Source organism: Chondrus crispus, genomic scaffold (assembly GCF_000350225.1).
Source record: "Chondrus crispus Stackhouse genomic scaffold, scaffold_11, whole genome shotgun sequence".
NCBI lineage: Eukaryota > Rhodophyta > Florideophyceae > Gigartinales > Gigartinaceae > Chondrus > Chondrus crispus.
The window spans coordinates 66940-136615 of NW_005178983.1; the positions used below are offsets into that span (position 1 = coordinate 66940).

The 69676-nt window shown below is 53.7% G+C and overlaps 7 protein-coding genes; 3 read left to right on the plus strand and 4 right to left on the minus strand.

Annotated features, from left to right (window-relative positions):
• Nucleotides 1-30142: 30142 nt before the first annotated feature.
• Nucleotides 30143-30304, minus strand: CHC_T00001705001 (hypothetical protein). Its single transcript, XM_005712824.1, has one exon. The coding sequence runs from the start codon at nt 30302-30304 to the stop codon at nt 30143-30145; it is 162 nt and encodes a 53-aa protein (XP_005712881.1).
• A 3154-nt stretch (nt 30305-33458) lies between these two features.
• On the minus strand, nt 33459-34940 carry CHC_T00001706001 (hypothetical protein). XM_005712825.1 is given in 2 exon segments: nt 33459-33782; nt 33783-34940. 1 exon segment carries the CDS (start codon nt 34938-34940, stop codon nt 33783-33785), a length of 1158 nt encoding a protein of 385 aa, XP_005712882.1. The 3' UTR covers nt 33459-33782.
• A 2241-nt stretch (nt 34941-37181) lies between these two features.
• On the minus strand, nt 37182-38466 carry CHC_T00001707001 (hypothetical protein). XM_005712826.1 is given in 2 exon segments: nt 37182-37338; nt 37339-38466. The coding sequence occupies 1 exon segment, from the start codon at nt 38464-38466 to the stop codon at nt 37339-37341; it is 1128 nt and encodes a 375-aa protein (XP_005712883.1). The 3' UTR covers nt 37182-37338.
• Nucleotides 38467-38699: 233 nt separating this feature from the next.
• On the plus strand, nt 38700-43056 carry CHC_T00010156001 (Putative splicing factor 3B, subunit 3, SF3B3). The gene is made up of 8 exons (XM_005712827.1): nt 38700-39724; nt 39794-40110; nt 40228-40818; nt 40876-41126; nt 41169-41540; nt 41607-41732; nt 41815-42863; nt 42918-43056. The coding sequence occupies exons 1-8, from the start codon at nt 38700-38702 to the stop codon at nt 43054-43056; spliced, it is 3870 nt and encodes a 1289-aa protein (XP_005712884.1).
• A 559-nt stretch (nt 43057-43615) lies between these two features.
• CHC_T00001709001 (hypothetical protein) lies at nt 43616-44773 on the plus strand. Its single transcript, XM_005712828.1, has 2 exons — nt 43616-44050; nt 44144-44773. The coding sequence occupies exons 1-2, from the start codon at nt 43616-43618 to the stop codon at nt 44771-44773; spliced, it is 1065 nt and encodes a 354-aa protein (XP_005712885.1).
• A 2016-nt stretch (nt 44774-46789) lies between these two features.
• CHC_T00001710001 (hypothetical protein) lies at nt 46790-48466 on the plus strand. Its single transcript, XM_005712829.1, has 2 exons — nt 46790-47587; nt 47681-48466. The coding sequence occupies exons 1-2, from the start codon at nt 46790-46792 to the stop codon at nt 48464-48466; spliced, it is 1584 nt and encodes a 527-aa protein (XP_005712886.1).
• A 1399-nt stretch (nt 48467-49865) lies between these two features.
• Nucleotides 49866-51772, minus strand: CHC_T00001711001 (hypothetical protein). XM_005712830.1 is given in 2 exon segments: nt 49866-49990; nt 49991-51772. The coding sequence occupies 1 exon segment, from the start codon at nt 51770-51772 to the stop codon at nt 49991-49993; it is 1782 nt and encodes a 593-aa protein (XP_005712887.1). The 3' UTR covers nt 49866-49990.
• Between the last annotated feature and the right edge of the window lie 17904 nt (nt 51773-69676).

Here is a 69676-nt window from a genome sequence, read left to right on the forward strand (position 1 = left end):
GGAAGGTTCGCACAGTACAGTAATCTGTCCTCCTTTCTTCTGCTAAGAAATATTTAAGTAGACCCGCCAGTAAACCTAAGACGCGGGCGGCTGTGCAGAAGTCCGCCTGTTCGTTAGTGCGGCTGCATTCCATCGCCGTGGCTCCGCATGACTGGTCGGCTTATGGTCAGGCGGGGGAGGCAGATGGTCGCGTCCTACAGTTGGCCTCGTTCGAGCGAGGATTATCGAAGAGCGACTTCCCGGGATTGCCGGAAACGATTCTGGACGCTTTCCCGTCCCTGGGAGTACACGTGTTACTCCCATACGCTCTAAAACACTTCGGGTTCGCTTGTGAGGACCCCTAACATCCCGCACGCGATGAACTCCTCTAAAACGTCGAGCGGGAGTGGGCTTGGTCCGTTGGAAACGCGTTCGTAAACGAGATCTCCATCAACGGACGAGTCTTCGTACAGCCCGGCGCGGTGCTGTCCTTCCTCGGGAGGGTCGCTCCGGAGCTCCCCGACGTACAGTTGCACCCGCTCGAGCAGGGTACCCAGCACGTGCCGTGGTCTTATTCCTTCGTGCTCGACGTGATGCACCGGTCCCTCGACAGGGCAGAGTGCCATCAACGCTCCTTGACGGATTACACTACTGGAATCCGAAGCGTGTTCCTGGCGTACGTGGATTCAGCGCACCCAGGGTTTGGTTTGCCGGGCCTTTTTGCAAAACCTCCCCGCCCAATTGACACCAAGCAGTGCCAAAGCCTCTCATCCACATCGCTCTGGGGACCTCACTTCACAATTGAATGGCACTGTCCCTTCTGCCGAACGAGTCAAGAGACTTTCCCAACGTTTTCTCCACCATCTCAACGTGACGAGCGGTACCAACCGCCAAAAGAAAAGGTATAAAAGCAGCATGAATAAAGCCATTCAAGCGCATAAGATAGGTGCCACCTACCGTGATGCTGCCAGCCGACACAGTGTTGATCACAGCTCCCTTTTTTGACGAGTTAATACCCCTTATCTCAAATTGGGGTGTCCTCCCGTTCTGCAAAAACCTTCAGAAGACCATATCATTCAGTTTTATTGACACATGCCAAACGCAGGATTCCGTTGACAATGGAGCACTTGAAGGAGGCCATCAACGTAATGATCAATCGTATGGCACCATCTCGTCGCATTTTGCTTCCGCTTAACAACCGTGGAACAGAGCGTGCATTCATGAGAGCTTGCCGTAAACTTTGTCGGGCAGTGGGGTCGCGGTGTATAAACCCAGGGCAGAGATTGCGTGTTCGGGACGGGGTACGTACGGGCGACCACCCGGTGATAACCGGCAACGCGATCCGGGCGCGCGGGCGCAGTTAGGGAGCAGAAAGTAACGTAGAAAAGGGATCGCCCGGAGGTGGGCGGAGCGGTAGGGGCGTCTAGCGCAATACAGCTGTTAGTATACTCAGTAGCAGCGCGCGCTGGAGAGCGGTTGGGATTCGCGGTCGTAGATAGGCTCGCGTAGTGTAGCACGACGTGTGCTAGACTGGCGCGAGGATACTACAGAGAATCCAAAGACTTTGGAAAGGAAACCAAGGCTTCGTGCCTTCTTTACTTCAGATCGAGCGTCGACTATATAGTAGTCGACGTCGTAATAATAACTAGTTAAAATACGATAATAATTCCTGGCCTACCAGCATAGACGCTGTAAAGTACGAAAATACCCTCTATGTGGGGTAAGGATACACGAGTACACGTGGGGGGTCGACACGTATACACGTGAGAGGTCCGACCGTCTGTACTTCGACAGGGTTTACACCAAGCCCTGTGTAGCAGGATAGATCCAGACCGCACCAGCTGATTCCGACACGGACAGGGTAACGTGAAGTTGCAAGAGCTACAACGCCAACGACCTCTAGATGAGGGTGGCGATCGCCAGTCCGATTTCGGAAATGGCAGATGCTACCCCTGAAAACGGGAGATGAGCCCTAATTAGGAAGTTGGGGGCTAGGTCAGAGGGGATGGGGTAGCTGGTTTATTGTTCGGGAGGGAGGCAGTTCCTCTATAATACGTCTGCCTCCCTCGGGTCCCAGGCTACTTCACGACTCTATTACAGTAGCTCTCATAACTAAATAGTAGTGTAACAGCCTACTGGCAGACCATCCCTGTACACGTGGACACCTGTGCCTCTGGCACCACGTGTACACGGGCGCATACACTAGTACAGGTGCGCTGTCACTCCAGCTTGCATGTCTACAATAGACTACGTGCACTACCGCTAAATAAGGCCACTCCAAATACTGTAGAGCGTCCGTAACGGAGTTGTGATAATACTACACCCTGCCTGGGGGATGGTCACACGAATACACGGTGCGGTAAGTACACGATTACACGTTGTATACACGTGGGATACGCACCGATCGGGGGTGGTATCCCGCGTGTGCCTCGCGATTGGGTGAGGCTTGCTAGTGCAATACAAGCGTCATCAAGAAGTGCTATCATTTTGCAAGCCGTGACGTCATGAAAGCAAGCGCACGGCTGCTGTTAATGCGCATGTTTTGACAACTCACTTTGAAACCCTAAATATGTTGTTTGATCAATACCCCTTTGACGCTCCACACATATTTATTTTGGATGAATGCGGCAGTACTTCTGAGAAAGATATGAATGGGAACATTGATTGTCGAAGTTTTTTACCTAAACGAGGATCTGGAGACTACAGGATCAATATTTTGCCTATCGTAACCGCATAACAATGATGCCGGTAGTGAATGCAGCGGGAAATGCTGGCCCTCACTTGTTCCTGTTCAAAGGAACTAGATTGCCTTATCGCTCTGTTATTCAGTGGGGCTCAGTTGTGGAAGAAACTCCCGCATGCAAGATGCCGCATGGATCTACTCTTGTGCTCAGAGCGGAAAAAGGTGGTGTGGATTACCTCAACTTCATGAATTGGGCAGCAGATTTCGTTAAGTGTATAAAGCCACTGACTCGTCACGGACGAAAAGGGCTCTTGATAGACGACGCGTATAGAGCTCACATATCTCTTCATGTTTTGGAGACACTGCACAAAATGAGTGTTGTCGTTTATGCCTCACCGGCACATACATTCGACAAAACCCAACCTTAAGATGTCGTCCCGTTTTCAGTTTTCAAGAACGAGTTGAATCATATTTTGTGCTCTATTTTAACCAGCTCCAGCTGTTCGACTTACACGACATGACGTAGTGAAGCATCGGTGGCCGGCCGAGGGGTCGCGAGCAGGCTGCGGGGGTCCGGTGGCCAGATGACACAGCGGACAACACGCCGACGTCCGAAGGTTGCGTCGTACCAGACGTGTGCGCTGAAAGGGCATACACAATTACGTCATTCACGTGACCTAAATGGAGGACGGTTACGGCCATGTGTGACCGATAGCCGTCGTAGATAAGCAACAACTTGCGCCCGTTTGCAGTTAGATGCGTCACATTCCGGACAAACATTTGCGCCCAACTGTAAAAGTTATCTTTGTCGACGCCGCCTCCCTCAGCACGCATACTGATAAGAGCTCCACTTGGCAGATGGTTCTCGAATGTGTCCACAGTCACGTTTACATTACGCTGCACCGTTCTGAATGGCTTCCTAGAGCCCTTGAAAACAAACAAAGGTGGATCGGTGTCACCGGCAGCACTTATGCAGGGAAGCATATGTAGTGCAGTGACCCCGCGCCCTTTATCCCTGGTCACCGCCGTCGCGGGGCCGCGCTCCCCGGCCTTTGACACGTGTACTGTGCGCGCACACTTCGGAATATACCCCACGTGTATCACACGTGGACACACGTGGACACACGTGTATGACAGTGGTATGACACGTATATGATACGTGTACGACACGTGTTCGACACGTATAGATACATGGTGCGCACAAGTTTCTACGCTAACTAGCGTCTAATGCCAAGTGGCAATTCTAATGACGATAATTAATTATTAATTACTCATTTAGTAACCGACGCCGACGATGGCGCTCGGCCTATATAGGTCGGGTGTCGGAAGGCGCTACAGTAAAGAGGCATGAGGTGATCGGACCCCATCTCTGGTAGGATCCTCTACGGTTCCTATCTAGTTGGCTAAGTCTGGTACCTGTGTGGTATAACTATCTTCGTCCCGACCACTCGGAACGAGGGGGTTAGAGGTAAGGGAGCGCGCACCGCTGGGTAACCCAAGCGAGCGCAAACCGTACGGAAGGACTCGAAAAGAGGGAAGGCTCACGTGGCCGGTGACGCGCAGCTGGTCGGTGGTGTTGTAGTGCAATGCGCCTGTTAGGCAGAGACCAACGTCCGGCGGTCCAACACAAACAACAGCAACAAAAACAACAACTGCCAACGGCACAGCGCTACGGAGTGTTCGAAGCTCCCTGTCCTCTTTAAGCGGGTTTGCGGACCGCAGTAGCTCGGATCCCTGATAGGGGGGGAGCAAAGAGAAGGGCCCAGCCCGGGATCGGTAAATGGTGGTACAGACTTGTAAAGGCAACTGCTCGACGAGTTCGGAGGGGTGTTTAGGTAAACCTGGTCCGATGGGTCATAAATCCAATGCTCGAAGAGCGCCTTGTATACCTTATACCCTTGATAAGGTCTTCGACGGGGACGTCGCAACGTAGCCCGTCGGGAAAGAAGAAAACGTAGCAGCGCTACACCACCGTACTGCTCGATGGCAAAGTACCAACAACGGATCGGTGGCAACCAGATTCCGATGGAACCAACACTGAGAAAAGCACCACTGGTGCACCAACACAAAAGCCCGATGGCAAATGACGTCACGTTGCGGATCGCAATCCTACAAGGTGGGACCAACTCAAGATTAAGGGAAATTAGGATAGGGAAATAAAGGAAAATTGATAAGGGAAAAAGGGGACCCCCGAGCGCAAAGGATAACGTAATCTGTGGTAAAAGGGAGCGTCTTGGGAAAGACGGACTTCAACCAAGGCGATATCAGACTCTGGCAACTCGGGTTACCTTTACTGACTTGGTGGTCCGAGGGCTAAGGTATATATCGCCCCGCCGGAGCCACTACAGTAGCTCTCGGCGCTAGATCCTAGATCTAATCTAATGATAAATAACTAATATGCAACTAATTAAAATTAATAATTAAAATAATAAAGTGAAATGATTTCCACTTTTGCTTGTCATACCCCATCGTTTTCGTTTCTTTTCACCCCCCTTTTCAGGTGCGTATTGCACTACAGGTGTTAGATCCGGACGGCCGGTCACGGGTTAGAAGCCTGAGACTTAGAGGTAAAACCGGACGGAGTTAGCAAAAAGCCGTAAAGGGAAGGGAGGCAAGTCTGCCCCCGTTTACTGGAACGGGGCAGGTGCCCCCGGTCTTAACCCCTAAGTGGGACGCCAGGACACCTGTCCCGCTACAGTAGCTGTTACAGACTGTATACCAGCTGCTGTACTAAATTGGCTAATTTGTGCCATTAACCACTAATTGCTAATTACTTACCGGATGGGTCGCACACGTGTGCCCGTGGCCACGACCGGCGCCAACGGTTGTGCCACGTGTACGCCGTGGAGGTACTACTGTGCTCGCAGAGGGCGCGTGCACGATTACTACAGTAGTAACCGCCCGTCTCGACGGTTCTCATTTCCCACCGGGGGTCGCGGTGTGGAATTGTACCACAGACCCCCTTCCTTACTTCGCGACACGTCCTCGTCGCGGCCGGGGGTTGACATGACCGGCTTGCAGGGTGTCCCATCCGTACGGAGAAGTCCACGACGACCACGGGGGCGCGGGCGGACTACGGCCAACTCCATGGGGGAGCCCATGGAGTTTTTGGTATTTAACCGCGTCGGATCCCCTGGCGCGGCAATGGGTCCCCTCACGCTTTCCTTTTCTCCCACATCACCTCACACCACGCACCCCACTTTCTCCACCTCCACATCTCGTTCCCTCCCCCTGTCTTCCTCCCGCATGGACAACCGACCGTCCGAGCGGGGTCACCCCCCTCGGGCTCAGCTCCCTACGGTGCCGGCCGCGCCGGCCCCTACCTTTCACCCGGCGCTGGCGGCGGGCCCCGTGAATCGACCCGCGGCGAGCATCGCAGCCCCGCGGGTGCGGGCTTCGGGCGCGGGGGTTCCCCCCTCGCGCGGCCCTCCCGCCGTCCAGGGTCCCCTGCCGCGCCCTCCGAGCTCATCCCCGGCTCCCCAAGTCGGTGAGATGACCGTACTGAGACGGTCTCCAGACTGGGTTGTAGCCACGGGGCAGACGGTGGCCGGGGCGGGTGTCAGCCCGGTACCGCCGGACCCGTACGCGACCACGCCCCCGGCGACAGAGGCGCCGCCATCCGGCTGGCTCCGGACGGGTGTTCATGCCGTTCGGAGTTTGTTGCCCGGGGCCGACTTAGACCACCGGAATCCTCGGGGTGGTCGCAACCCCTCGCAGGCACAGCCGCCGATGTCCGTCGAGGCTTACATCGGAACGGCCTTCCCCGATACCGCTCGGTTTGGGGCCATCCCCAGGCGGCGGGGTATCCGCACGCCCTCCCCTCGCGGACGAATCCGCCAAGACAACCTCTTGGCCGCTCGGAGGACCCGCTGGGTCCACGTGCTCCACCGCGTAATGGCGGATTTCCGTTCGGATCTTCTGTACATCCGCTGTGCGGGTGAGGACCAGTACCATTCGCGGTTGTTCGACCTCTTCGAGAGGTTCGGCGGGGACGTGGATCCTAAGCCCCACGTGCAGATGGTGGCATTCCCCCGCCCGTTCGACCGGTGGTACAGTGTGGCCGACCGTGTACGGTGGGGCGAAAATTCCGCCAAGGAGAGCCGGCTGCGGTGTCGCCGCGCCGATGCCTACTTCCATATGTGGCACACTACGGAGTTCTTCGCCATGCCGCCGGGCGCTAGGGGGCGGCATACCCAGCCCTACCGGACGTTTGGAGCAATCTGGAGACTCCACAGTACCTCTGCGTCCCCAACCCCAGCGTGCTGGCGTATGCCGCAGCGCGGTGGATGCCGGACGGTTCCTTCGGGCGAGAGGCGACGCCCGGGATGCGTCGACTGATCGACGCCATCTTGCTCTCGGAGTGGGCCGTCTTGGCGTTGCTGTGTTTCCTACACGCCGCACGGGACGGCCTCCCGTTCTTCACAAAGTGTCCGGACCCTCGCCTGGCGAGCCGGAACGGGAACGAACCCGGCGAGCGAGGCTCTCTCTTCCGGTTGTCGGCGGGGCTTCTGCAGCTCATCCGATCGGTCGGGGTGGCCGCCATCCTCGAGGGGACGTCGTTCGACCCGGTTGGCGCCGAGGCCATCCTCGATTTTTCCGAACGGTTGGACTGGTCTCTTCCGGAGTGCGGAGACTTCGTGTGGTACAGTTGGGCCCGCGGCTGCTCCCTGCGGATGCCGCATTGGGATGGTACGTCGGCGGAAGCCGACAACTGGTACGACCCCCTCCCGGACGACGGGTCGCCGTCGTACGGTGCGGCCATCGCCTCCGCTGACGGGTGGGGCGCCGCGGTTGCCTCCGCCGGGACTCCCACCGAACCGTCCGTGGAGTCTCCGCCCGTGTCAACCCCGCCGGTCCCACCGATGCCGGGTGACACCGCCCTCGGAGAGGGCCTTCCAGTCAGTCCCTCGACGCCCCCTAGGGTGGGCCACTGCAGAGTCGCCACCGCCGGCCACGGAGACGCCGGCCATAGAGGTGCCGGTCACGGACCCCGCCCCAGTGGGGGCCCCTCGCGAGGTTCCTACTATCGAGCCCGCGGGGGATAACCTTCCTGCGGTAGCTACCGGATCGGTGCCGGGCTCCGCCGTCTTCCCGTCAGCGAAATGACCGCGACGGAGACGCAGACCCCCTCGGTGGCGGCCGATGGAGCTCCGGTGGTGGCACCAGCGAACGAAGCGCCCGTCTTGGTCCCGGACGCGCAGGCCGACCTGCGCGCTCTGCAGATAGAGTGCGGCTACGCGGGCGTCCCTGCACCGACCACCCTCGCGGCGGCTTTGGAGTACGCGCGCGCCTGGCTGGTCGAGGCGACTCAGCTCAGGGCGCGGGTGGCCGGCCTGCAGTTCTCCATCCGCCAACGTGACACCGGCGAGGATCTCCTGCGCAGTGAGACGATGGCGCAGATCCGTGCGGCACAGGACCACCTCGCCGTCTTGAGCGAACACGTGTCCGCAAAAAGACCGTACGGTGCAGTTGATGCTGATCCCGCCAGCGCGGCAGTGCGGGGAGCGGAGCCCTCTGCCAAGCGCCAACGCCGTGAGTGATGCCCGTGGGGGAGGCGGGGAGAGTAGCGAACCGCCTCCGGGGACCAGGTCCCATGCAGTCCAGTAAATTGCCCCCTGTTCTCCTTCTTCTTCCGCTCCTTCACTGCCCTTACCGCTCGGTACTGTGGTCTCTCCGCGCCAGTCGTCATCATGGCGGCCGGGTTACCCTCTGGCTCATGCCGGCGAGACCCCGGTGCGGTGAGTGTACCAGGTGGTCGCGGGGAGGGTCCCCCAGCTGCCCCCGCGACATCGGAGGGCGACCGTCCGGTAGGTAATTTTAGGCCAGATTTTACCGCCCCGCGGCGGGTCGCTTTTTCAGCGCACTGACGAACTCCGATTGGGTACTCCCCGAGGATCGGAGGCGTCTTGAACCGCCGCCGTGGTCCAGCGGCCACACGTGCCGGGCGGTGTATGCCGGCCGCGCACCTCGTGGTCCGCAGTGCCCTGGAGCCTCGGCGAGGTCGCCCCCATACAGTATTTACGCGCTGGGTTCCGCCGCTCAGCAGCGGGTGTGCACCGGGGTGCCGCGCCGTTTGACCACCGCCGCGTCGGGTCGTCCTGCTGGCGGGTCAGCCCCCTCCTGCGCCTGTTCTTCCGGCGCGGGGTTTGCGGTGATGCACGCGGGGTTCCGCGTGCGTCTGTGGCGGCCTCGCCCCCTCCTGCGCCTGTTCTTCCGGCGCGGGGTTTGCGGTGACGCACGCGGGGTTCCGCGTGCGTCTGTGGCGGCCTCGCCCCCTCCTGCGCCGGGTCTTCCGGCGCGGGGTGGGCGGTGACGTGCGCGGGGTTCCGCGTGCGTCTGTGGCAATTGGCCGCCGCGCGGGGGAGGTCCTCCGCGGGATCGTCTCGCCCCGCGCTGGGTTGCCCAGTGCGGTGCTAGCGGTGGCGTGCTGCCGCCCGCGTGCGCCAGAAGCGGTCTATGAAGGCCTGGGGGAGCCCCTCTGCGGGTTCCCAGGTATCGTCCGCTGGGGCGTAGCCATACCAGCGGACCTTGTACTGGGTTTCTGTGCGGTTCTCCCGGTGACCGACCAGATGGTCGATGACATACTCCGCGGCGGGTTCGGGTTCTCCGTCCGCCGCGGGCTGGGTCGGGGCGGCCGCAGTGACGTCGCGGGGTCCCCGCGGCATCCGGGTTATCTGGTCGATGGTCACGCGATTTGAGACCCCGTCTTGATCGACGACGACTGTGGTCTCCGTAGCGGATCGGACCCGAAACGGGCCTTCCGTTTTCGGTAAAGGCTTGACGGAGGGTCCCCCGTCACTGCTTGGCAGGTCTCCCCGTTCGGTACTTGTCAATGGCCGAGGTGGGCGGTCGACATAGACCAGGTCTGCCGCCACGATGAACGGACGGAAACGCACCTTCTTATCGAAGTCGGCCTTGTATCGCCTTTGCGCCGCGGTTAGTTTCACCCGCGTGCGCTCAAGGGCGTCGCGGAGTTTACGCAGCGTCGCACGCTTGTACTGTACCGGGGTCCTCGGATCTTCCGTGTTGGAGACGGCATCCTGCGGTACAGTACCAGGTAGGGCCAAACCGGACGGTGGTCGCGTCAGCACCAGGTCGAACGGGGTTGTCTCCGTCGACCGGTGGACCTGCGTGTTATACGCGAAGGTCAGGGGCTGGATGTATTCGTCCCAATCCCTCTGATGCTCCGCGACATAATGTCGGAGGCGCTGTACCAGAGTACGGTTGAACCGTTCGGTTTGCCCATTTGTCTGGGGGTGATAGGCGGTAGTCAGGTAGTGCCTCACCCCCAGCAAGGCGCACAACGCGTCGAAGAACTTGGCGGCAAATTGTGGTCCGTTATCGGTTAGCACGTAACGAGGTGCGCCGTATACGTAGACCCAATTGTCCAGGAAGGCGTTTGCCACGACCGACGCGGTGGTTGTCCGTAACGGGATGCTGCGCGTCAGATTCGTAAACCGGTCGGTCATGACGAGCACGTGGCGATTCCCGTGCGCCGTCTTCGGTAAAGGACCCAGCAGGTCCATGGCGACGAAATCCAGCGGTCCTGCCGCTGGGAAGAGCTTGATATCCTTCTGGTGCCTCACCAGGGCCCCCCGGGTGGCAGCGCATGACGCGCAGTTCCGTACGGTACTGAAGGCGTCGTGGGCCATATGAGGCCAATAATATTCCCGCCGGAGGGTATAGTACATCCTCGTACCGCCCGGGTGTCCGGCTAGGCGGGGATGATGGGCGAGGTACAATATCTTCGCCCGGAGCCGCTTCGGTACAACCCGCTGCAGGGTCCCATCGAGGGGGGACTTGCGGACGACGAACCCGTATCGGTCAACGTCGTACCGCGAGTCCGGGTTCCCCACAGTCTCGGCGGCCGCCCTACAGAAGGGGTCCTCGGCCTGTTCCCGAAGGAACTCTTCCACCGTTACGGATGAGACGTCGCGTTCTTCGGGTATAACCGCGAACGCGTGCTCAGCTCTCCCCGGGTCGACGGGGGTCTCCCAGTGTACGGTATCTTGGCAGGGGTTATGCTCCTCCTCTCGCCATTGTACCACGAAACACGGGACCTCGTCGTCAACCGGTTCGGGGGTTGCGCCGTCAACTCGGAGGCGTGATACACCATCCACGAGTTGGTGCTTAATACCCGGCCGGTACTGTGCGTCGTAGTCGTACTCGGCTAGGCGGAGACGCCAGCGCGCTAGCCGGCCGGAGCTATCCGCCAGGTTGAGAACCCAGCGGAGGGCCTCATGATCCGTACGGAGGTCGAGCGTATTCCCATACAGGTATGGTCGAAGCGTGAGAATACTCCATACGACGGCGAGGCATTCCTTCTCGGTAGTGGTGTAGTTCCTCTCCGCGTCCGTGAGAGCGCGGCTCCAATAACCGATCGGTAGGCGGTCGCCGTCCGGCTGCTCCTGTAGTACGGCACAGCCGACCTGGTACGCGCAAGCGTCCGTGTCCAGGGTGTATTTCTTTCCGTAACGGGGTAGAGCGAGGATCGGTGGGGACACGAGGCGCTTCTTGAGTTCCACGAACGCCTCGTATTCCTCATCGGTAAGAACCTCAAACTCGAAGGGTTGATTTTTCCCCGTCTTCCGGTTTAGCGGAGCGGCTATTTTCGCGAAGCCCTTCACGAACCGGCGGTAAACATTGCACATTCCTAAGAATGACCGCAATTCCGTTTGGTTCTGGGGAGGTCGAGCGCGCTCGATGGCGACCACGTTGCGGCGCTCGACCTCCAACCTACCTGGTCGAATCACGTGTCCCAGGTAGGTGACCGAGGTGTCGAAGAAGGCGCACTTCGACAGCTTCAGCGACACGCCCGCGTCCCGCAGTAGGCGTAGAACCTCGCGGACGTGCGCGACGTGTTCCGTTACGGTCTTGGAGTAGATGATAACATCATCCAGGTAGACCAGAGCGGTTTCCCATTTTACCCGCGACAGTATGATGTCGACGGCCCGCTGAAAGGTCGCGGGGGCGTTCTTCAAACCGAACGGCATGCGGAGGAAACGGTACAACCCGCAGTGCGACGCGAACGTCGTCTTGTCGCGGTCCTCCTCGGCGATTTCTACTTGCCAATACCCGCTGTTGCAATCCAGCGTGGTAAAGACAGTAGCGTCGCCGAGGGAATCGATGCACTCGTCCATCCTCGGCAACGGATAGGAATCCCGAACGGTGACTGCGTTGAGCTTTCTGTAGTCGACACAGAACGGCATGGTACCATCCTTTTTAGGGACGAATACCACGGGGCTTGCCCATTCGGCCGTGGCGGGTTCGATTACCCCTGCCCGGAGCATGCGGTCGATCTCCGTTTTCTCTTTTTCCCGTGCGGTTGGTCCGGCGCGGTAAGGCGCCTGGTAAATCGGGCGGGAACCGGGCTTGAGCTCAATCCGGTGCTTCGTGGCCCCGATTTTTCCCAGCCGGCCGGTCCACATGTCCTTGAATTCGGACAGTACCTCGGGGATCTCCGAGCGTACCTCCTCGTCCTCGGCACCGATGTGGACGTCCTCCTGCCAGGCGTTGGGGTCCTCCTCAGGGGCGGCGGTGTCTTCGGGTTTATCCGTTCCAACCGCCCCGGGGTGCGCCCTGGGCGGCGTGGCTTGTTCAGCCCCGCCCTTGTCCGTACGGTTGTCAGCGGCTTCTTCCGCGCCCTCCTTTGCGGTTGAGAGGTTGGAATTAAATATCCCTCCCCCTTCCTTAGCTTCGGCCGCTTCCGCGGCCGAGTCGCCAAGGGTCAGGATGTGAGTGGGCGACGGAAGAGCCAGTCCGACTACGGTATGCTTCGGGATGTGAACTGAGCGGTGCCCAAAATTGATGAGCATTACCAAGAACGGGTTTTCGGTGACAACATCCATGACCCCCTGTGCCATGAGGGTCAAATTCTTGAGCGCGGTTTTTGGGGAGTTCTGTAAAAAACAAAGCCCCCCCACCGGCGTGGCGACCCTCACAATGGCCTGCGTCATCGGGGGAATTGTCACCCCTCTGACGAGGCGGATCTTCCGTGACGGTGTGTTGGCGGGGAACGCCACCTGCTTCCGTTCGGGTTTATCCGACGGCGGTAGTTGTTGTGCGGTGCTCCTCGAGGCCATCGTGCGGTCGTGCCTCGAGGGGGTTGTTCCGACCAACGCCACGGGTGGCGCGTCGTGGAACACGACCTTCCGTTGCGGTGGGAGGATCGCCTTGACGTGGCGATCCAGGAAGGTCGTACCGAGGATACAGTCCACGGCGAGGCTCGTGACTACCAGGAACGGGACGTGCGCCACGAACTCACCGATTCGGACGAGCAGGGGGATTTCTCCTAGTGCCTTCATCGCGCGGTTTGACGCGTCGATGAGCGCTGGGCTCCGAACCGGTTTTATCGATGGTCGCCACGACTCGGCGACACAACGTAAATGGATGAGGTTCGGGCCGGCTCCTGAGTCAAGCACTGGCGTGATGGCGACCATCAACGCCTGCTTCTGACCAACCGTCGCGGAGATCTTGTAATTCTGCTTCTTGAAGAAGCAGATGGCCTGGACTTCCGTTCGGTTACCTGGCTGCGCTTCCACTGGCGCAGCCGGATCGGGGGTGCCTAAGCTTCTGAGGCTGGGCATGGGGAGAGACGTCGTCGCCTCTACGCGTCCTCCCCGGCTTCCCCCGTCAGCAGCAAGTCCTCGCGGATTTCGTCCGCGGCTTGTGCCACGTGGTCTTCGGTAGGGCCGTGGTGCGGCTCTTCTATCACGTTCACGCCCGCGGGGGCCGTCGGACGCTGGTTTCTCCAAGCGGACGGCCCCTGGCGGTTGAACGGGGATCCCGGGCGGAGGCCCTGCCGGATGCGTAGCTTCTGGTAATTGGCCTCTCGTGCCTCCAGAAGCTTGGCCCGCAGGCCCGCATCGGCAACGACGGGACACGCCTCTTGTCGGTGCGTGGTGTCTAGGCAGAACCGGCACGGTGGCGGCCCGAGAAATCTCCCGCCGGAGAACCGGACGCGTGGATCCTGCCCTTGCCTCCCGTACGGTCCTGTGCGCACGTCGACGGGGGTGGCGGGCGGAACCGGGGCGCCCGCCGTCGAGGCTGCCGACGACGGATAGTAACTCGTCGGTGGCGAGCTCATCGAGGTCGGCGTGGCGGTTTGGTCCGTCACGGCCAGGATTGCTTCTTCAGCAAATCCCCCGGCCGTGGGGATGTCGGTTGCTGACTCAACCGACAGCACGGGCCTCGTCCTTGCGGTGCGGTCAGATCTTCTAGCCGCTCCGGACGGCTCTCGGTGCGCCATGGCGGACATCCCCTGTCGACGGGAAGCCCGATTGGTTTGCCCGATCGCTTGCGCATAGCGAGCGACGGATTGGTAATCCACATCCGGGTGCGTAGCGAGGTAATTGCGGACCTGCGCGCACGTGGCGGGAAGTAACCCCTCGACGAATAGGGACTTCAACCGCCGGTCGGAGAATACCGTACCGCATCGGAGGGCCTTGTCCCAGAGGTGGTTACTGTAGACCTCCTCCGTCATGTTCGAACTTTGACGGAAGGAGGTCACGTCACCAACCGCTTCGGAAATTACCTCATCGGTCGCATAGGTACGCAACAAAAAGTTGACGAACTGCGGGTACGTCCAGAGCAGCTCCCGCCGCTCCACGTCAACCGCCATGGTGTTTCCATTGAGACGGGACTGGAGTAGGGCGTGAGCCTGACCGGTGAAGTAGAACTGGAAGCACCACACGGCGGCTCCCTCGGTGATCCCGTTGTGGTCGCACGCCATCTTGAGGCGTGCGAGGAATCCCAATACCGCAATCGGATCTTGACCACTGAACGTGTGGGACCTCATCTGCACGTCCAGTTTCTTCCGGTAACGGTTAATGTGCCGCGCTACTGTAGAGTCGTAGCGCGAGCTACGCCGTTCCAGGCGGTAGGTCTTGTAGTTGACGGCCTTGGTAAACAGGTCATTGAGGGGCCTGATTACCGTGGGCCGTCGCTCGTCGCTCGTCGGGGCAGCCGGGCGGTGTCTGCTCGAGCGACGACGCCCCTCATCCGACTCGGTGTGGTAGTCTTCCGAGTCGGACAGGTCGTGCCGGTGCCGGTCTCGGCTTCTATCGCGGCGTGCCCTGTGGTCCCGCCTGCGAGAGTCTTCCGAACCGGATGGGTCATTATCGGAGGGGTATCCTCCCCCTCCGGCATCGCGATATAGCCCGTGGCGTGCCTCGCGGTTATTGCGGTATCGCCAGCGGCGTTCCTCGCGGTCTTCATCCGTCCTGTGACGGGGGTCTTCTGCATCGGAATACCGGGTGTATTCCGCTTCGGTCCTGTGCGTGCCGGGTGCACGTCTTCTGCTCAACCGGTACGGGTCCCGATTCTCTGTCTCGGGGAGCCCCAGGCGGTTGTCTGTCCCGCGGGGGTGGCCCGTACCGGCGAGTATGGGGAGGACATTTTCTGTGGTCCTCCCTGTAGCACCGTGAACGGTTGGGAGATAGATGGCTCTGCCCTCCGGGTGAGGGTCCATCCTATCAATCCCGGGTACGGCGCCGATCGGATCAGCGATATTAAAGCTTGAGTCCGGAACGGTTTCACGGCGCGGCGCCGCCGGCGGTACCGCGCCTCCCGTTTCGGTGAATGTCGTGGCCAGACGGATGGCCACGGCGGAGCTAATAGCTCCCTTTAGAGCCAATGCGGTCGGAGATTCGTCCTCCTCCGCGGCGAGCGCGGCCATCACCTCGTCGCGTACGAGGGGGGCGATCTTCTCGTCCAGCAGGGCGCGGAGCGCGGCGTCCGCTTGCTCCGCCACCAGCCCGGGTACCGTTCGGTCGAGGCAAACCTGGACGACTTGGGGTAATTCCTCAGCGAGGAATTCCTCCATCCAGGTTTGTAATCGCGGGAGTAACGCGTCGTACAGTACTTGTACGCGGTTCCCCCCACCAGCCGGTAGCCCGGCGGTGGTGTCCGAAACGGAAGGGGTCTTCTGGCCCCTGGTAGACGGTGGGCGTAGCAGGGCTTCCGGATTGTCGATCCGGGGGCGCTGTGCGCCTCTGCCACTGCGGGTGCTTGCTCGCCCGGAGGCGGTATCTTCTCCGGCGGAATCTGCACGGTTCATCGTCGATGATCACTGGCAATCGACGCGGTGATTTTCGACCTCTTTCAATCCGATCGGTAGTTGCTCGCGCTGGCGATCCAGTGCGGGCTCAACCCCTGTAGTTATACCCTCCACAAGAGTACCAAAATGTGGTATAACTACCTTCGTCCCGACCACTCGGAACGAGGGGGGGTTAGAGGTAAGGGAGCGCGCGCCGCTGGGTAACCCACGCGAGCGCAAACCGTACGGAAGGACTCGAAAAGAGGGAAAGCTCACGTGGCCGGTGACGCGCAGCCGGTCGGTGGTGTTAGATCCGGACAGCCGGTCACGGGTTAGAAGCCTGAGACTTAGAGGTAAAACCGGACGGAGTTAGCAAAAAGCCGTAAAGGGAAGGGAGGCAAGTCTGCCCCCGTTTACTGGAACGGGGCAGGTGCCCCCGGTCTTAACCCCTAAGTGGGACGCCAGGACACCTGTCCCGCTACAGTAGCTGTTACAGACTGTATACCAGCTACTGTACTAAATTGGCTAATTTGTGCCATTAACCACTAATTGCTAATTACTTACCGGATGGGTCGCACACGTGTGCCCATGGCCACGACCGGCGCCAACGGTTGTGCCACGTGTACGCCGTGGAGGTACTACTGTGCTCGCAGAGGGCGTGTGCACGATTACTACAGTAGTAACCGCCCGTCTTGACGGTTCTCATCTCCCACCGGGGGTCGCGGTGTGGAATTGTACCACAACCTGCACCCTTCGTCGTCATCCTTTTTCTTGTTTTCCTTTACTTTTTTCCCTATTTTCTACGTTTCTACGCTGCACTTCTCCTTCCTTCGTTCTTCTCCCTTTTTGTTTTGTTCTTCTTCGACGCTGTCGATAGCGGTCCGCGACGCGACCGCCACACCCACTCCTTCTAGTTACTCGATCCTGAGTACCCCTTCATGCGCTGACCGCGACTCTACCCGCCATTCTCGCGTTGCCTCTGAGCTACCATGGACAGAGAGCCCCGAACACCCTGGTGGTGACTGGACATACCGCTTTCCCTCATAGCGAGATTTACGCCCTCGTTGGCGAGTGTGTCCACTGCACTACATTTTGGTCTCCCGACCTAGAAGGAGTGGACACACGATGAACAATTCACGAAAACCCCGCCTTCCTGGAGTCAAGACTCGAGCCGCGAGCAGTACGCATAGCGATCGAGCGCAGCGCCAAGATGGGCGAGATACCCCAAGAACTACCGATCCGCTCCCAGCGATGGCTGTGGATGCACAGACAGATCAGGACCAACCAACTCCGATAATGGAGAAGCCCAGCTCGAGCAGCGGGGCGCGTACCCCAGACGTTGGGAAGATAGCCGACGTCGAGGCTACAGTGGTCGCCCTCGTTCGCGAACGTATACTTCATATTGAAGATACTCTCACGGTTCTGCGTGCTAAAATCTCCACGATGGAGGCGCGTCATGACCGCGCAGACTCTGAGCTACGCCTTCTACGTGGCGACGTTAACTCCGTTCTGGAGGATCTCCAGATTCCGGACGCTATCGACGGGTCAGTCACAATAACAACCCGCGATGTACTGGCTCAGATGGTCAGAAGACTCGAATCGGTCGAGGAGCAACTCCACGGTGGATGTGACGAGGCCAACCTCGAGGAACAAGATGAACCCCGAGTTGCCAGGAAAAATACTCCGAGAGGAGGAGCTCAAGATTTCGAACGCCACATTGGCGAGCAATCGAGGAGATCTCGAGAATCGCGAAAATCGCGAAAGAGCAAGAAGGATCGCTATGATCCTGATTGGAATCTATCCCCTCCGTCCTCTGACGATTTTGACGACTGTGAGTCGGGCCCGTTGGATGACGAAGAAGCCTCAAGTGAGGATGCTGGTGAGCGCCGCAGACGAACGCCGCAAGGCGGGAGGCACGGTCGCCAGCTTGGGCAGAAGCACCCCGGACTGAAGGTGCTTCGACCCACAAATCGCCTCTTCGATGGCGCTCTGGACTATCGCCGTTACAGGCTGACAAGGCGTTACAAACGCCGAAGTGGGCGAGAAACCCGTAAAGTCAAGGATCACATTAGATCAATCCAAACGGGCGCTCCCGAACTCCGTTTCGACGGGAGTGACCCCATTAAAGTTTTGCGTTTTCTATCTCGTTTCGTCGAGGAATGTGAGACCAACTGTATGAAGGAGTCCCAGGCTCTGGTAGCAGTGAAGTATTTCCTGCAAGGCCAGGCAAGAACGCAGTTCGATGCGACAAAGCAGATGGACTCCTTCGATGGAGGAATTTCGTACTGGCCCGAAGCGGTACAGTACCTGCGACGCACTTATGCGACCAATGACGCCGTCAGCAGTGCAGCACTCCTTCTTCGAGATGTGCGCCAGAAGGCGGAAGAATCAGAAACCCGTTACAGTGCTCGTCTGCTGGACGCGGAGTTTCGTTGCGGTAACGTGCACGACGCCGATGAATGAATTACAATGTTCATTGACGGGCTCAATCCGGGAATCCGGTCTCTCGTATCGCGATATCGCGAGACAGAACGTCGAATGAGACGAAGTCGTCGTGACGGAATCACGTTCCTGGATATCGTCCAGTACGCCCAGAATGAAGGCGATGCTCTTCGGGCCCGCTTTGGTGGCGAACGAAACGCCGAACATGACGGAAAAAGGCAGGTCGGCATTTTGAAGCCACCGACCCGACCGGCGCTATCGCGCGCCGGACAACATCGAATGATGATGACAGAGTCTTCTGCTGACTCTCGGCCAGCGATGGCCGAAAACTACGCCGTAGGTGGCGAATCGATGCACCTTATGCAAGGAGATTGGTCGTCTGTACCGACGGCGGAGCTACCCTCGACCACCGAGACGCAAACGGACGACCCGGAGTCTATGATGCTCACAAGGGGCCCGTACGGACGCGTTCCTGCCCCGGTCATCCGAGGACAGGAACATTCACGCCATGTCCGCGCCGGCCGTCCTGGCTGGCAAGTTAACGTGCGAGGAACTCCGAACTTGGAGAGGCCACGTGGTAACTTAATTTGCCACAAGTGCTACGGGCCGAACCACATCGCACCAGACTGCGTAGTTCAACTCCCGATTGCCGAGTCATCTCGTATCATACGAAACTACGACCACCTTTCTACAGAAGAAAAGCAACGCGTACCCGCGGACAGCTATTGGAAGTTACGAGCCCTTGAGGAGATCGTCAACACCCGGGCTCGCGACCTCCAGAACGCGAAAGCCGCGAAAACTGACGCCCACCAAGGCGGTACAGTGTCCAAAGACAGCCAGGGAAACTAACTTCGGGAGTCCGCGTCGAAGCGGAGGCGAGAGGGCCTCCCCTGGCCATCTGGAGGCTGACGCCGGGCGGCGAAGGTCGCCCCTCCCCAGTGAAGATTCTGTGAAGGAATGATCTGTTGAACCCCAAACATGGGAGCAAGCTCAGCGAGCTATGCCGACCATGGCGAAAATACGTGCCCCCACGTTTACGAGGCACCATTATGGTGATGGCGAAGCGCAATTACAAGTGCTATGCCGACTACGGGCTAGTCCCGGAACTTTTGGCAAGGAAGCTCGCAGTGCTAGACACTGGGGCTGGGCCAAACTTTATTCGGAAAGATGAACTATCTCCGCAGTATATGGAGAAAATGAAACCAGGATCAACCCTGAACATTCGGGTTGCAAACCGTAACCCAATTTTAATAACTGGGACAATTGATCTGGTTGTCAGAATTGGTTCGCGAATTACTCGCGTAACATTCCTCGTATGCGAGCGCCTGGCGGCTGGAGTGGTCCTGGGATGTGACTTCATGGACCGTTTCGTGGAAGCCGTCTACCCACGCCGCAAGACGATCGAGCTCGACGACGGGTCCTCGGTCCCTATTACGAGAAGGCCACTCAGGCGACCGCCGAACGCACCGCCATTGCCGGCGTCCCAAGAATTCGCCAAGGCAGGCGGTCGGACATCACCTCGAGTCAGCGTCACCAAGCCAGTCGTGCTTGAGCCTGGAACGCAAACATTCGTCTCCGTGACGTCAAAACGGCACGGCCTTATGGTCTTACAGCCGCATGAGAAACTCTACACAAAGAGTCAAGTCGTCGCCTCCAATGGCGTTGTGCAAGTCGAGCCAAATAGCAAGTTCCGCGTGCTCGTTGCCAATTTTGGCATCGCGCCTTATCCGCTCGTTAAGGGCCAAACGATCGGCACTTTGCTGCCACATCCAACCGCTGTTATAGCAAGCAAAGTCAGCGTGGCTGCAATGCTAGGCCTCACCGATGAGGAAGCGAACGAGGTCCAACAAGACTTCGACAAGGACGCCAACTGGGCGGTAGAAAACGCCTCTATGGCGAGCAATCCGGATGACGTGGATCTCTCACACGTCCCGGCCCGACATCGTGATCAGATCAAGGCTATGCTACTCAAGTACAGCTCCATGTGGAGTGAGGAGCTGGGCGAGATCAAGGTCACGAAGCATCGCATCGACACGATGACTGGAACGCGACCGATCGCGCAAAACCCCTACCGAGCAGGACCACACGCCCGGGAGGCGGAGATGAAAGAAGTAGACCGTATGCTCCAAGCCGGAGTAATCGAGCCGTCAAAATCAGCATGGGCCTCACCGGCTGTACTGGTGCCTAAGAAGGACGGGCAGTTGCGCTTTTGCGTGGACTACCGGCGGCTAAATGCCGTGACGATACGGGATTCATACCCGTTGCCTCGAATGGACGAGTATATTGACTCCCTAGGAGAAGCAACCGTCTTTTCGACGCTCGACTGCAATAGCGGGTATTGGCAAATACCCGTTGCAGAAGAAGATCGCGAGAAAACCGCGTTTGTGTGTCATGCTGGACTGTACCAGTATCTCCGTATGCCGTTTGGGCTAACAAACGCTCCCGCTACTTTCCAGCGAACGTTGGATATTATCCTATCCTCCTTCAAATGAAGATCCTGTCTCGTCTACCTTGACGACGTAATTCTGTTCTCGAAGGATATCGAGAGTCATATACGTCACGTTGACGAAGTTCTGGACGCCTTGCAGTCGGCAGGAGTGTCCCTCAAGTTGGAAAAGTGCTCTTTCTTCACACAAGAAGTACATTACCTTGGCCATGTTATACGGCCAGAGACGCTCTCGATTGACGAGGTGTCGACCAGGGCTTTACGCGAAATCGCGATACCAACCACCCAGACTGAGCTCCGCTCGTTTTTGGGTTTGTGCAACGTCTATCGACGATTTGTACCGAACTACCCCCATAAGGCGGCGCCGTTGAACCAGCTTCTCAAGAAGGGGCAACCTGTCAAGCTGGAACCGTTCGGCGAAACCGAGATCAAGGCCTTTGATACGCTGAGAGAAGCGGTGATCTCCCCGCCAATTTTGGCGTTTCCTGAGGCTGGGTTCCCATATTCAATGGACACGGGCGCCAGCGACTACCAAGTCGGCACGGCGCTTTTCCAATCATACGAAGATGGACAAAGGAAGCCTATCGGGTTTTGGTCTCGATCAGTACAAGCTGCAGAGCGAAATTACTCCACTTCGGAGAAAGAATGTCTCGCTGTTGTGTGGGGTGTAGTGACGCGGCGCCCCTATCTCCAAGGAACCCGGTTCACGGTACATACCGACCATTCTTCCCTCCGCTGGTTAATGGAGATCACGGACCCATCAGGCCGACTGATGAGGTGGCGACTCCGTCTTGGAGAGTTTGACTTCGACGTGAAGTACAAGAAGGGCAAGCTCAATACCCAAGCCGACGCGTTATCGCGACTGTTCACCTCCGGGGAGACGACAGTTCCCGTAGATGAAGAAATCCCATGTTTTCTGGGAATATTCTCCGAAATGGAGCCAGTCGATAAGTTGTCTGACGACTTCGAAGATCTCGAGTCGGCAAGGTTCGACGCGATACTGAACACGGAACGCTACTCGACTGACGAGAATTTATTGGATCCTATCACAAGGGAAGAGTTGCTACGTCATCAGCTGGCAAATGCATTCTGCGCCGGAATTAGAAGGCGAATCAATCGTGGGGATGAAATCCCGTTCGCCACTGAAGAGGGCGGGGTTCTCGTCAGGAACGTAAATGCGACACCACAAGTGGTTGTACCACAGGACCTCCAAGCGAGGATTCTTTACATGGGACATCATGCACTGCTTGCCGGTCACCCCGGTGGAAGGAAGATGTTCTACACTCTAACTAGAGATTGCTACTGGCCATCCTTGGCCGTAGATTGCTACGCAACTGCAAGAAATTGCATACATTGCGCTAAAGAGCGAGTCAAACTTCGGAGGAAGACTAAACGCCTCAAGCTGTTCCCAGCGACGGCGCCTCTTGAGTCGCTTTCGATTGATCTCCTTGGGGAGTTAATCCGTACCCCTCGCGGAATCGGTGGCTCCTGGTGATCACGGATCGCTTCTCCAAGCTGGTCCGCACCGTGCCTCTCAAGAGGATTACTGCCGCGGAAATCGCGAAGGCTTTCGTCCACCATTGGGTGTTTGTCTACGGACCACCAGTCACGGTGCTGGCGGATAACGGAAAGCAATTCGTGTCCCGACTCTTCCAAGAGATTTGCCGCATCATGGGCATCAAGAACGTCTTTACGACGACCTACCACCCCCAAACAAATGGGCAGGTGGAGCGCTTCAACAGGACAATACTGTCAGCGCTTCGACATTATGTCGCTGAACACCCAAAAGACTGGGACCTCTTCACTGATGCGCTTACGTATGCGTACAATACGCAAACGCATAGTACAACCAAGCTCGCCCCCTTCGAACTCGTCTTATCGCGACCACCGCGTGCCCTATCGTTGCAGGCAGAACCTCAGCTGCAAGAAGTTGGCTATGCCAAGTATCACGCCAAGTGGCGAGCCTGGCTTCGTGGACTTATGAGCACGGCTCAATCCGAAATGAAGAAGTCTCAAGAACGCTATCGAGCGAACTACGATAAGCACATACGCCATCCAAAGGCGGAGTATCGTCCCGGGACACACGTGTTCGTCCGACGCGACTACGCGAATCCCCGTACAGAAGCTCGCCACAAGCTGGCGCTAGTGGCAAATGGACCATACCGCGTCGTTTCTGCGGATCAGGACACCATGGTTATCCAGGATGGGAAAGAACAAGAACGCGTTACACGCGATCGGGTAGTACCTGCACCAGTGCAGCTGAGTCAACCCGTAACGTCATCCACGACGAATATCCACGATCAAAATCGTGTTCACCGTCCCGATAGACCGGGTATCCCGAGCGGTACAGTATCCACCTCTCCTATAGAGCAGTCTCAGGTTCCCCCAACAGGGTTGGCGGACTTGCCAGACACATTGCCTATGAATGGCGCCGCCCAAACCGGAATTTGGAACAGAGCTCGGATTGGACAGCCGCCGCCTTCGAGGCGCTCTGATGTGACGAACAAAAGCCGTCCCGAACACTCGAGGCATGGGGCTCGTGGCTACGCCCGGCTGGCGAATGATACTCCGGTCGGACAGGAGAAAAACTCTACACCACCCGCTGACAGTCCCCGTGACGAGCCGACTCCCGCCTCCAACGAGGGAGAAGGAGACGCACGCTACCAATTGGAGCCCGAAGCAGCCGCCCAGAACGTCCCTGCAGTGACGGAGCAACACTCAAGGGACCCGCGAGGAGCCGCGTCTAACAATACGACAAGAAAAGTGGACAGGAATCAGTCGCTGTCTCCACACGCCATCGATGGCGAAGAATACGTGGTCGACCACGTCGTCGCGCATCGCTATGATGACGACGGTAAACTCGTCTTCCGAGTAAGATGGTACGGCTATACGTCGGAGGAGGACAATGAAGAACCCATTAGTCACCTCCGACGGAGCCATGTGATTTTATATTGCAAAAGAAAAGGACTGAATGTCCCAGACTCGATCACTCGAGCGAGGCAAGGATAGCTTCAAGACTAAGGTGGTTTCTCTTTACCTAAAAAGAATGACCACTCGCCCTATGGCGCTACTGCACGCGAGTTACCGCTTCGCACTTACCGCCAGATGGCGTTGTGAACTCCTCAAGGAGGTTAAAGAGTGCAGGGTGAACCCGGGGTTCCATCGCGTCACGTATCGCGACCAGACTCTGCGGAAGAGCGAGCCTCCCCACTCGGCATGTCGGACATCGTCGGGCTTGCCGGAGAAAGTCTAGACACTTGACGTCGCACTGAGGCTGCGAGAGCAGACAGCGAGTCCTCCTCGGAAGCGATGTCGACCCCGGCGTCGCGCAGAAAGTTGCGTACGATGGCCATTTGGTCGTCCACAGCTTCACGAGTCGGAGGAGCCCGGTCAACAAGTATACCGGCTCCAGCCGAATCGTCCCCCACTTCGGCGTTACTCACATTGAGTATAGGGCCTCCTGCCGAATCAGTCTCCACGGGCGCCACTTGGCGAAGTTCATGATTCATTCCGTCCTCTTCGACGTCTTCTTCCCCGTAGTCCTCCTGCTGCAGTCCACTGACGTCGGGGGAGAAGCAATAGTCGTACCCCGACGATGGCTGTCAGGGATAACACTCTGCGCATCAGCGACCTCCTTCGCCCTTTCTGGCGTACATTGTTGATGATGCCAAGGATCATAGAACACAAAGTCGCCACTGGAAGCGCTTTTCGCTATAGGTGAGCGATCGCGAATTCTTGAACCGCGTTGCTGATTCCGCGGATTAATCGCGTTCCAGTTGATCTGGTCTACCTTATTAATAAGGAAAAGAAGCTCCTCATAGTTGTGCAGAGAACCCAACGCCGTGGACAAGTCCATTTGGCGAATATAATACCGCAGAGTCGGGGGCACCCAGAACAATCTGGCTCTGTCATATACCTCCTGTAGGAGAGCGGCTCCAACCTTGGCCATCCACTCGCTGTAAAATAGCGTCCACAAGCCAGAATGGCACTTAAGGATCAAGTGCCGACCTGCGTACGTGAGTACAGGTGGCAGGTCCACGAAAAAGCCGCGAGGCATTTCGAACATACCCCAATGTTCGGGGATCGAGACATACCGGTCTCGATGACGCGACTCCGCGATCTTCTCAAGCTCCACCATTTAATATGGAACAAGGAGTCCGAAACGCGATCGAACGCGACGCTCCCACTTCATGTGGCTCCAGAAGACTTCATCGTCATATCGACGTAGAAAGCGGAACTCCGCACGGAGGATGGGGCGACTAAACCGGAGCGCAGCGTCACACGGTTGCGGACTTCCCCACCACTGTTCGGCGTCTTGCAGTATCGCCACAAGGCGATCACTGTAGAGCTGTTCTCCGCGGGTGCGATATAGGTGGAAGTCGAACCCATACTCTTCGGGGACAAGCGTTGTGCCGGGGAACCGGTAGAAACGTTGATACACCAATTTGGTGAAGGTGACGCAAGCGTCGCGCGCGGGTTCCCGACGACGCGAGCCGTCGACCCACGTAACTCTTCTCTTCAGGTCGGCGTCCATCGCTACGCAGTGGCGAGCCCAATCGTCGCTTCGGAAAGCCCCCAGTGTGAGCCCGTCAGGCAGAAACCCCGCTCGCAAATATTGCGTAATTAACGTGTCATCGCGATAGCTCACGGGGTCGTGCCACGGCGCTCCCGCGAAGAGCTCGGCACGCTCAAGCGGGTCTTGACCGATAAAGTCGCCCGCGTGGCGGAAGACGCGACGACGCGCAGGAGCCCGGATGGTTCCCGTTTCGAAGCCCTCCGCATGCGACATGCCAGAGAAGAGCGGGTCGATGCTGTGAGAGTGGAACGCACGCGAAGGAAAAAGAAATCGCGAAAAAATATGCACGCGAAAAGAAAACCGCGAAGAAGCTCAGTCAGAAACTCCGCCGTCGGCGCAAGTACGCGCTTAGCCGCGAGAGTCGCTGACCGGGAGCGCCAAGAAACGCGAAGAAATAGAACCGCGCGCAGGGCTGCCAGTGCAGTCAACGATGACGGGGTAATTACTCGCGTGTCTCAGGCGGATCGGCACGACCCCTGAAGGGGGGGTGATGTAGTGCAGTGACCCCGCGCCGTTTATCCCTGGTCACCGCCGTCGCGGGGCCGCGCTCCCCGGCCTTTGACACGTGTACTGTGCGTGCACACTTGGGAATGTACCCCACGTGTACCACACGTGTATGACAGTGGTATGACACGTATATGATACGTGTACAACACGTGTACGACACGTATACATACATGGTGCGCACAAGTTTCTACGCTAATTAGCGTCTAATGCCAAGTGGCAATTCTAATGACGATAATTAATTATTAATTACCCATTTAGTAACCGACGCCGACGATGGCGCTCGGCCTATATAGGTCGGGTGTCGGAAGGCGCTACAGTAAAGAGGCATGAGGTGATCGGACCCGATCTCTGGTAGGATCCTCTACGGTTCCTATCTAGTTTGCTAAGTCTGGTACCTGCACCATTCGTCGTCATCCTTTTTCTTGTTTTCCTTTACTTTTTTCCCTATTTTCTACGTTTCTACGCTACACTTCTCCTTCCTTCGTTCTTCTCCCTTTTTGTTTTATTCTTCTTCGATGCTGTCGATAGCGGTCCGCGACGCGACCGCCACACCCACTCCTTCTAGTTACTCGATCCCGAGTACCCCTTCACGCGCTGACCGCGACTCTACCCGCCATTCTCGCATTGCCTCTGAGCTACCATGGACAGAGGGCCCCGAACACCCTGGTGGTGACTGGACATACCGCTTTCCCTCATAGCGAGATTTACGCCCTCGTTGGCGAGTGTGTCCACTGCACTACAGCATAGTTACACGATGTGTGTCACGAAATGAAGCAACGCGGGCATCGGCACTACTCCCACGAAGCACAAAAAGTTGGCGTTTTGTACTGGCTTGTGCTCCTCTGCTTGGAGTTGTTCCAGTCACATCTAAGTTCCAGATTCGCTGCGCATCAAGGTTGTTCTCTCTGATAATCTTCTCAAGAGTTGCAAAATGGTTAGTCAGATTGACAGCATTTCAGACTTTAAAGCGTGCAGTCTCCTGGGGCAGAGGGCGTCCAAACTTTTAAAACAGCTTTATGGCGGCGTTGGAAATTTGCAATCCACTTTCGACCTTGCTTGCCGTCTCGAAAAGGGCGCTCCGAGATGGTACGACGTGGTATGGAGAGCATAGATATCATTATCTGAACGGCCTCCACAAGGTGATCATTGATCAGTGGCGTAACTCGTTCTACGTTACGCACAAGTAGAGATAGCACCGCCAGTTCTTCTGTATTTGAAAAGGCTGTCCGCTGAGCTCCAGCAGTAGCCGTATTGGAGGACTGTTTCAGGATTCCAGAGCGCTCTGCTCTGACAAATGCATGCAGACTGGATACAGGAACACGAAAGGCATAGCTGGCTTCGCGGTATGTCATTCCGCGTGCAACAGCAGACGACGTCTGCCTAAACGGGAGCGCATAGCGCTTCTTTGACTGGGTTTTTGGCATGGCGAGTCGATTTGTCAACATACTGATGACATTGAGTAGTGGGCACACACAGTATAAAGGGAGCAATTCCGTCGTGGAAAACCCCGCCATCGTCTACGGGTTTTCGGCGCTTGCGGGTGTGGGCGATGTGTTTTTTGTTTCCATTCTCCCGCCATAGCTATTGAACTCAACATTAGAGTTAGTGAATGTTGCGGAAAGGGCAAAACGGCAGATTTGCAAGTGGATGGCGCCAGAGGCAAAAACAGACCCCATACGCGTTTCGAACTGTCTACTGACTGTGAAACGTTGTGGGTTGTTTATGGATGTCTTCGTTCAGGCTGGCAGATTTGTTTTTGTCTTGACCAAAACTTTAGTTAGGAAACATCCTTTAGTCACAGGGGAGCGGGTTCCCCACTGTAGATGGCCCGAATGTGGGTTGGTTTTTCTGATACTTTGCATGTTCAGATTTGGAGTTAAATGTTCAAGAATGGCGTGCACCCCCCTTTACAGGCAACAAATCTCACGCAAACCTAAAAAATATATTTGAAATAGTATTCCACAACGATGATCTCTATCCAGCCCAGTTGTGGCTACCGGCACAGTTGTGGCTCCCGCGGAGTAGTGGATAATGTGCGAGCTTCGCTTCCTCCCGCCACATTCCGATGACACTGTTGTTGTGCCTTAAGAAATGAGCTTGCTTCCCTCGCCCACATTGAGCACGTGTTGCAAGCCTCAACATGGAGTGAAAATCGGTCCAGGTAAGAAGCATGGCGCCGTTGCCATGTGTTTCGCCGGCGAGTAAAGTGACGGCCTGTACGGAAGGCATCGCTCCCTGGAACCTGTCGGCCGCCAGCCAAAAAGACGGCGCGTCGGGTGTACGGCCGTCCGGCAAAGGCTGGCGATTAAAGCGCGCGCGGCCACCTGTTGCGCGACCGCGGCCTCTTTGTGGTACAGCCGTAGGGACGCTAAACCGTAAACGGAAAAGGTCAGGCTGTACCTAAAAATGAGGGAGCCTGGGGGACCGCTACACTGGAGTGTCAGGTGGAATAATCCAGAACGGTAGGAAGCAATGGACAAGGGAGGTACACCGCACTGGACACGCGCAGTCGTACTGGGGTGTAGAGCAGTACGACCGGTGGCGAGCTGGAAACCTGAGGGACTTACTTAACCGTACGGTAAAAGGACTAGGGTAGGAAGTAAGGGGAGGCGTGCTTGCCTCGGTTTACCTCCAGCCCGGTGCCCCCCTATCTTATACCCCCTAGTAGGGCGGTGGCACCGGACGGACTACAGTAGCTGTACATACTGTATCCAGCTTACTGTAGCTGACGGCAACTAAAAATGACTACTGTACTAACCCACCGATCGGTCGCGCACCACGTGTACACCTGCACTAGCTGGTGCCACTAACTACACGTGGACTCCCACGTGGCCACATCTACACGTGCTGGGCACGTATGTACCGTATCGGTTAACATCTTACTACTGTACTCGGCCGAGCCCCTGGTACCCGCCTAGTACAGTAGCGCCACTTGGCAATTGTACCACACTCTTCGTGCGACTTCTGTAGAGATAACACGCCTTCCAGCTTACCCGGGCCCCCGTCGGCCGCACGCAGCTGCGTTCTCTCTCCGCGTACCTACGTTGCTCCACCCCACGCGGGGTACGGTCGGCAGCAGTCGCTGAGGTGCGAGTGCATGGCCAATCGGCGGGATAGCGCGATTCGCGCGGCACGGCTCCCATTCAGGACGCGCTGCCCCGCGCCCGGGCAACGGCCATGCGTCCTCTGAGCCGCCCGAAAAGTCACTGCATCTCCGCCCGCAAACGATTTCCGTTCAAACTACGCACGAAATGCGGCGCCAGCACCACGCCGTCCTGATTCACAACCGTGTGCATCGATGCCTGCATCTCTGCCTATTAGGATTAGTTCTAGATTGAAATTTCAACCTATTGTAGGCTTGCCTCTCCAACGTTGTTCTATATACGCTGTAGGATCTCTATAAAAGGCGCGGAGTTCGGTTGGGGAGAGAAACGGAGGCAGGGGACACCACTTACTAACCCTGAGCGTTCAACCCGCAACGTCAAGTGTGTCAATCTTAAGAACCGCTTTGCAACCAAAGTCAACATAATTAAGTCACTCTGCTCATTTTACTAACGCTGCGCACCGCTGAACTAGTACGCAAGACGCTCGCGCTGGCATTATTCTCTACGATTTGCGATTAAAAGCGGGCCGTATGCCATCCGGTGTCGGTCACAATCTAATAACAAGTGCCCTTGGTTTCATCCCGCACTCGAACTGAATCGCCTTTAGACTCATGGATGTAGGGGGTTAGTAAAAGAGCAATGCAGCATTTGTCAGAAAGTAATGTTCTGGAATTTTTCTGTCGGATATGAGCCGCAGCCTGGAATACCTACTCTGTAAGTACAATATATATTGACCGTAGTAGACGGAAGAATCTAGTCTTTCCGTGTACAGAGTAAAGTCTCGATATCGTGAACCGAAATGTGGCGCTTCCGAGCAGCCCATTGAGTTCGCCTTACCGAGGCAGTTCACGGCGGCGGAACTGCTCGTGTACACGTGTACCCGTTTTACGGGTACAGTATGATTTGGACCACACCAGTGGAGACGCTCTTAGAGCGTCTCCACCAATGCCGATGATACGGTCACAGGAACACAAACTCACTTTCCTTCACTCTGTCCATCGACGGGCAACGTCGACGGGCAACGTCGACGGGCGCAATTCCATATCTGGACCACTTCACATTGTGATCCAGTCTTCCTTTTCTTTTAATTCTGCCACATCCAGAGTCTATATCAGAAGAGTCAGCTCTCGGTCAAGCCATTGATCTTGGATTAGGGGATTTTGGGGCATTTACTGGCATTGAGCAAGATCAATTTAACGGTGATTCAGATAGTGAGGACGATCGCTCTACTGTGCCAGCGAAAGACCGGACAGGGCGCAAACCGTCGCTTGCTTGGTATCGCGGAACATTAGAAGCTCTATCTAACGAACTCAGTTGTATTATGACGGACGCGAATCTAGTTCAATCGGGGCTGCCTTCGAGCATCAAGTCACTTCTGTATGAGGAACAAAGCCGCGTAAGGAGGCTTCAGCGTTCGAATCTGAGGCAAAGTCGTATGGATGGCTTCTGTAGTCGTTGATGGTTCCTTCCTAGTGCGCATTTCGGCCTCGATAAAGTGAACTCTGGGGTTTTCATGTTTTTGTATGTTCATGGTATCGCGTAGTTCATTCTATAGAGTCTAGTTCACGTTAGAAATACGAAAACGTCGATTCTGGGCCAAAAAAGCGGGGTGGCGCCTCCCTCATAGTCCTTCGGTTCACTGTACCGAGACAGTTCATCATATCAGGTACGCAGCTTATCGAGACTTTACTCTGTAGTGCCATCCTTCAAATAAATGACTGTCAAAAATGCGGTCGTTTAACAAATGCGAACTCCAGGATGGCGTAATCGGTCAGTATCTCCCGACAGCGCAACCAATACCTATTTACCGTATGCTGTTTAATGGAGGGAGGAGAAAAGATTGGGAAATGGTCCTCTCACACCCGCAGATGGGAAAGAGTGAAGCGAATATTTACATTAAAGCATTCTGGTCGCGTCCTGCCTTCGCAATAATCAAGGTGACCGCCCACCCATGTTTACAGAATCAAATTTCAATTATTTACAGTATAGAAATTTTGGGACGAGGAATACGTCCAAGGCCGCTAAAAGGGTTTCTGCATTTTTAAAATGAAGGGCTGGGAATTCTGTTTGATGGGTGCGTGTCACATTTCGAGCTTTTCCTTAACACCGTTCCCTGCTATTAAAATACTTTTATGCACGCAAGGCCTTTATGCGATACACTGACTACGGCAAAACTGTATGAAAACTGTATGAAAAGTTTTTATAATTGTTTCCACAAGAGCGAAAATTCACCTAACGATCTCATTCAGTAACTTTCACCGGTCAGCATCAAGCTTATAAGACAAGAGCTTTACATTTAAGCAATATTAATATATTAGGTTTGATCATAATAGCGAGACAACGGTCTTGTTGGGCTCGGCCAAATTGTATAAATACCTCATCGCGACGCTGTTCTATTACAGCGTAAGCTTCCGAAATATCTCATCCAGAAATCAAACAACACTTCGAACTTGCAAAGTCAAAACGTATCATTTCGAACTCCCCAAGGCAATATCGCTTTGAGCTTGCAAATCCAAAATGAACCAAGGTATCTTCTATGAAGTCAGTTATTACATGAAGTTAATTCTTCGCACTAAAACAAAGTATCCGCCAATGCTGGCTACTGCGCATGAGTTAATTGACACCAAAGTTGTGAACAGGAGGGCGATGGCAGAATTAAATTTATTCAAATCGTCTCTTGCCGTCATTGCCACGCGGTGTAACGTGGAGATGAAAATCAGCGGCAATGAAGGTGAAGGTGAGTGTGCCGTCTGCCTAGAGAAGGTTTCCAAATTTCCATCCGATTGCGTTATTTGCGGGCACAGGCTCCACAAGCAGTGCATAGAGAAGTATTTACAATCTCAGCCATATCCATTCGTTAAGTGCCCAATCTGTCGGACCATTTTAGATAGATATGACCTTTATGAAGGCTATTGTGACGTCTCGAAAGTTGAGAAGTCTCGGGAAGCGTGGGAGAAATGTGAGAAAAGGTTAGCGCGTCTTCATAAGGCCGTAAGAAACACAGAGAGATGGATTGAGACTATGGACGTGTTCTGCGACCGTGCCTTGGAGGAACCGGCAAGGGATGTTTGCTCTCATGTGATAGAGAGACTATTTCTAAACCCATGGTACTCGCTTTGTGAGAGCTTCATCAAATTCGTCCAGGAATTTACTCTGTACAGGGGCATCAGGATGGGATTGGAAGAGGATGAGGCAATGGATATTATTACTGACATGCTATTCCACTTTTTGGTGAAGCTTTCCCAGATGCGCGACAAATAGAAAAGTCGCTGCTAGGTATATGTTGAAGTGAGAAATCTTTCCGTAATATTGCTCCTGGAAATACTATGAGCGGTGTGATCCGCAATGTATCTCCTGTAGTCTGACTATAGTAAAATCCTCAAACTGAAGGGCTGAACAAATGCGAGATGTTTTTACTCATTTTAGTCACAAAAGCTCCAAGATGGCGTAGTTTTCCATGAAGTCCGTGCGTGGAGAGAGTGGCGTATTTGCAGTTTTCTGAGACCAAGCTGGGTGTTGCCTGCTTTTATTAGAGCTTTGTCCGTCTCGGGCATTGCCAGATCTTTGTCGAGGGCGCCATTGCATGTACCTTAAAATTCAATAAACAGCGATAAGATGCCCCCATTGTTTGTTTTGAATACTCTTGCCTTCTATTTGCCTGTTTGAAGTCATTTAAAATAAGGTTGTCCGTAAAGTCACGAAAACACTTGTTTTGGCGGCGAGTTTGCTCGGATTTTCTGAACGCAAAATTTTCAAACAAGTTCGGCAAAACTCACAGCATACCGAAAACTCGGGGAATGTGAGTTTTCCACGAGTTTCACATCCGCCTGATCACAGCCCTGCCGGATCGACCCGTCGTGAAGAAAAACAAAGTGTGTCTTCCGTTCTTTTCATCAGCACAAACGAGTCTTAGACGGCTCGCATCGATATGCGTCATGGACGCCCCTATCGCTTCATCTGCGCAGAGTCCATGAATGGATCAAAGCGCGACAGGATCTGCCACAGATGCCGCCGAAGCAACCGCGAAAGATAGACAAGTAGAAGCTTCTAAATAGCGGTCCTCTCTAAACGGCCCCCCCTCAGGCTGTCAAGAAGACGAAACACATCGCCCTTTTCGACTGAGAACTATTCTATCCTTGTGGCGAGCTACAATATTCGCTTCAGCGAGTATTCGCGCAGGCGCACTTGATCCGTAGGGCGGCACAACGATGTACCAGACTTGCGTTTGTTGCGGGCAGGTACCTTGCTGGAGGTGAGTCCGCAAAACTCGTGGTGGAAAATTTCAAGCTCGGGATTTCTTTCGTCCAGCGACTTTGTGGGCTGATGAATCGTAATCCTCGTGGGGTGGTCTTTATTCGTCGTTGCCGTCGCGTCTCCTAAATACTGTTTTGGACAGACTGTGATACGGACAGTCTGTCCTTGCGGTCCGTCATCGGCAAATGGAAAAAAACAAGGCGTTATTTTACGGACAACCTTATTAAATCGAAACTTTAAAAAAGTCAGTTTGGACACCATTTCTTTAACGTATACCCTTCGGGTACGCCCTCGGCAATATCTTGCAAAACATTAGGCGGATTGGGATGGCGATTGTCAATGCACAGAGAGACTAAGAATCTAATGAAGTTTCAATTATCAGTTAACTTTTTAAACAGGCGTTTTGGTTTCGAAGATATCAACATAAAACGTTTTGAGGTTGGTCAAAAAGGCTCCTTCTTTGGGCATTTTAAAAATGGCTCGAAAAGACGTCCAGATCTCACCAAACTCCACCCTTCTGCAACGCAAAAGTCAACTGCGATGACGAGAGTATCTCTTTCCATCTTGTTGAGCCAGCACAAGTCGAGATAAGTTGAAAAGTGACCTCATAAGAGGTCACTTGCCGCCTAGACACTAGACACTACCCTCCGAAGGGTAGGCCGCACTCCTTCGCGGAGTGCGCCCAAGTCCTCGGCTTGTCCCCTGATACAGTACGCAAACAGCGCTTCGCCGCTTGGATCAACCAACGGGCTCCGTCACACATCTAACAAGTTGAACGAGACGGCCACGAAGCAGTGGCTCTCCAGCGTAAATTCGAGCCCGGCCAGCTTGCAGCCCCACTTCTCGAGGATTCTGCGGTAGCACCCGGCAACCTCCAGCTTGCGGAACACCCCGAGAAACCCGTACCAAATGTTTCCAAACTCCACCGCGCTTGGGTCAAACTGCCTGCCAATGCCGGCCTCCCCGAGCGCCTCCGGTGTAATTTCGCGTGACGACTGCGCCGCGGCGTCGATCACGTCCGTGACGAACCGCAGGTTTCGGTGCACGTCGCGGCGCGCGCCGAGCTTCGGGTGCCCGCCCACGAACACTTCGAAGTCGAACTTGAGCAGTTCGCGGTGCACCTCGATGTAGTTGCGCACGTCGTTCGCGATCGCAAACAGGCTGAACGGCGACCAGCCGGGGAACACGACGTCGACGAGCATGGCGACGCCGGGGAGGTCTCCGCGTGGCGCGATGTGCACGAGCAGGTCGGAGTCCGTGTGGGCTTTGAGCAGGCGCAGGTCGACGGCGAGGTCGTCGCCGAAGGCGAACGTGCGGGCGTCGGGGCCGAGGATGTTGGTCGGCGGCGGGGCGCGGCCGGAGGTGGAGCGGGCGATGGCGTCGCGCGTGGCGCGCGAGCCCCAGATGCGCAGCGGGGCGTCCGGGAAGGCGGCGCGCGCGTAGGCGGCGAAGCGGGTGGCGGCGCCGATGTGGTCGAAGTGGGCGTGCGAGTAGATCATGTCGACGCGCGAGGGCATGCGGCCGGCGAGCACCTCCTCCGTGGCGGTGGTGAGGAGGGTCTGCGAGGCGTTGGGCAGGTTGGAGCCCGGGCTGTCCGGGAAGTCGACGAGGGCGAGGCGCGAGGCGCGGAAGAGGATGAGGGTGAGGTAGGTGCCGTCATCGTAGACGTAGACGCCCGGGCGGATGTTGGTGAGGTTGTACGTGCCGGGGGCTAGCGCGGGGACGCGGAGACGCTCCGGCGTGGGCAGCGTCGCGCAGGGCTGGCCGGCATCCAGATTGGACAGGCAGAGAGGGAGGGCGCGGCGGCATGAAAGGGTGGATTGGCGGGCTTGCGCGGGGAGGGCGGCGAAGGCGGAGGCGCGCGCTAGTGGGAGGAGCAGAAGGATGAGGACGAAGGGAATAGGAATGTGCATGGTGGATTTCGGGGTGATGAGGTGCGGCGGGGGTGCGGGGGGGTGCGGGTAGGTTGAGGACAGGAGTCGGGGCGATGTCCGAGGCTCTCTTTCATATACCGAAGGAAGGCGGTGTGAGGCAGGCGGTGGATGGTTAGGGCGTGGTCTAGAGGTAGAGGGTTATGGTCAGGGTTTCTACGCGGGCGATGCAGTGGGAAGTGATAAGATATGTCTGGTAGATGTCGCGCCACTGGATCGCGACGGATGCCAGAGTTGTAAAGATTACAGAGCGAGATGCCTGCGTAGGATCGGGTCTTAGCAGGATCGGTCTCCATTTCAACGGTGTGATCAGCATGGTACACGTGAGTACTTTTGATTGGGGGAGCTCGTTACAGATTCACTGATTGCGCTGTGGATGTTGAGGGTTGTTGCATTAACGAGTTCTTGAACATATTAAAATATGTTCTAGAACTCGATGCGCATGTACCGTAAGTCGTTGGTGTAGGACGTACGCCGTCGGACGACGTGCGATCATGTTCCGAGTAATTATCAGTGAATCAAGTTTCTTCTTTCGGTAAATGCGGGGCAAGCAGCGAAGGATTACATAACGTGTCCGTAAAATAACGCCTTGTTTTTTCCATTGGCCCGTAAAGTCGCTGGACGTAAAGTAAACCCGTCTCGGGTAGATTGAAAATTTCCACGAGTTTTGCCGACTTTTCTGAGGAGATTTCCACTCCTCCATCTCGTTTCTCGTTTCTCGCTGCTGGCAGTGGTGTGGCACCACACCACGAGCGATGCCCAATCTCGAACACGGTCATCCTCATGATTGCGTCTTCCATTTTTCCTAAATCCCCTAAAGCCCCGTTGCGACCCAATTCTTGCGACCGTAAAGAACGCCGAGAGGAAGGTTATGCCGTAGTGTAGTTTAACGTCTGCCTGCTCTGTGAACCAAGTTAGTTCTCTGTTGTGTTTCGCAGTGAGAAATGCGCGCTTTGTCGACCTTAGATGCGATAGAGCGTCTGGAGGTTGGCACTCGCAGTCGCCAAAAGTTCCAGCTCTCCAAACAATTTCGCCATCTCGACGACATGGGGGTTACAGTCTTTCTCTCTCGTCTTTCTCTCTCTTGCATTTTCTGCCCTCTCCTCTTGATGAAGAGCATCACTTGATCGCATTTCAGGCAGACTCTGCACCACCTGAACTGTCTCCAAAACATCCATGACGTCATTGCTGGCATAACAGCCGGAACCGTATGACACGTGGCTGTCCTGCACTAATGGGAGGCTGGCACAAACAAAAGCGGCACTAATGCGCAGGACCACTGTAATCCCAAGGAGGACAGTAGTGTAAACCTCTCGACCATGCCGAATTTTCAAGGAAAATTTTTGAAATGTTAACCGATCATTCAAAAAAAATTTTGGTAGTCCCCAGTGGGGCTTGAACCCACGGCCTCGAGATTAACAGTCCCGCGCTCTAACCAGCTGAGCTATGGAGACCAATTTGCCGTGCGAGGAGGTCGAAAGGGAAGGTATTTATACAACATTGGCATGTACAGAGGAATTAAAATAATCCAGTTCGATTAATTTAATGTCCAGAAAGTGTGCGCTACGTTGTCAGGTCAAGAGTCGCATGGGCGACTGTCGCCCGAATGCCTTCTCATGGCTCCGCTCTATCCTGCCCCACACATGTGTGATTCCCTGACGTCTGTCCCCATGATATCGTATCGGCCCACCCTACCTAGAATTTGAAGGAAGGTCATCCGAACCGGCGCGATGTTTGGACCCGCCACATCCCGGCTCTCCCAGCGCCTCACCTATGTCATCAGGTCTAGTAATGCATCTGCTACCCTCGCACGTATGCCCTGTCACGGACTGCCCTCCTCCTGTCCGAACCAAGTGTGAGTCTTTGACCGCCTGTCGTGTGATGTGGCATCAGACTTCGTACCGTAAGATAAATGAAGCATCCGAACAGCCGCACAGTTAAACAAGTAAATTGGACAATCGGCCGCTGTGCGCGTCCTTGACCGCCTTTCCTCTGAATATGTAGCATCGGCCCTCCCACATGATTACATGAAACTGTTCCCAGACTGCTAGGTAAACAATGTTCCAAAATTAACACGTTTATGTCGCTCTCGACTCGTCTTCAGCCCCGCTCCGATTTTGCCCCAGTCGTCGAGCATTGTATCACTGACATTGCTTCCTCCCGCTCTTGCAATAATCTTTATGAGAGGAGCGAGAATTGCAATAGCGTCGAAAGAATAGTTTGAATGAAGTGATATTGCAAAGTAGAGAAGGGAATACTCTTCAAGCAATCTATCTTTTATGCAAGCCGTGCAGGGCTTGAAGCTAGATCTCTCCATTTACGCTTCGTAAATGTGAAAAGTGGGGCTGCCAGTGAGCAACATCTAGCAAGGTAGAGGGAATCAATCTTGCTTGAGAGTGGTATTCATTCTCAGTGGATCAATACGCGATTTCTTCACAATGCTGAACATTTCCTTAACATCTTCGTCGTTTTTGAGTGCTATAGTGTCCTCGTCGTCATCAATGTACTCAAGATCAACGACCTCTTGACAGTTCAATTTCTTGGCGATCGAGTTTAGCAACGAGGACAAGGAATCGCTTGGATGCATGCCCCATCTACGGCAACCCTCCTCGTTTTCTAAGATGAAACTCAACTTGACATTAACAAGATTCTCGACGCTATCGGTTCTGTTTAAAGTCTCATCATCCCACTTCGAGTTGGATCGCAGTGACTTTCTTCTGTGCATTCGCTCTTCTTTGCACTTGTCACAGAAATTCCCGGCAGCGCTCGATTGCTTTCCCTTTCGATTGGGGGTCAGGTAACGGCAGGTGGCACATACTTGACCCTTACTGCGTCGTCTTGGAGTCCGCAATTTCGGTGTCTGCGGTGTCTTGTCGCTCAGCGCCTGGTCTTCAGTTGTTGCCGTCCCTTCTTGGGCCTCCAGACCGGAGTCATCGACTTGCGTGGCATCCCCTTTTGTTGAGCGCCTTTGCTGCTTGGACTTAGGGTTCTTTTTCTTCCGACTCTTACGACTCGGGGTCTCGCCGCCCTCATCGCAAGGTTCTCCGGCTTCGATCTTGTCGACAGTACTAGCGACATGACTTGGATGTCCTCCGACTTCTGAATCCAGCGAAACATCCAAGCCCTCTTCCCTCGGCTTTGCTTCGATGCTCCCCTCGCCGTCCCCGGGAGGGCAGCTCTCCGCTTGAGCGTCAGCGGTATGGGTCTCTATCGGAAACTGTTTCTCCTTGTGGTCTTGGATGGTGGGTGAAATGGAGTGGTCAGTACTGCTGCACTCCAGCATATACGTAACTGCATTAATGAAGCATGCGTTACATATATTCAACGGATTCTGGATGGGCCCATCGCGGTGACAGGCCTTGCACACAGACATGATAGCCTCTCTCTCAGCTAGCTGCAGGTTTCTCAAGTCCGTAGAATGGTCCTTTGACATGGCTGTGAGCCGATCATCCCTGATGCGGGCTCCTCGTTCCTTGCATATAAGGACTGTGACCTGCCAAGAGATCATGCGCTGGCCAGCGCGCGGTCTCGTCCGGCAGGGAGGGCGCGTCGCATTGTTCTCTCACTGCGTGCAGGCGTGTATGCAACGTTCCAAATTGGTCGCGGACAACGCCGTCCGGTGTGGAACTTGTTGGGATCACATCATCGCGGGTTGAGGACAGAGGTGACAGGGCCGTTCTACTTGCGCAATGCATGGGAGTGAAGGATGCCAGAGGAATGTGATCGCGTCGCCGCTGCGGAATGAAACAGGGGCGAAAATTTCCGGAAAATAGAAAAGTCCAACAAGGAGGATCAAACCCATTCCGTCGAGCAACATTCTTCATCCTCTCTTCCTCTTCTCCTTCCGCTGTCTTGACCCGCATCGTCTCCCTCCTTCCCCCTTCCCTTCCCCCCTTCCCTTCCCGCTCTCCCGTCGCACGCCCGGCTCCTCAGCCACCCCGCCTCTTCACCATGCATCTCTACCACTTCACGGCGCTCTGTTCCTCTACCCCTGTACACCTGGCAAACGGTTCCTTCACGCTCCCGCGGCAGCAAGAGCTCGTCCTTGCGCGCGCCGGCTCGCTCCATCTGTACCGGCTGCACCCGAAAACCTCCTACCTGCAGCCGCTCTTCCAAACGCCCGTCTTCTGCCAAATCCGCTCCCTGTCTACCTTCCGTCTCCCCGGCACGCGCCGCGACTATCTCCTGCTCACCACGGATGCGGGCGCCGTCACCATCCTGTCCGCCTCGGCCATGGCCTTCCGCCGCGTCCATTGCGAGCCGTTCGGCAAGAGCGGCGCGCGCCGCACCGTCCCCGCAGAGTACGCTGTATGCGAGCCCCACGGCCGCGCCGCCATGCTCGCCGCCCTCGAGAAGGGCAAGCTCGCCTACGTCCTCAACCGCGACCCCGACGAAAACCTCACCATCTCCTCCCCGCTCGAGGCACACAAGTCCGCCCTCATCACCCACGCTTTGACTAGCCTCGATGTCGGATTCGATAACCCAGTCTTCGCAGCCCTGGAGCGCACATACGATGCCACTAGCTACAAGGTCCTCGCGTACTACGAGCTTGATCTCGGTTTGAATCAGGTCGTCAGGAAAAGGACCGCCCGCGTCGCAGCGGGGAGTAATTTGCTCCTTACTGTTCCCGGAGGCACTGATGGACCGGGAGGGGTCTTGGTATGTAGCCCTGGCATTGTGGCGTACAGGAACTTGCTTGATGAAGATGACGAGGGGAGGTTGATCGCCCTCATGGAGGATCCCCCAGATGGCGCACAACCTGAAAAGTCCAATGGAACCCATCCCGATGCCCAGCCCACCCAGTTAGAGGCCCGTCTTCCGTATCGGCAGGGTAGCGAGTGCAAGGAGCCCTTAGTCGTCGCAGGAACCGCCTACCATGACCGCAAACGAAACGCCTTCTTCTTCCTGCTCAGCACGGAACTTGGCGACCTTATTAAAGCCGAGCTCGCATGGGAGCCGGATCGCGGCGCCACCAAGCTTTCCTTGTTTTACTTTGACACCCTCCCTGGGCCGGCCTTGGGCATGTGCATTTTTCGATCAGGCTACCTGGCCGCCGCAATCGAGGGGAGCGATGCGCTGCTGCTACGCTTTAAAGAGGTGAATGTACCTGAAGATAATCCGGCGGGCGGATTTTCGAGTTCGACTGGGGCAAGTGAGTGGTTGGACAAGGGGGGAGATTCCACCGGGGAGACTATGAGTGCATTTCAAGCAAATGGGGGGCCGGCTGCGTCTCCGGTAAATGACAGCAATGAGTCGACAGTCAAGCTAGCTTTGGCTGGGAAGCTGCAGTTTCGGCCCTCGGCTTTGCTTTGTCGTCTCACCGTTGCGGAAGTCATAGATTCTTTCGGCCCAATACTGGGTATGTGCAAGCTGGACGGCGGCGGTGTCGGACAGTCGTCAAGTTTAGTTTGTACAACTGGAAAGGCACGAGGTGGTTGCGTAAGGGTTATCCGACGCGGCATGGGGGTACTGGAGATGTCGCAACCCAACGAGCTCCGAGCAAAGGTAACGGAGGTGTTCTCTTGCAAGGAAAATGCGGAGAGTTTATATCATCGCCTCATCGTTGTGTCATTTGCAAAGAAGACAAAAGTCCTAGAAGTTGGAGACGCAAAGCTTGAGGAGACGGTAAACTCTGGATTCGAGCTGAACGAGCGCACCCTTGCCGCAGGTCAAATAGGTACGAATAGCTTTGTTCAGGTCACAAGATCCGGGGTTCGCTTCGTAAGGGGTGGGGATGCGAAATCTGCAAGCGAATGGATCCCACCAGTACCGGCTGTTGTGTTAGCTGGATGTTGCAACCAGCAGCAGGTTGTGGTTGTTCTGTCGACTGGTGCTATTGTTAATTTTGAGGTCGATTCCAGTACAGGGTCCCTCGAGGAGCTGGGCAAAAAGGCGGACGCGTTGCAGGTTCCCGAAGAAATAGACTGGGCTGGCAGCGAGGCAGATGAAATTGGGGCGCCTGTGATCGCCATTCCAGACGTTCCTCCGGGGCGGAAGCGGTCAAAGTTTTTCGCGGCGGGAGACGGAGTCAGCGTAAAAGTCCGTATCTTTCAAATACTCGAGGATGGTTCTATCGAAGCTCTCGGATTACACCTCGCCCCTGCTCCTGTTGAAAGCATTGCATTAATCGACTTTGCATGCATTGACAAAGAAGCGATAATTTCATCGGTGGGCAGCTCCAAGACATTGTCGAACTTAGCATCATATGAGCCTTTTCTCGCGCTTGTTATCGGTACAATCCACGGCGCCCTTGTGCGTTTGACTGTCGACGCGCTGACTGGTACATTGTCAAGCAAGCAGAGCCACTTTTTGGGAGAGAAGCCAGTTCGAGTCAAGCATGTCAAGATTTCCGGCGTTCCGACCTGTCTCTTGATGGGCAGTTCGACTTGGCTACTCTTTCTCCGCGGTGGACGGGCGACAATGTCGCCGCTGTCGACTGATCCCATGGATCGTGCCGCTGCCTTCGCGCTGGAGCAGTCACCAGACGGGTTTGCCGTTACGTACGGATCAAGACTACGGCTGCTATCCTTAGAAAGTGTGAGTGCCCTGATTACATCTGCTTGCCTCCCGCATGGCCTCTCGGTCACTGCGGTGCCGTCATTAACGGCACTGGATTCCTCCTTCACCGTTGCCCGCTCCAGAACAGAGTCAACGCCAAGAAAAGTTGTTCGTATACCACGAATCAGAAAGAATGTCTCCTTAAATGCCATTGATGACTGTTTACCCGATAGCTCGATGTTAGATGAAATTGTTGAGCCAAGGCTACATTCCTTGGTGCGACGCAGCAAGACCTATTCGATGGAATTCGCGCCTGCGGCTAGCGAGAATAGGAGACGGAGAAACAAAACCTGACGAGAATGGGGAAGACGATCCTGACCTTGAGGGTACCAACCCATATTCAAGTGTCCGCCCTTCAGCTTTTGAAACGTTAGACACTGTGAAGATGGACGAAGCCGATTGTATTTTGACGGTGGCGTCGTTTTTAGATTTTGGTGGCGACACGACAGGTACTAACCGATACTTGGTCGTAAGCGTAGCCTCAAACATGCAGGTATCTGGCACGGCCCCCAAACTGCCAAAAAGGCCGCGGTCTCCGTTGGATGAGAGAAGCTCGAAGCGTGAGGAGACCTTTGTACTCCGTGTATACCAGGTGGATGCTGCCACCGAACGCTTGACTTTCGTGCACAAGACCGTGGTACCCGAAGCAGTCTATTGTCTAACTGCCTTCCGAGACATGCTTCTTGTCGGGATCGGGGCAACTCTTCGTCTCTACGACCTCGGCAAGCAACAGCTTCTACGGAAGGGCGAGTATAAATTGGCAGTCCGCAACAAAATTTCGGCCCTCGCAATCTCGGGAGGAGACCGAATTTTTGTAGGAGATGTGAGCGACTCTGTAACTCTTTTCAAATACGAGCCCTCAGAGCCTATCGCCGCGAACCATACTCGAGGCGCTGCGATCGGGAGGCGAGGTGGGCACTTTGTGCCACTCGCAGCAGACACCGTGCCGCGTTGGATCGTGACGCTGGAGGTGCTAGATTACAACACAGTGTCAGCAGGTGACAAGTTTGGCAACATCTTTGTTCTCCGCGTTCCAACTGAACTCGGAATCCTCAACGGCGGCTTGTCGATCACGAGTGCATCGCCAGTCGATCGGGGGCGGGCGGCGATAAACATCGCGCCGCACAAGCTCGTAGTGGAAGCTAGCTACCACGTCGGGTCGATGACCGGCAGTCTCGTCCGGGGCTCCTTGGCGTTGCAAACAACGAAACTAGAGAAGAATGCTGGGGACGAGGCTCTCATCTACTCGACACTCTCGGGGACCATCGGGATCCTGGCACCACTGCGCACACAGCATGACATCGACTTCGCGCGCGCCTTGGAAAGGGAGATGAGGACAAGGGGCAAGTCGATCTGCGGGCGAGACCATACGGCGTACCGGTCGTCCTTTTACCCGGCAAGACATGTGGTGGATGGAGACTTGTGCCAAGCGTTCACCGGGCTTTCGCCGACCGGTCGGGAGGAATGCGCTACAGCACTGGGGCGATCAGTTGAGGACATCGATAAGAAGTTGGAGGAATTGCAATCATCATACGTATGACGAAGAGGGTACGGAGCACAACCTGAAGCGAGAGGATTTTCATCGCGCGGACGCTGTCGATCAACGGCAATGCGCGGCACGACGCCGTCTCCGCACTCACGGCACCGCTCTATTGTCACTCGTGGTTGATCTCGAGGATAAGGAATTACGCACCGTCTTCCTCGTATTTCATGAGATGCATTTCCGGTGCTGGCGAGGCGGAATCTTAGAGGTTTGAGTGGCAGGTGCGAAGCGCATCGTGTTATTTTATTGCGTGCAATCGGAATTGCGGCTGTTCGGGCACTGCGAAAGGCTCAGCAGGTTCCATCGCGCCAGTAACAACGTTGGAGATGAATCAAGCTGACGATATGCCTCCACTAACAAAGACTCCAATTTTCGCTGAGACTCTATAGCGAGATATCTTCGTCCTCATATCTCCACTTTTCGCCTTCCGGGAGCTCGCACGACATGCTCCCCAGCCAACACTTGTACAGTACATAAACAAATCTATTTAACCCGAATAACCTTCCTTCTCCCCCCCCCCCCTCCCGCTCCCTGTTACCAACGACCCGCCTCCACCATGACCACAGACCCCCCCCTCACCACCTATGGCGTCGTCGGCGTAGGCCTTATGGGCATCGAGCATCTGCGCAACCTCTTCAACCTCCCCGCCGTCTCCATCGTCTGCATCGCCGACAACCACCCCGGGTCCCTTCAATCCTGTCTCTCCATCATCGCCGCCGAAAGTCCCGCCACCGCAGAACACCTTTCCGTCTTCGACTCCGCCGCCGACCTCTTCGCTGCCAATCTCTGTGACATAGCCATAATCGCCACCCCTAACCACACGCATCACTCCGTCCTCATGCATGCCTACGAACAAGCCAACTCTGCCATGCACATCCTCGTCGAGAAGCCTTTGTGCACCACAATCCCGCACTGCCGAGAAGTCATTCTAGCCGCTGGCAAGCGCCAGGGCATCACTTTTGTAGGCCTCGAATATTCGTACATGCCCCCCGTCGCCCGCATAATCGCAGACGCAAAGTGCGGCGTCGTGGGAGACCCGCGCATGGTCGCTATCCGTGAACATCGCTTCCCATTCTTGCAAAAGGTCCGCAACTGGAACCGCTTTTCCGCCAACTCGGGCGGCACCTTTGTGGAGAAGTGCTGCCACTTTTTCGACCTCTTCAATCGCATCATGCGGCCACATACACCCCTCGCAGTCATGGCGTCCGGTGGACAGGATGTGAACCATCTCGACGAGGTCTACGATGGCGTGAAGTCGGACATACTTGACAATGGATACGTCATCATCGAGTACTCTGGCGGCCGAAGAGCCTGTCTGGATTTATGCATGTTTGCCGAAGCAAGCCGCTCGCAAGAGGAGGTCGCCATCACTGGGGATAAGGGCAAGCTTGAAGCGTTTCTACCTCAGCTCGAGGTACGTACCGGGATTAGGGGAAAGCATGCATGCGGCGATGTGGAGTTTGAGACGGTGGATGATGAGCGCATCAAGTACCGGGGGCATCATCATGGGAGTTCATATTTGGAGCACATTGATATTCTCAAGGCTGTGAGGGGAGTCAAGACGGGGGAGTGCGTCGATGTGCCGACATCGGGGTTACATCATGGGCTTTTGTCTGTGGCTATTGGCGTGGCAGCGCAGTTGTCTATTCAGGAGAGGAGGTTTGTAAAGTTAGAGGAGGTGCTTTCCGCTGAGGAACTCGCAAGATCTGTGTGAAGCGCTGTCATTGAATGACAGATCACCACGTCATATTTTATTTGAGAGAGTTTACGCATGCAACGTGAGAATTTCTCACTGAGAAATGCCGTGAGACAAATTTCTTGTGTAATTAACTCCTGGGCAAGTAACTGCCTAATCGGGGCGCTTGCATCATCAACTTCGAGGTACATGCAATCTGTTTTATATCCTAGTAGGGATTTCCAACCTTGTACATACCGTCCCTCCCTACCACCCTGCCTCACTTTCTGCTTAGATGGCACCGCAAAGCCGCACTCTCCGCCTCGCGACCTTGACAGCGGGATATACTCGCTGGATTACTACAGCCTCATTTGTTGAGGGAAGAAGGGGGATTCGCGAAGGAAGATGATGTTCTCAGGCAAGGCGTGTTAGCCTACAACAGAGACTTTTGTAAGCCGTTCTGATTTCATTATGGAGATGTTGACAGTCTTGCAACCACAAGATGATGTCATCTTGTGGTTGCAAGACTGCAGACTATAGAAGAGTGTAAAGGTCAACTGAGACGACTCCCAATATGTGTGGCACCGCGGGAATGTAAAAGCTTATAAATCCGTGGACTGCAGCACGTGCGGCGATGACAGGACTAAATGCGGTGGTGAAGGACGAGTTGTTAGATGGCGGTGGCGCAAAGGAAAAAAGCAGGGAAACCAAGATACAACAACGGAAATGGAGTCATCGGTCAGTGGTGCTTGGTGATTGCTGTATGGATGCGTAGAAACAAGTATCAAGTATGAGAGGGCAAGAGGAGAGATCTCCCTCCCAAAAATGTGTATAAAATATTACCATTTCTAGGGCATCGGGACAGTGCCTAATGTCCACTGTTGCTGTTGATACTGTATGTGAGGCGGCGAGTGCCGTGATGTCTGTCCTCTTTCTTTCTTCGTGCTCGGATCTGTTTCCTGCATACTGCAGCACAGAAATTGTGCAGCCATAGCAAATGGCAGGTTGGTCTACTCAAAACGAGTGTTAGATCTGCCTATGCTTCCATTTTGAAAGAGACTGCTCTTCAGGAGGATTCAGTTTTGATTTAAAATTTTCCTCCGCGCAAAAGGAGCAATTTTCGGCGATAAATTAACAGGCTTCGCAGATTCATATGCAGAAACGTCTTGTGGCATACATCCTGTGAAGGTACACCCTTTATATACATCAGTTCATCTAATAAAACACCCGTGTGTATCAGCGCTTCCTATGGATATGCTAATACTGAAATCAAAAGCATAATTGATCCACATCAGCAGTCGGGTGTGATTACATACTGAGCATACGTTTCTCCCACCGCGCCCAGCCCACTGCTCCGTGTGCGAGTTTGAATGGTGTATTTGCGCTACGTAAGGAACATGTGTGTTACAGCTGAGTGATTGATGAGCAAGTCGGAATCAGTGTTGTCAAAGTCAGAATCATGAATTGTTTATGTAGAGCTCCATTCCTTTTCTACAAATGATAACTCGATAACTCATATCACACAAGCATTGAGATTCCTTCCGCAACAACCCATTACAGCACGCACCGCTGATCATGTGATACTGATGTGAAATACTCGCCCTGGCCACACCCCACACGGCGCCTCGTTCCAATAAAGTGGCTTACTTGCATGCGCTCGCCCTCTGATTGGCCCTTTATGTAATTTTCGACATCGTGACGTCAGGGTACAGGGCCCGTACCCAAAATCTGCCTCATCGCCTTCTCGTGATTCTCCGCTCCATTGCTTCCGTATCGAGGTCCTCTGCTTGCTCGCGACGCATTGCGAAAACGCAAGAATTGAGCTAACTCTATCCTGTTTCTGCCGATCAACCCCAGAGAGGACGGCCTGCTCGTCCAGCACCACTTCCCCCGCAGAAACTCATCTCTCGTCCTCCGCCATTGCGCAACCTCCTCTACCTCCCGCTATATATGCATCGCCCCGAGCCCACCCCTCCATTCTCCAACACCACAACTTCTACAACGCTTCGCCCCCTTCCCAACTCATCTTCTCTAACTCATAACAACTCACCTACCATGCCGTTCTCACCCTCATCCACCCTCATCCAACCCTCCCACCCGGCTCTTCAAACCCTCTCTCCCTCTGATCGCCATCTGTTCTGCAAGTATGCATCCGGCCCGCAACAGTCTCCCGCCTTTCCCACCGTCCTTGCCGCCTTCGAACAAATGGAAACCACTCACCCGCATGCCCTCGCCGCAACTGAAGTCCTGGAAGACGGTCAACTCAGCGACGATGCCAACATCACATACGCCCAGCTCAACGCACAAGCCAACAAGCTCGCCTTCCTCATGCAAGAGCGAGGCGTCTCCAACGGCGATGCTGTCTGCCTCTTTCTCAAGCGCAGCGTCCAAATGATCGTCGGCATCATCGCCTCACTCAAGGTGGGCGCTTGTTACGTGCCGCAGCACGTCGGCCTCGCCCCAGACACCCAGCTCTTGAACGTCGCTGATGCAACGAGCGCCAAGGTCGTTCTCACTATGGATGAGCTCCAAGAAAAGCTGCCCGAATTCCCTCCGCACGTCTCCGTCATCCCCATCGGCAGCGTCATGCGTGACGCAAAACTGCCAACTGCAGAGCCCTCGCTGTCGCGCGCAGTGCGTCCCTCGGACCGGTGCTACATCATTTTCACCTCTGGCACAACCGGTGCCCCCAAGGGCGTGCAAGTCACGCACGCAAACGTCGCCAACGTCCTGCTCACCTCCCCCATGGACCTGGGCATGGCGCCCGGCGTGCGAGTTGGTCAGATTCTCAGCATCGCCTTCGACATGGGGGCGTGGGAGATTCTGGGGTGCTTGTCACACGGGGCCACGCTCGTCATACGGCATCGCAGCATTGCCAACGCTGTCAAGCTTGTCGACGTCGTTATCTCTACGCCCACCGTGCTCGGGACGTTGGACGCCGCCGAGATGACACACGTTAAGACGGTGGCAGTCGCTGGCGAGCCTTGTCCGCGCGGGTTGGCAGCGACGTGGGGCAAGTTTGCGACGTTCTACAACTCGTGCGGCCCGACCGAGACGACGATCGTCAACACGGCAAAACGCTTCGATCCTGAGTCCACTGTGCTCACCATCGGAAAGCCGACACCGAACAACACGGTATACGTACTCGACCCTGAGACGCTGGAGCCGTGCAAGATCGGGGAAGTTGGGGAGATGTGGGCAGGCGGTGAATGCGTTTCAGCGGGATACCTGAACAAGCCGGGGCTGACAGCTGAGCGGTACCTTGTGGACCCTTTCATAAACGGCGTGAATTCGTTTATGTACAAGACAGGAGACCTCGGTCGATGGGACGCCAACGGGGAACTGGAGCACTACGGGCGCGTGGACGATCAGGTCAAGGTGAAGGGCTTCCGTGTGGAGCTGGATGGTGTATCTGCGATGGCCGAGACTGCACATGGGGTGGAGAAGGCGGTGGTTCTGAAGATCGGAACTGAGCTGGTAGCGTTCGTGACACCGGAGTACGCGAAGACAGAGGCTGTCAAGGAGGCAGTGGGCATCAAGCTGCCGTACTACTGTGTGCCTTCCCGTGTTGTGGGAATGGGAGCTCTGCCCAAGACCGGGAACGGGAAAGTAGACAAGCGGGCGTTGAAGGAAATGGATGCGAGAAAGGTGTTGCAGCCCATGCTGACAAGGAGGTCGAGCTCGCGGGTCTCTCACGTCAGAAGTACTCTGCGAACACTTCGGGTATTGTGAGCGAATACTGTAGATGCAGTAGCTTATACTATTTAATCGTTATTAGCTCCCAAACGTTGCAAGAAGACTTTGTCTTCCGTGCACTTGTTGGTTCAGATATATTCTCCTTTCTTTCTTCTCATTCTTAACAATATTGCTAACTTTTGAAACGCACTAAAGCCTTTTAAGATCAAATTGAGTTGAACGAAGCTTACTCACTCTGTCACAAGCTTTACGTGATTGTGGTACCCTCGATGGTAGTAGTTTTGCATGGATTCTCTTCGGAGCGCAAAGAGCTCCCATACTTTGAATTTGAGCACTGCGTGAAGTTGTCTGTCAATTGACATAAACTCTCTGTAGTTTGTTAAACTGCCTCAATCGGGGCGCTTGCATCATCAACTTCGGGGTACATGCAACCTGTTTTATATCCTGGTAGGGATTTCCAACGTCATACATACCGTCGCTCTCCACCACCCTGCCTCACTTTCTGCTTATATGGCACCGCAAAGCCGCACTCTCTGCGTCGCGACATTGACAGCGGATTATATTCCGCTGTCAAGGTCGCGAGGTTGTAGTAATCCAGCGAGTATAATCCAGAATATGCTCGCTGGATTACTACAGCCTCATTTGTTGAGTCATTGCTAGTTGCAGCTTACGTGCAATTGCATCTGCGAATGATACGTTTTTAGTTTTCCCTCCCCCGCAAAGCAATTTCACGTAATGCGACCAAATACGCTGCTCTCACTGATACATTGCACCGTTCTCTGCTACCGAATCCACCGCTGATATCCTCTAATAGCTGCCTACACATGGAAAAGACATAGAAAGCAAGTGAAATGCTCTTCCAGTTGGCCTTCTTCGTCTGCTTAGAGCGCTATCAACTTCGCTCTTGTATGTGTAGAGATGATCAGCTGGGTTCAGGCCACTACAAATATGGAGAAGTAGGACAGCTCTCTGGTCGTCGAAGTAGGGCATTCACTGTTTTCTGTAGATGCCTTGTAGATGTATGACGTACTGGTCTCTCTGCCGAAGACCTACCTTATCCTTATATTGCTCGTTACCGAGGAACCTAAGTTGAGATCACACCCCGGTGCAGGTAACGATACCGTCAGATTCCGGGAGTGAGGGGCTGCGAGCCGCCAAAGCAGTTGGCTTGAGGTCGGTGGCGGCAATGCAATACCACTCTGTCAAGCACTTCCCGCGGGACTCGTTGTCTTGGTGCATCGTGATATAAGGACCTAAAATTCAGTGCAATTCAGTGTGAACAGTGAAAAGGCCCTTCTCCCGAAGAGAATCCGTACATAACTACTACCATCGAGGGTACCATAATCACGTAAAGCTTGTGACAGAGTGACTAAGCTTCGTTCAACTCAATTTGATCTTGAAAGCCTCCAGTGCGTTTCAAAAGTTAGCAATATTGTTAAGAATGAGAAGAAAGAAAGGAGAATATATCCAAACCAAGTGCACGGAAGACAAAGTCTTCTTGCAACATTTGGAAGCTAATAACGATTAAATAGTATAAGCTACTGCATCTACAGTATTCGCTCACAATACCCGAAGTGTTCGCAGAGTACTTCTGACGTGAGAGACCCGCGAGCTCGACCTCCTTGTCAGCATGGGCTGCAACACCTTTCTCGCATCCATTTCCTTCAACGTCCGCTTGTCTACTTTCCCGTTCCCGGTCTTGGGCAGAGCTCCCATTCCCACAACACGGGAAGGCACACAGTAGTACGGCAGCTTGATGCCCACTGCCTCCTTGACAGCCTCTGTCTTCGCGTACTCCGGTGTCACGAACGCTACCAGCTCAGTTCCGATCTTCAGAACCACCGCCTTCTCCACCCCATGTGCAGTCTCGGCCATCGCAGATACACCATCCAGCTCCACACGGAAGCCCTTCACCTTGACCTGATCGTCCACGCGCCCGTAGTGCTCCAGTTCCCCGTTGGCGTCCCATCGACCGAGGTCTCCTGTCTTGTACATAAACGAATTCACGCCGTTTATGAAAGGGTCCACAAGGTACCGCTCAGCTGTCAGCCCCGGCTTGTTCAGGTATCCCGCTGAAACGCATTCACCGCCTGCCCACATCTCCCCAACTTCCCCGATCTTGCACGGCTCCAGCGTCTCAGGGTCGAGTACGTATACCGTGTTGTTCGGTGTCGGCTTTCCGATGGTGAGCACAGTGGACTCAGGATCGAAGCGTTTTGCCGTGTTGACGATCGTCGTCTCGGTCGGGCCGCACGAGTTGTAGAACGTCGCAAACTTGCCCCACGTCGCTGCCAACCCGCGCGGACAAGGCTCGCCAGCGACTGCCACCGTCTTAACGTGTGTCATCTCGGCGGCGTCCAACGTCCCGAGCACGGTGGGCGTAGAGATAACGACGTCGACAAGCTTGACAGCGTTGGCAATGCTGCGATGCCGTATGACGAGCGTGGCCCCGTGTGACAAGCACCCCAGAATCTCCCACGCCCCCATGTCGAAGGCGATGCTGAGAATCTGACCAACTCGCACGCCGGGCGCCATGCCCAGGTCCATGGGGGAGGTGAGCAGGACGTTGGCGACGTTTGCGTGCGTGACTTGCACGCCCTTGGGGGCACCGGTTGTGCCAGAGGTGAAAATGATGTAGCACCGGTCCGAGGGACGCACTGCGCGCGACAGCGAGGGCTCTGCAGTTGGCAGTTTTGCGTCACGCATGACGCTGCCGATGGGGATGACGGAGACGTGCGGAGGGAATTCGGGCAGCTTTTCTTGGAGCTCATCCATGGTGAGAACGACCTTGGCGCTCGTTGCATCAGCGACGTTCAAGAGCTGGGTGTCTGGGGCGAGGCCGACGTGCTGCGGCACGTAACAAGCGCCCACCTTGAGTGAGGCGATGATGCCGACGATCATTTGGACGCTGCGCTTGAGAAAGAGGCAGACAGCATCGCCGTTGGAGACGCCTCGCTCTTGCATGAGGAAGGCGAGCTTGTTGGCTTGTGCGTTGAGCTGGGCGTATGTGATGTTGGCATCGTCGCTGAGTTGACCGTCTTCCAGGACTTCAGTTGCGGCGAGGGCATGCGGGTGAGTGGTTGCCATTTGTTCGAAGGCGGCAAGGACGGTGGGAAAGGCGGGAGACTGTTGCGGGCCGGATGCATACTTGCAGAACAGATGGCGATCAGAGGGAGAGAGGGTTTGAAGAGCCGGGTGGGAGGGTTGGATGAGGGTGGATGAGGGTGAGAACGGCATGGTAGGTGAGTTGTTATGAGTTAAAGAAGATGAGTTGGGAAGGGGGCGAAGCGTTGTAGAAGTTGTAGTGTTGGAGAATGGAGGGGTGGGCTCGGGGCGATGCATATATAGCGGGAGGTAGAGGAGGTTGCGCAATGGCGGAGGACGAGAGATGAGTTTCTGCGGGGAAAGTGGTGCGGGACGAGCAGGCCGTCCTGTCCAGGAGTGATCGGCAGAAATAGGATGGGATTAGCTCAGTTCTTGCGTTTTCGCAATGCGTCGCGAGCAAGCAAGAACCTCGATACGGAAGCAATGGAGCGGCGTAACTCGAGAAGGCAATGAGGCAGATTTTGGGTACAAGTATGGGTACTGTACCCTGACGTCACGATGTCGGAAAGGCATAAAGGGCCAATCAAAGGGCAAACGCAAGGGGAAGAGTGCCACGTGCAAAAACGCACCGTGTGGGGTGTGATCGGCCTTTCGCAAGTTTGGCATATCAACTTCGCATGATCCGAACTGGGAAGGGACATAAATTTACTTTACTTGTAATGAACGATTGCGGAAGGAAAGCGCGATACGAGTTGCCAGATGTAGAAACGAATTTCACTTCCGGACTGTATTTTAATTCTCGTTCTGACTTGTATGACAATACCGATCGCGACCTGCTCTTCCTTGACTCGGCTGGAACGTGTAAGTGTGCATGACGCAGATGGACCAAACTCACAAATAGTGCACAGTATAGGGCTCTACAGGGCGCGGCAGGAGAAATGTGTGTTGTTGTCTGTCATTCCAACGTCACTGAATCCAACTACAGACACGGCTCAGTTTTGTTTTTGGTTGGCATTGGTCGGCACGCCTATAAAATTTACCTTGCTTTTCAACGGGGGCGTTCTGGTGGGTGATCTCAAAAACAAGGTAATTCCAAGGATTAAATGGCATGCTATGAAGGAGTATACGTTTCTGCGATGAGGAGATTCTGATTTTGCGAAGCCCGAACCCTCTGCTCATTTCAGCGACGAAAAGAAATCCTCTTGCGGAGAAAAAAAAGCACAGTTCGATTCCGTCCCTTTCAAGACCGAAGTCTTGATAGGCAAGACAACATATCTAGACAACATATCTTGTTGATTAATGCGCCATTGGCGATGGCTACAGTATACAGTACATTCGGTATTTTACAGGAAACAGATACGAATACAGAGAAAGACGGAGGACATTAAAATAAAGAGCCCTAATTTATTCCACAGTTATTGTGGCCTGGGGAATGACAAGGAAATGACAGTGTGCAATTGCACACTGATTAGATTAGTTTCCATGCCCCCAACAACGGCAATATTTTCTACATAATATGTAAAACATATTATGTTTTCGGGGTGGGGAGATAACCGCCTTTGCCTTCTCATACCTCATACTTGCATCGACGCATCCAGACAGCATCCTCTCACTATTGACATATGGCGCTTCCGTCTGTGCCACAGAATCACTTCGCTTCCTTGTGTTTCTACGGCGTCACTGCTCTCCAACAGCTTTATACCTTCCCCCATCTAGCCCCGTCATCCCCGCACGACGTCCACGGGTGCAGGCGCTTGTATATCCCCACGCTACCTCGCATTGCTCGGTTGATTTCTGCACCCTTTGAAGTCTCCACATCGTATCCACAGGATATCACCTGCATGCCAAAAGGAGGACGGCTCGCAAAGCCTCCATTGTAGGTACATCAGCACCCATCCTTGGCGAGGAAAAAAACGTCCTGCTCAAGCACATCGCTTTCCTTCATGAGGCCCTGCTCCAATCCTATATGCAAACTCTGTGTACTGTATTGGTTCGGCAAAAATCCAACCGAAGCACATGCATGACACTCTTGAGTTTTGTTTGTCTCCTGGATTTTTGCGTCCTCTGTGAGACGAAGCCGGGCTTCCATTTGCTACGCTTGATACTCTTTATTTTGCCGCTGTCTGTACTGCAGTTCCACTCGTGGAATGCTACTTATTTGCGGGAATGAATTGATGAAGCTTGCTTGCGTGGCGGTTCAGGGCGCAAGGCAAGTCGTATTGTACTGCCAACTTTCTCTTTCTGCAAATTGTTTTTCCGTAATCCACACTGCTAGTCTCTATTGGACCGTTGCCTTCATTTGAGGGCAAGTGTCCGCATATGAGGTTTCTTTTAACCAGTTTTTTCTAGGCATGCGCTTTCTCGATAAGAAGGAGAAATATACCCTCACATTCTGCATAGCGGAAGGAATTATGTAGTAAAAACGACATCTCGTTCTCAAGAACGAGATGTCGTTTTTACTACATAAAAAAGGACTGAGACCAGTCTTTTTTTGAATTGTCTGGAAGCTCTTATGAGCAACCTGGAAAGCGTATTCGACATAACTTTCGGAACCAGAAAGTCCGTTTGAAAAGGTAACATGGTATTTAATCTGCATTGAATTCCTATCTTTCAAGTTTATTCAGAACAACCATCCTGGTGTTCTGGAAGATGTTATTGCCAGCCCCATAATGCAAGTCGCAGTCCGATAAACAGTAGCAAAGATGCTTTTTTAACAACCTTGAATAGTTTTGTAATGATATCTTCGATACAGAACGCCCATGTAAACGGGCAACGAGTTGTTTAATCTCTTGCAGATCCGTAGTCTTTCAATACATATATTCAAAGCTGCCGCGCCGATGTTCTTCAAAATGTTGTTGCCGAGGGCAAGTAAGATAAAGAAATGTTGTCTAAAAGATGAGTTTCTAATTTGTGGTGTAAATTGAATTTTTTACATAAAGGGATGGCATCATACTGGAGAACAGGCCCCTGTGGGATGGACACTGTGTATTGGACCATTAGTCCTCATATGAGGACAAAAGTTATTTTATTTTTTCGGTACAACGCAACGCGGGATTTTACGTATGAATTTTTGAAACCAGAAGGCCACCACTAGAAGTGAAGCACTTGCCTGTCGGTTCTAGCGAAAACCAACTCGTTGAAGGACAAGAAGGTGTTCAAAAGAAAAAATTGGCGTAACAGTACGTCACCAAATTTGACAGAAGATTTAAATTTGACAAGTGGATTTTTGCATATTTTCATGAAGCCGAAGCACCTCCCGCCTCCCATTGAAACGAACCCGTCATACACAACCCCGTCTAGCATGTTACTGAAAGCTTTTTGGCGGTAAAATGGAGTCTCAATCGAAACAGCAGCCCAACTCGGTTCACTAGGTCTTTCTCGCAAAGACTGGGAAACTACGCAATGACGGGTGAGGTGTATATTGTTTGATTGGCATCAGGTGGGACTAACGCTTACAATGCGCGACTGAGAATTTGGCAATTAATTAGGACAATTTGTAGCCATTTATTTTTCGGGTTGGAAGTGATTCATTACAGAACTATTCAATGGCACTGTAGCCATTGCCTCATACATCAGCATCGGGGTCGCGATCTGGCATTCCAGCTCTGTGCAACTGCAGGGACATGCGCCTCGCACGCTTCCGACGATAGCGCTCTTGGAACTGCCGTCGGCGCTCTACTTGTTCCACACCGATGTGCAGCTGGCGATTTTTCACACGCTGATATCGATCCAGGTTTTCCTGCCGAAGTGGATGCCAAGTAATGTGCAAATTAGTCAGCGCAGCACATAGCTGAAAAATAGTATCGTAGCTGCTTTCAGACCACTTCTATTTGCTGGAGACAACAGCCTATAGACCACACGCCCTACCGAACCAGTTCTCTACAATTATCCTGTCTGACGAGATTTTCCTGTTAAACCGCTCGTCATCGACCGACAGACAGGCATTCTGCGGTTTCTTTTTTGGGCTGACTAAGCGAACAATCTCTGCTCCGCCCTGGTACCCCTTGTCGGCCAAAATCGCCCATTGCCTTGGATACTCACCTGCCAACAATCCAAGATCTGTTACATGTCTGTCACTTCTTGCCTTCCTCACATTCACGTCATGAAAAGCCCTGTTTTCTTTAAACATTTGAAGGTCTGACACTGACCCGGGCACATGCTCTGAACAGCCGATAGCTAAACCATTTAGGAGAACTAAAACCACCACCTTGTAGCCGTAGAGCTTATGTTTTCCGGAGAAACCCTTTTGTCCCTCCTGCATGTTGCCACTAGGCCGGTTGCACATCTGAAAAGTGATATCTACAGCGTAGCGAGCGAACGAACAGTGCTTGAAAGTAGACTTTTCTTTCAGCATTTCAGTCATGGAATACAGCTCCCCATTTTGAGCGACAATTGTGTCATACAGGTGCGTAGAAAGCGTTTTCACGTAGCGCATTATGAGTCTTTCGAAGGTGTGACCCTTCAGGGAAAAGAGATTTGCCAGCAAATCCCACTGCCCGCCGTGTTTTAGGGTAGTGAGCGTCATAAACAAGACGTCCTTTGCCAAATGCGGTGACTTGCTCCCTCGACCACAATTGTAGTGGGTTGTGATAAAATCTCTGTAGTTTGCCCAAATGATTGTGAACTCCTCTGGATCAAAATTGATCATGCTGACAATTGCTCGCCCTCCGCTGCGCTCGTAGAACCGATCAAAGATTGGGCTGTCAGAGTCGCTTTCTTCATCTGAATCGGAGACGTCAGGCTGAACTGAGAATTTCTCAAGCTCGTTCTGACGCTCCACTGCAGCGTCAGCAAGAATTTGCAGAGCGTGGGTGGCGTCAACTGAGGAATAATTCTGCATTTCGGTGTGCCGGAGTCAAGAGAGCAGAGGCCGGAACAGATCAGAGGGGCAGGAAGGGGACAGAGGAGCGGGTCGGCGTTGCAGAGGGGATGGGGAAGCAGACCGTGGGATCGAGAGGGGGTGGAGGAGCGGATCGGGAGAGCGAGTGTGGGGTGGAGGAGCAGGTCGGAGGGGCAGATGACAGATGGAGGAGCATGTGGGAGGGGCGGGTTTGGGGATTGTGGAGTGGATTGGGGGCCGGGGGGGTGTGGCGGCTCCGATACGGGCGAAGGGGTTGTGTTATTGTCGAAAGACTTGCGCATTTGACAAAAGCGTCGGTCAGGGAATGGGGTGGCCTGAGGCTGCTCAATCACAATAAGCTCATGAAGCTACCACGTAATTGTGGTCGTGCTGCCCCTTGCTGTAGAATAGCTGCGTACAGAATTATGGCACTGTAAAATATGTACTGTTGGAAACGTATCCAATTGTGGATGTATTTTATTGATGATGATTGATTCTTACGGCTTATACCCCATAACTACGTGGAAGGCCTACTGAACACAAAAAAGGAAAGACATGGGGGCCAAAAACCATATTTTTAAGTTGAAATGGCACTCGTCGACACTCAGAATTGTCGCTCGACTCGAGACGATCGCGAACGACACAACCATTCCCATGGAATACAATGGTCGCTTAAGGAAGGCGGTCTAAGACTGCTTCTCTTCGAAGAGCAGGACTTGGGAGATGCTGGCCTCCAAACACGACATTTCAGTGCGTAAACTGCGCACAGCCTACAAAAACTGGATATCCAATTGTCCTGAGTCTCAACCTGAGACATACCGTGACATTTACCTTCAAATTCGCACTGCAGGGCGCCCATGCGCGTTGCCCTTTGATCATGAAAGAGTGATTGCTCAAGAAATACTGTATTACGCTGAGAACTCTACACCACTGAGTAGAGAAGGGGTCATGGATCTCGTGCAGGATGTAGCAGAAACAGCCCTTTGACGAAGAGGGGTGTATGCTTTAGCTCGACGTGGACCGTTCGGAGGGGGAGAACACAGGGAGAACACACAGCTAACGAGACAGGGAAGCGGGCCGTGGTAGCGTGGTAGAGCAGGACGGTCGGGAACGAGCGTACGCGCGGGCCGATCCACGCCTCGACGCCCGGAGCAGCGCTGGGTAAGGTACCAGCGCTGACCGGCGGAGGCGGATCTAGGCTCGCTCGCGTACGCGTGTGTCCCCTACCCGCTTTGTCCCGTTTAACGCGCGCGAAGGCGGATCGCGCGTGTTAGGTAAGCTGGAAGACGGACCTTGACGGTCGGTGGGTGACAAGTCCGTGCTTGTCCTCCTCTATCGCTGCCGGTCCGCTTTATATTTAATATACAAAACAATCTATAACACTACACAGTACCGAAGTACTGTAGTGAACTACTGTAGTACAGATCGGACCGTACTGTAATACTGTCAGCCACCGGGGCTGACAGAACACGTGTGTGCGCGCGTTTCCGTCCCGCGCGTACACGTGTACACGTGTGCCCTGTACCCGAGGGGTACACGTGTGCACGCGCAGTAGTACTGTAGAAAGCATCGGGCCCTACAGCACTAGATCCGTTGTTGATCTAATCTAACTAAAAAGCCTCAAGGGGGGGTTATACTACACAGGAGTATGTTTCAATGTTGCCGAATGAACTGCGTCTGACAACTGCGTTTGTGCAAAACCGTCCGTCAAAAAAATACGTTGAAAAACTTTTGCCAAGACACGGTTTGAAATTGTCGGAAAACCTCTATGACAAGGTTGTCCTTTCTGAGTCAGGTCTGATTCTAACACAGGCGCACAGGAGCCTGAGTCGTTCCTAGAGCGGAACGCGAATCGGGTGAAGACGTAGTTACGGAGTCCGCACAGGAGGGCTCCGCCAATGTAGCAATAAAGCTTCAGTTGTTTATTCTTGATCGTCTTACCGAGAGGGGAATGGAGAGAGTTTCAAGGAGAAGCTCTTAGCCTAGTTCGCAGCGTACGCACTTTCTTGCCTCCTTGCTGATAACGAAACTTCGCGTCCGCTTGCACTAACGCACTAACTAAGAACCCACGACCTTTGGTCTTCGTTGACCCTTCCCTTCTATAGCCGCGACCATTCCGACCCTTTCTCCCAATTCCTTCTTGATCCAATCCGATGAGCAATAAGAGATCACTGAATAGGTCTGGGACTTCTGTAATGCTGTATCATCTTACAGCACACCACGCGAGCGTGTCCCGTTCGACACTCGGGGATTTTCTGAGAACAAAGTCGTGGTCACTCGCCTTTTTGCTTACTGCGAAGCGGTGTCCGAACCACCCACTGCTGAACAGGGGTATCCAGGCGCCCAGTATCAAGCAATCTCTCAAGTGCGGGGCACAGGGCGGCTTTTGTCAGTCCGTCTGCAGGATTGTCTTCGGACTTGATCCATCCGACGTTGCTGATCTCTTGCCGGCTGTACGCTTCGCGTGCTGCCTCAATGTCTATCATGAGACGCTTTTCCGTCGTCGTGGTAGACTTCACAATTGTTTTGAAAAGACTGTCAGAATCCGTCAACATGGCGAGAGATAGATTTTGTCCTGAGATGCGATTCAAATCGTGACGGAGGAGGTATGCATAGTCAAAGCCGTCGGCGAAGGCGAGCACCTCTGCGCCCATCACAGACGTCGTGACGCGTTTGCCCTTATACGAACTGAAATGGAGTATGTTGCACTTGCCGCTGCCGTCACACAGAAGTACTATAAAACCCAGTTGTGATCGAAGCTCGGGGGTGTTGGCGAACGACGAGTCGGTAAACACGCGTGGTGACAGGGTATTCTTGTCCAATATCTGCTGCATGATGCCTCTCCGAGGCCTAGCGTGGATCCGTTTGACGGTGTCATTCAAATTCTAGACGTGTTTTGCGTTGAATTTCGACTCCGTGACTTGGGCAGCTAAGTTGACTGCGGCGGATATATCGGGGCGTGTATGTGTCAGCCAAGCGAGCTCGTGTCTTTTTGAACGGAATTCAGCAAATGTGCATTGTTTTGAAAGCGAGGAGATCTTCTTGGCAAATCGCTCCTGATGCATGAGGTAGCCATCTTCAGTTTTCTCTATCTGGATGCCTGTGAATTGGAAATTGTCGTTCTCCCGCGGCTTCGATTGAAATCGATCTCCAGTTTTCTTTGATTCCTTTTCGAATTCATCATCTCCCGTACCGATGGTGTCGTCGACGTACGCGCCTGTCATACCTTTAAGCTTACCTTCTACGACTTTGAAGAACAGGGACAGATCGCCAGTAGTTGGTCGCATGTTGACTACTTGCTGTAAGTGCTTCGAGAATGTCTCATGCCAGTAGTCGCCAGAGTCCGCTAAGCCATACAGCGGTTTTAGTAGTCTTAATAACTGGTCCGACGACAGATTAAATTCCTTTGTAGGCTTGACGTACACCTCACGCATTAATTTATCGGCACTCTGGAGGTATGCCTGTGATACGTCCTGTGACCATATGCGGAACCCAAAAACCGCTGCGATGGCGATGAGGACTCGAATGGAACCTTGTCGCAGGTTGGTGCTGTTGTGCACCAGCATGTTTTTCTCGATATCCGTGTGACCCTGGACGACAAAGCGAGCTTTGTATAATTCACCCTCAGTGCGGACGTTCTTGATCGCAAGGACGAAACGGCCGCCGAGGACGTTGGCGTCAGACGGGACATCTTCGCGGCACACGACTTCATAAACTCCTCGTTCGGCAATACCGGCGAGTTCCTTTGCTTTGGCATCATCGAACATCCCTGAGCGGCTCCTCGAATCGGCGGGGTGCAGGACTTCAGTGACTAATACTCCGGGGGGCGGGTTGTATGTAAATTGCTCCATTCCATCGAATAGGCGTTTCAGTTCTCTGTCGCCCTGTTCTTTGGGCATGGGTATGACTTGCGACAGGTTGTAGTGCTGCTCCTTTCCGTCCCAGTCGACATATACCTCCTTTTCCATGATCTTCACAACTCGATATGGCCCCAACCATTCTTTCTCTTTCTCTCGATAGACCAGGACCTCATCCCCGGGCCTGATGTCGTATCTAGTGGCTGGTGGAAGCTTTGATTTAAGTGCTTGCTGGATGCGTAGTTGCGCTGTGATTGTCGCCATTTCGAGTTTTGCCGTCTCTAAAGCTGCTATGCGTTCTCGCTGAGCTGGCAACTGCGCGTTCACTACCGGAAATGCAGGATAAACTCCATAGACTAACCGTGAGGGGACATAACCGTTCGGTCCTAGTGTATCGTTGGCGGCCTTTACAGCAAGGCGAATAGCAATCTCGGGATCGAGCTTCGGATAGTGCGAACGAATGACTCGAAATATCCGCCGTAGAGGGGCGTGATATCTTTCACCGATTCCGATCGAATTTTGGCTCTGTGTTCCTGATAATTTGAAGATCGATACCATGTAGCGTAGTGATGTCGTCCCAAAACTTGGGAGTGAAGACAGAGCCCTGGTCAGCACGGATACGATTGGGGATACCGACGTACACCGTAACCCACGCCTCTAAGAACGCATCCCATACATGCCTAGCGGACAGACTCTTCGGAAGGGCGACATTTTGATAACCAGTATGGGTATCGACGACGTGGAGGATAGGATTACCCCCAACCCAGAAGAGGTCTACGGCGACTTCGTGATTAAAAAGCACCTCATCACCCGGCAATGATACTCTAAAACGATACGGACGAATACCGAAACGCTTGCATCCTGCACACTTGTCTGCGATATCTTGGATGATAGTGGGTGTATCGTTCTTGACGCGATCTGGAGTGCCTCGTTTCAGGAGGTTGAGCAGCTTCTGTACGGAAAGAAGAAAGAAGTGTAGGTGTAGTCGCTCGAGTTCGGTGCGGGTGTACATAACCTCGTGTAAGTCCCATCGAACGAACATGTGACCGTGTGCTCTAACTATCGGTACTTGCCAGCCACCAATTTTGCTGACGAGGACGTTGTCAGTGTTGTCCGCGACGAGCTTGTGTCGCTCTAGTAGATCCAGACCGAATAGTAGGGGAACATCAGCATCCACGACATCCACCCAAAACGGTAGATAACAACCTCTCTTGATTCGCATTCTTACTTTTATCATACCGAGACTTGCGCGAATGCCATCTCCAAACTTGTAGGAGTAGGGTGACTGGATCAGCTTGAAGGGCTGCTTGCGAGCACGACAGTATGCCTTCGCTTGGTCGAGACCGCAGACTGACTTCTGGCCGCCGGTGTCAGCGCACGCACCTTCAAAGAAGCGACTGTTATATTGGCGAAAGCCGTCAGGTCGGGTGACATTCACTTTTAGCCCCTCCTTGACGATCCGACCAGAGTAGTGCGGACTTGAGATTGGGGTTGTGGTACGCACGTTCCCGACAAATCGGGGGTAGCTCGGGCGCGTCCTTCCCTTGCCAATTCTTTCGGGCGTCTTGTCCAGAGGGTCTTTGTGCCTGAGTATCGGGACTTGCTGGCAAATCAAGCCCCGTTGCAAAAATCCTCAGTGGCGTCCGGATCGTCATCGGGATCCGTATCATCCATTAGGTTATCTGGCATTTCGAAGTGAGCATTGTGATTAATGGCAGCTTCGCGCGCGGCGCCTTTTGTCAACTGTGTCATCAGCTGCTCGTTCGCGGTCTCTTGCTCGATCCCTTCCTCCTCGTCCTCTTGCGTGAGGATAAAGGTCTCCATCATGTCTTGAGCAAGATCATCGACAACTTCTGCTATGTTTACCTTTGGAGAAGTTGAGTTGCGGCTTGCGGACTTCATCCTGTTTCTCACCACGCGCTGCATGTCTAGTGGCTCTTTGCATCGGAACCAGCGACACCCGACCTTGCCACAGTTGTGACACGTGAGCGAATCGCGATCTGGTGATTGTTTGCGAGGCCAGCGTTCCTTCGGATACGGGAACTGACGTGGTCCGTGGCCAAAAGAGCCGCGGTTGTTACCATGATGCTTTGGGACGATTGAGTTACGACTGCTCGGCTCGGTGCCATACCGACCCTGTCCTGCAAAGTTCGTCGACTTCCACCGTGCAGTCCTGAAATTACAACTTCCCTCCATGTTGTTGGCCTTTGCTGCCTCATGTTTCGTGGTTTGTTGCAGAGAGTATTCGAGTTTGTCGATGAGCGTGTGATAGTGCAGTTCATTCGCAGTAACGTTGGACAATACACTACGAGCCCATTCTTTACCCAGCACGGCCTGCTGCAGGTGAAGCATTTTTGCTCTGTCGGAGCGATCTTCAGGATGGGACATCGGGGTGAGTCTGTCAATTTCATCGATGGTTTTGCGCAGCGCCTGAGCTTCGGAAGTTTTCCCGACCACTTCAAATTGTGACGTATGGATCTGGTCCAAGCGATGAGAAATGTAATCTTGTTTAGCTGCAGATGCGTAGCGGTCGTGGAAACGACGTAAGACTTCTCCCCAATTGGATATTATGCCCTCTATCTCGTTGATGAAGAACTGAAGTGCGGCGCCATTCAGCAGATAATGCAAGAAATTAATCTTGTCAGCGCCAGTTACTTTGTTTTGATTGCACATGAATTGATATCGAGAGAGTTTAGTCAGCCAGTCTTCGTCGCTTTTTCCTCAAAACTTCTGTCTTTCTGAAGAATACGCAATGCTCATTCCTTTTGCACCATTGTTAGAGTTTGTCGCGGTGAACTGCGGGGTATGTGGTGAAATCGGGACGGGGTTTGCAAACGGTGCAGAAACTGGGCTTTGTATGGGGGAATTGGGTGCAAAGGTCCCTCGCTTAATTGCTTTGAATTGAGTAACGGCTCTCTCACGTTCTCCTGCATCTTCCGGGCGATTCCAAATAGTGTGGAGTAGCCGGTTGACAATGAGACCTCCTGAGGCTCCAGTTGAAGGCGTGTCTACCCCGTGTTCGTTTAAGAAGAATCGTATTTTCTTGTAGATTTCGTAGTTGACTGTAATCATGGGATCGACTAACTCACGAGGTTCGAGGTCTTCACGTATCTGAGACAGAAGATCTTCCCCTGTGGGGATGGCGAGCTGCGTGGAATAACCTGTGAACAAGTTGTAAATTCCTTCTTGATGAGCGTTGCTTAGGCGAATGTTTCCAAATGGGCCGACATGGGAATTTGTCGGAGGGGGATCGTCAGACAGCGATGGTATCGGGGGAGGTGCGTTCGAGGGCATTGTTTCTTGGTCTTGTTCTAAGGATGACAAAGAAGCCTTCCTTGATTCCGGAATGTCGGAAAACCTCTATGACAAGGTTGTCCTTTCTGAGTCAGGTCTGATTCTAACACAGTCGCACAGGAGCCTGAGTCGTTCCTAGAGCGGAACGCGAATCGGGTGAAGACGTAGTTACGGAGTCCGCACAGGAGGGCTCCGCCAATGTCGTAATAAAGCTTCAGTTGTTTATTCTTGATCGTCTTACCGAGAGGGGAATGGAGAGAGTTTCAAGGAGAAGCTCTTAGCCTAGTTCGCAGCGTACGCACTTTCTTGCCTCCTTGCTGATAACGAAACTTCGCGTCCGCTTGCACTAACGCACTAACTAAGAACCCACGACCTTTGGTCTTCGTTGACCCTTCCCTTCTATAGCCGCGACCATTCCGACCCTTTCTCCCAATTCCTTCTTGATCCAATCCGATGAGCAATAAGAGATCACTGAATAGGTCTGGGACTTCTGTAATGCTGTATCATCTTACAGCACACCACGCGAGCGTGTCCCGTTCGACAGAAATGCTCTCCCGTCCGTCAAATGGAGTACAATCGAATAGATGCTATCACTCCTGAAACTTTGACGGAAAATATTTGTCGAGTGCAAATGGTAATGAATCGGTACAATATTCATGACGCGAATTTTATTTTCAATATGGATCAGTCCGGTTCTTCCTTTGAAAAGATAATTGGGCGTTCACTACGTAAGGGTGTCGGTTTGATAGGGCAAAAACTCATGCAGAGAACGATAAGTACAAAAGGAAACTTGAATCGTGTTACAATTATGCCTGTCGTGTCGGCCGCGGGGAAGGCGTTCACGCATTGCCTAAGTTTTCCTGGCAAAACTGGGCACTACCGCATCGTTCGGGGACAGTATCAGACGCTTCAGGATGTTCTCATGGACTGCAAACTATACCATAGAGACCCGGCTGGTGCTGACTCATCTATCATATTCGATTGGGCAAAACATTTTGTGAAGGAAACAGAATACCTACGCCCGAAAATCCATTTTTGCTGCTGTTTTTGGATGGATACGCTGCTCATTTGCACTGCAGAACCCTCAATTTGTTCAAACAGAACAATATTATCACTGTAGCATTGCCTGCTCACTCCTCTCATGAGCTACAGCCTCTGGAGGTGACAGTATTTGGTTCTTACAAGTCGTTCCTACAGCGTGCGCTTCATCGTGCCTCAATACAGAAAAGAAGCTTAACGCCTTTGACATTGCATCCATTATACATAACGCCTATTCGTCGGCGTTCGTAGGCCCAACTATTGTATCTGGATTCATTCGCTGTGGTCGGTATATGGAGTGAACAGACTGGTGGCACTGACCTTAGCGCACTACGTCATTTGTTTATAGATATCAAGAAATCCGGAAATATTCAGTAAGAAGATCTGCTGAGGTCTTTTATGAGTAAGCAGCGTAGTTTGTTGCGTGATGCCAATGTCGAACATGAGGGAAGGATTCGGAGTGACACGAAAACAGGGGCGCACGTGACCTCTGATGTAGTAATAGCTGCCTTGAAGATGAGGGATGAAAAGAAGAAGAGTGATCTCGAAAAGAAACAGGCCTCCTGTTCATCCCGTTCTGTTGCGCAAGACTACAAAGAGCCGTCGATCGATATCAAGCGCTTGGGCGAGCTCTCAGAGATGCGTAGCAAAAAGCGCAAGGAGCTGAACAGCAGCCGCGATGCTCGTAGAAAGCGCCAAAAGATGCATATCGCGTTTCACTCCGCGGCCACGTCACTACAATAATTGAAATGAAATGTGTTGGGCCACTGGCAATCAACAAGCTGTCAAACTTCGTCATGCGTCATAGTTTGCAGAGAAAATCTGGTCATAAATGAGCTTTTTGCTGCTTTATGAGTTCGAATATTTGGTTGGCAGTTCGTGTGTGTGCAGTAATGGGGTTTCGCTTTACGACGGACTTGGAACGGTCTATATCCGTCCATGCGTTGATGAAATATGATCAATCGGCCTCTGTCGTCTCACGACGAGAAATTTTCTGTCAAATTTGGTGACGTGCTGTTACAGTTACGCTTTTTCTTTGAGGTAATTTGATATCAGTTGCAGAGAAACATTGCATTGAGGGCATTCAATTCCGTTCTAACTTTGGAAAAAATTTAAAACAAGTCAACCTACAAAAGAGAAGTAGAAACCTTGGCCATCAAAGTTTAAAGGAAATAAAATTAGCAGATTTGTATGCTATGATAACGCTTTGTCGAGAAGACCCTAGCTAGTGCCTATTGGACATTTGTCCTCATATGAGGACATTACTCAACCTATTTTATTCGTGATTTCCGCTTCCTCGACAAGAAAGAAAAAGATACCAGCGCCACCGTACTTGACTTCCGATTTGGCGCCAGAAAAAACCTTGTGAGAATCACTTGTTCGTCGTAGTGTCTGTAGGAATGATGTCGTCAATGGCGTACTGAGTACTCTATTGAGAACATGATTTTACGTCCTGTAAAGAGCTTCTATTTTGCCTTTCGTACCATTGTGACCCCATAATCGGCTTTCCCGCACTTCTGTCATCTAAATCGATACTTTACTTAGGCCTGGAAAGTGTTCGCTTGCCATAACAAGCAATGTTACACCTCCAGGCCGAAAACGTCCACCATTCTTGTAGAACCAAGCGTAGAATGCACAAAGATCCGAGACTGCGGATTGGCGCTTTTGTGCATGCCAAAGCACAATTCAGCCTCAAGAAGCACCTGTGCAAATTTGTATTCCTGAAACAGGGGTGCTTGTTTTTTTGGATACGAAATGACTGCACCAGTCGTGGCAGATTCCGCATTGATGGCAATTGCGACCGTTAGAACGCCCAAGCTTCCATAAATTCATTTGTAAGAACAGTCTTGTCCTACACTCAATTGAGTACATCATTTGACTCAATTGAGTCAATTTTCATTCCGATAGACACCAGTGGTTTTAGATATGTCTGGAAAATAAGCCTTTTTAAACCACCTCAAAACCGCCTGTCAAATAACATCGAAACAAAAACGCCAGTTTGTAAAGAAGGCTTGGTACTCAATCTGTTGCATGCGGGAAATCTCGATATTAGAGAGATTACGCCTAGACAATTCTGGAAATAAAATTACAGAATTCTGCAGTACGTGTATTACTTGTAAATAATTGCAGGATTCTGCAATCGTGTCGTGATGATAATTGCGAAAATGTGAGCTGTTACAGAAAACCCAACTGCCATACATGTGAGCAATTCGATGCTCATTTGGCGCCAACTTTCATCACCATCCCCTTCATCACCTTCCCCTTCATCGTTTCCCTACTCGAACATTTCAAATGTTGCGCAATGGCTGACGTTATTGCTTCCTCACCTGCAACAGGAAACACTCACGACGGCGCCAGTAGGAGCAAGGCTGGACGACAGTCACCATTTTCTAACGAAGAGGATCTCATCCTCGTTTGCGAGGTGGCAGCTGCGAGCGCTCACCTTGCCGCGTTTAGATAAACGCGAGCAAAATTTGAGCAAGCCGCTACTAAGTTCAACGAAAAAGAGACCATGAAGGAGACGGTGACATAGAAAAGCGTCCGAGATCGCTACAAGCACATTCAGGAGAAATTCTACAAGCGGGACAGTTCCGAGCGCAGAATATCAGGCGTTGGTGGTGAGGTCGGGGAAGTAGATGAGCTCTTAATGGAGAAGAGGCAAGCGCGCGACGACATTTTGGCGCAAAAGGCGTGTGAGAACACTCCCCAGCGGGGAAGAGATGATAAGAAAGACCGAATTAGAAAGGTGCTTGTCGCTTCTGCCACGAAGCGCAAGAAAGACGAGTCACAAAGCGCGTCGGACGATGACGAAATGGGTTCTGCAGCGAAGAAAATGAAGGCGAAAGGTTTTGTAGTATAACCCCCCCCTGGGGCATTATTTTAGATTAGATCAACTCAGAATCGGATCGGTTACTGTAGGGCTCGATGCTCTACAGGACCAGCACGTGTACCCCCGAGTACAGGGGGCGCACGTGTACACGTGTACGCGCGGGACCGAAGAGCGCGCGCACACGTGTACTGTCAGCCCCGATGGCTGACAGTATTACAGTGTCGACCGACTGCTACAGTACGTCGCTACAGTACATCGGTACGGTACTATTATGATAGGTTATTATGTACATTAAATATGGAGCGGACCGGCGGCGGTGGAGGAGAACAAGCACGGACTTGTCACCCACCGACCGTCAAGGTCCGACTTCCCGCTTATTTCTAAGGTAACGCTCGCTAATTACCTTAGAAGCGGCACCGAGCGCGAGTTGAGGACGCGCGCGGTACGCCCACGAGCCGGCTCCGCCTCCGCCCGTCGGTACTGGATTGTTACCCAGTACCGCGCCGGGGCGTCGAGGCGTCGAACCACTCGCGCGTACCGGCGTCCTCCGCGTTCCCGCTCTACCACGCTATCCGGGCCCGGTGCCCAGTGCCGTTAGCTGGTGTCCCGCTTCACCCCCGTCTTCCCGATCGACAAGGGTCTCGGTCGAACTGTGCATACACCCCTATCGCTGGGGGTGTTTATGCTACAGGTTTGCGCATACTATGCGCAAACCTTTCGCCTTCATTTTCGAAACGGCCATACCCATGGACGACTCTATTAGAGTCGTCCCTGGATATGGCCGTTTTCAGCCGCAACCTTCGTGATGCTGACCTTGCACGTGTCTAGATAGACCGCGAGCGTTTGTAGTTCGAGCGCGAGCGCTGCGAAGCGGATCGCTCTGAGCGCGAGCGAGAAGAGCGACGCGAAGAGCGCGAAAAGATTCAGGTGGCTAAGTACAAACTCCTCATTGAAGCGCTGAACAAGAAATAAATAAAGGCTGAAGAGCCGACTTTTGAGAGTTGTTTACTGAAGGAAATGGGGTTTTGACCTACCAATGTTGCCTCGTTTCCGCTCGCGCGGAGCTCCCAACTGAGCTGCAGACAAGACCACGCTAAAGCTGGCAAGCTCGCATTCGCCGACTTTGTCCTCGCTCCTGTCCGGCCGTGCGGAGGAAAGCGGAGCGCGGCCGGACGAGGAGCGAGGCTCATCGCCATCAATCCTTATGCGCTAGATACTCTTCCGACTTCGGCGGCGTGCGTTCAAAGTAATGTGCTATTTGATTTGGATAGATGCCGTTGCGCATATTGCACAGAAGCATTCGGGCCACGTACAGGGACCCGACTGGAGACTCAAAAACTTTCATTTTGCGCTTGTAGTCAAGAGTCGAAAAGGACATTTTTCTTCCTTAGATATCCATTCGACTGTGATTCTGGTGGTGGACATCGTCGTATTAAACGCTCTTTGCGTGGCACTTAGATTACTGCCTTGATAAGGCAATTCGAGGTACCATCCCCTACTGTAACCAGAGTCGCCATATACGCAATAATTTTTTCCTCCGATATCTAAAAGATTAGGTAGCTGCTCTTCGATGTCGCTCCTGATATAGAGAGTCCAATCGTGTCTTCTGCCTTCTGTTGGCCCATATGCATGGAGGACGATGCCATCAGGACTGTTCACAACTTGAAACTTTAACGAATATCATATTTTGTGTCCATTATACGCCACCATTGGAGTGTCGTATCCAGTAGGGCGAGCTATACCGATAACAGTGCCATCAATGAATCCTGCGCAGTTGTGTAGTCCATCTGTCTTGTCCTTGATAGCATCAGCATACATTTCTGCTCGCGTCTGGAGGAAACTGCTGCCGATATCTCCTGTTATCAAGCCCATTCGGGCTTCTCGAAAGTGTTCTATGGCTTCCGAAAAGATCTCTGATAGTTTGAAAGCATGCTTACCAAAATAAATGTTCCATTTCTCTCCACCTTAACGGTGTCGAAAGTGGACGTAAAATGACGCACGTTGCCAGAATTGGAGAGACAGCATAGCGGGAGCGATCTATATGGCTCTGCGTGTTCGGCCACGAAATACCGTGTTCCATTCTTGTGACGTTCGCTTTACTGAAACGGAAGTATAGAACGCAGTCGGAATCACTAAAACTATTGAAGTTAAACGTGAATTGTGAAAGGCCTATGCGGTGGCAACGAGATAGTGCCTTGTTCATCTCCGCTTGTTCTTCGGTAATCTTCGACGCAAAAAAGGATAGACATCTCGTTGAAGAAGCGGGGGATGATGGATTGTGCTGACGTCCTTCAGCAAGGGACCACAACGCCACACTGAGCTGAACCTCTCTTCCCTTAAAT

What these genes read in the sequence shown, in the direction of transcription:
- CHC_T00001711001 (XM_005712830.1), bottom strand. Translation starts at nt 51,772, where the DNA reads ATGCATCGCCCCGAGCCCACCCCTCCATTCTCCAACACTACAACTTCT.
- CHC_T00001705001 (XM_005712824.1), bottom strand. Translation starts at nt 30,304, where the DNA reads ATGAACATACAAAAACATGAAAACCCCAGAGTTCACTTTATCGAGGCC.
- CHC_T00001709001 (XM_005712828.1), top strand. Translation starts at nt 43,616, where the DNA reads ATGACCACAGACCCCCCCCTCACCACCTATGGCGTCGTCGGCGTAGGC. An exon ending in AATATTCGTACATGCCCCCC is followed by an intron (nt 44,051 to 44,143) that starts GTCGCCCGCATA and finishes TTCTTGCAAAAG; the next exon opens with GTCCGCAACTGGAACCGCTT.
- CHC_T00001707001 (XM_005712826.1), bottom strand. Translation starts at nt 38,466, where the DNA reads ATGATCTCTTGGCAGGTCACAGTCCTTATATGCAAGGAACGAGGAGCC.
- CHC_T00001706001 (XM_005712825.1), bottom strand. Translation starts at nt 34,940, where the DNA reads ATGCACATTCCTATTCCCTTCGTCCTCATCCTTCTGCTCCTCCCACTA.
- CHC_T00001710001 (XM_005712829.1), top strand. Translation starts at nt 46,790, where the DNA reads ATGCCGTTCTCACCCTCATCCACCCTCATCCAACCCTCCCACCCGGCT. An exon ending in TGTCACACGGGGCCACGCTC is followed by an intron (nt 47,588 to 47,680) that starts GTCATACGGCAT and finishes GACGCCGCCGAG; the next exon opens with ATGACACACGTTAAGACGGT.
- CHC_T00010156001 (XM_005712827.1), top strand. Translation starts at nt 38,700, where the DNA reads ATGAAACAGGGGCGAAAATTTCCGGAAAATAGAAAAGTCCAACAAGGA. An exon ending in TAATTTTGAGGTCGATTCCA is followed by an intron (nt 40,819 to 40,875) that starts GTACAGGGTCCC and finishes AGGTTCCCGAAG; the next exon opens with AAATAGACTGGGCTGGCAGC. An exon ending in AAGAAGCGATAATTTCATCG is followed by an intron (nt 41,127 to 41,168) that starts GTGGGCAGCTCC and finishes GCATCATATGAG; the next exon opens with CCTTTTCTCGCGCTTGTTAT.